The following is a 70906-nucleotide window of genomic DNA, read 5'->3' as shown; positions in this document are numbered from 1 at the left end:
AGAACATGTTCTCAGCAAACTGGAGAACTTCTTAATGTGTGGCCTAAAGCTGTGATTTTAAGAAAAAAATGCACAGTAAAGGTCTATGTAGCTGAAGGGCATGGTGTAAGTATACGGTCTGTTCCCTGGCCGTTGATGGTACCACTAAGTGCCTTACTAATGGTCACTGTCCACCTGAAGGCCTAATGTGTACAGCTCCCATCATTGTTATTAGTATTATTTTGAGATGGAGTCTTGCTCTGTCACTCAGGGTAGAGTGCAATGGTACAATCTCGGCTAACTGCAATCTCTGCCTCCCACGTTCAAGCAATTCTCCTGCCTCAGTCCCCCGAGTAGCTGGGATTACAAGCATTGCATCATATTTTGTTGGATATTATTGAGGTAGGGGCCTTATCGAGTCTTGTGTTTCCCTTCTAACAATGCTTCAGCATGTGTGATTTCATACAAGGGAGCTTGAATGAATAAATAAATAACATTTATTATTTTTTTTTTTAAAAAAGTCATGCTTTTGGATTAGGGCAAACTCTAGGATATTTGAGTGAATTCTCTGAGGAATGTGAACACTGTAAGCAGGTGGGTGCATTGCTCTCTGCTGCTGTCTCCCCACAGAGCCTTTGTTCAGCTTCCACCACCCTGCCCCCTGCACTGGGAGGCTGACCATGACAGATATAGCCTTTGCCCCTTCACCATCTGGCTTCTGCTTGGGTTTGGATGATAACAGGCATCTGCAGGAGATGGGAGTGTAGGGGCAGAAGTAACTCAGGGTTTCATTTCCCTCACTCCCTCTGGGCAGCTCTGTGGTTCTGTAATCACTTCAGGCCTCTACCTACAGCCACAGGCATGCGGGGCTGCCCCTACTGAAAGCAATAGATTTCCTTGAGTTCTGGAAACTGCTCCTTTCCTTGCTTTTTTATCATCCCAGGGAGCTTCAGTGCCAAGCTTCTTAGCCTTGCTGGCACCTGTGTAAAAGTACAATCTCAGGCCAGGAGCAGTGGCTCATGCCTGTAATCCCATCACTTTGGGAGGCTGAGGTGGGTGGATCACCTGAGGTCAGGAGTTCAAGACCAGCCTGACCAACATGGAGAAACCCCATCTCTACTAAATATACAAAATTAGCCAGGCATGGTGACACATGCGTGTAATTCCAGCTACTGAGGAGGCCGAGGCAGGAGAGTCACTTGAACCCAGGAGGCAGAGGTTGCGGTGAGCTGAGATTACACCATTGCACTCCAGCTTGGGCAGCAAGAATGGAACTCTGTCTCAAAAAAAAAAAGGAAGAAAAAGCTGTTATTTCTTTTCTGCCGGGTCCCTGACTGACCACACGGTGCTCCCACAAAAGGAGAAGTGACAAGAATGTATTTAAGACATTGCATTAACACATGTATTCATAATGTTAATTTAAAAAATTGACTTACTACAATAAAAAGGGAAAATAAGATGTTCTGGAAACAGAGCAGGAAGGAAGGCAAACATGGAAACAACCAATTTGGGGTGTCTGAGAAGCCCCAAGTGCAGAGGCTGCCCCGAGTCTTTAGAAGACAAGAAACAGAACTCACGACCCAAGAGTGAGAGATAGAGCCTGGCCAGAGCAGGATGATGACGGCTCTCCTAGAGAATACCATTCCTGTAAATCTCTGATGAGAGGGACGAGATCAACATGTGAAAATACAGACACGCACAAAGTGCAGCTGAGGGCAGGATGGAGAGCTGCCATTCCCAGCCCTTGACCTCCTTGAACTTGGAGAAAGTCTCAGCCTGCAGATGTGTGAGGCCTCCAACCTGAAGCAGCACCCGCCCCTAAAGACCAGGCACAAATCACAGCACAAGGAGGGACCCAGACAAATAGACAAGAAATGACCACAGCAGGAACTTTATTGAGCAGAGTGAGGCCGCACACCACTCAGCACCTGCCCCTCCACCCACCCTTTTCTCCCCACCTGCCCCTGCCTCAGCACAGAAAATCCTTAGAATCCAAAAAAGGGAACCTATCCTCCATTTTTTTGTTTGAGACAGAATTTTGCTCTCGTTACCCAGGCTGGAGTGCAATGGTGCAATCTCGGCTCACTGCAACCTCCGCCTCCTGGGTTCAAGTGATTCTCTCACCTCAGTCTCCTGAGTAGATGGGATCACAGGTGCCCATCACCACAACCAGCTAATTTTTGTATTTTTTAGGGGTAGGTTTTTGCCATGTTAGCCAGGTTGGACTCAAACTCCTGACCTCAGGTGATTCACTCACCTCAGTCTCCCAAACTGTTGGGATTACAGGCATGAGCCACCGCACCCGGCCTCCATGTTCTCTTAATAGTTTGTAACATCTTAGCACAGCTTCAAAGAAGGGATGTGAGAACAATAACTCAGAGCAAGACATCTATTTAGAGTGAGTGAGTCACAGGGGAGATCTGGGAGGGAAACACTGTAACCCTTTCATTTCAGAAAAGGAAGGTTGATCCAGGGAAGGGGACCCCAGGCCTGGATATTGGGACTATGTAGAAGGGGTTTTGGGGCATCAGGGGAATGGGTCCCTCTCCCTACATCCTCCCTGTGCTATGCTTGGGAGGAGGCACAGCTGGGGGAGGAGAAGTCAGGATCCAGAGACAAGGGAGCTGAGAAGAGAACAATCTGTGTCTTGTTGGTCTGCACAAGGCAGCTCTCAAAGTGTGGAGAATACGGTTGTAAGGTTTGTTCTCACTGAGCTTAAAATGGAAGAGACTGAGGCCAGCACAAGAAGATCCAATGCGAAGGAATTTATTCAGGCTCCCGGACGAGGTTCTGCAATCCGACAGGAAGGGCTGGAGAAGTTGTGCGGACTCCTCTTAGACGTGGGGTTTTATAAGGAGTGAAGGCGTTTGATTGGTTGTGCCCAAGGTGAGTGGGGCCCGGATGGGACAAAATGGTATCGGGTAGGCCCTGGCGTGGCTTTTTCGCGGGGAGGTGGTATGTGTGTCTGAGCTCCTGGCAAGGGAAGGGGGTGTGTCCGAGCTCCCGGTGAGGGAAGGGGGGTGTGTCCGAACTCCCAGCGAGGGAGTGGGGTGTGTGCGAGCTCCCAGCGAGGGGGGGGGGCTGTGTGCGTGAGCTCCCAGTGAGGGAGGGGTGTGTGTGCATCCATGCTCCCGGCGAGGCAACCGGCTTTACAATGGTAATGACCAGATTCAGCTCAGCCACTCTCAGCTTTGACACCCTGAGTATTATGGGCAGCCCATCGCCATCCCCTACCTTCAAATCCAGAGATTCCCCACAGCCCAAAGCTGCTCCCCAGCCTCAGCTCCTGTTAACATTGGGCCCCAAAGATCATATTTCAGGAAGCTGTGAGCACCACATCAGTGTCAGGGACCCTGTCACCACCTGGAGAATGATAATAAAGAGGACCCAGCAGAGCCTGCAGGAGGAGACTGTATTTGAGGCAGGACCATGGGATGGGTGAGGAACAGGACCATGGCTCCATCCTCTCTATTCCAGGGGTTCGAGATGAGCTTCTCCTGCCACCCCTTCCTTTTTGGTTTTTATAGAGTAGACCCTCCTGACGTTCTTATGAGGAGAGAAGACCCTGTTAGGTGCCATGGTAGACAGGAGCCCAAGGGTCATGAATACCTGGTCAATATTGCTACCAGCTGAGATTAGGAAATTAAAACATTAAATCCAGAACAGGAGGAAAAGAAAGTGGAGGACCCTGAAATCAGCATCCTGAATGTCTCTTTGCAGTGAAGGTCTTTCCTTCAGGATTAGGGGCACCCAGTATTGTGGTCCTGATGTTGCTATCCTGCTGTTCATATCTGTGAATGGGGCTGGACCCCTACCTTCCTCCAATATAAATAACTAGGAAGATCTGTCCACATACACCTGGTGCCTACATATTAGCTAATACTGTACAACAGTTTGGTAATATTTTATATCTTATAGGAAATAAACAAAATAGAAGAATATTTTTATTAAAGATAATTCAGGTTATACGAGAATCAGATTCCAGGGGCCCTGGGTACCTGATCTCAATGTTGAGAATCCTCATGGAGGATCAGGGCATACCGAGCCCTGAAATGGTCATGAGGCCTGAAGCTCCCCAGTGTAAAGGACCCTCCCCTGCACCCTCGGGCTCAGAGAGAACAGCACAGCTGACCCCAGGGTCTCCAGCCTCAGGCCTCTACTGTCAGCCTGAACTTTCTCAGCCTTCCTGGCTGCCAAGTTTATGGTTCCCAGTAACCTCCTCTCACCCTTCACCTCTTCTGATCGGGGCCATTGGCCACTTGACAGGCAGTGCCCTCCTTGTCAGTCTGCCTGGCTCCCTCTCAGGGCTTGTGACTTGACTGGCTTCACCATCCCCAGCTCTAGCAGGAACAGGGAGAAGTGACTTGGCAAGTCTCCCACTCACAGTGGGATCCCAACAGGTAAGATGGGGCAAAACCATCTCTCCAGACTCTTCCGTACCTGAGAACTTCTTGCACATCCCAGCTCCAAAGACAAGAGCAGGAAGCAGCAGTAAGCCAGCAGTTGTTCCCACGATGGTTAGGATGAGCTTGGAAGGTGTTTCTGAGAAGGAAATGAAAGGGGCCTGGACTTCCAGGTCAAAATCCTGACCCTGCCACAGGGCCCAGAGCAGCTTTCACTATGCCAGTTCTGTGAAAGTGTTTCCATCCCACCCTCTCTTTACCTACCTCAGTATAAGGGGCCTGAGCAGCCCCTCATGCTCCACCCAGCACGGGGATGCTGCTTCTCCCCAGAAAGCACCGTCATAGCCACCTGCTTCTAGAAGGTCCCACCCCCCAGGCCTGGGGCTCCCATGCTATGCATTTTGGGGTCTGGTCCTCCCCTTGCCACAGTCACATCAGCATAATCTCTGCTGGGTAGAAGCCCTAAGCCCAGCATCTCAAGGTGACTTTTCCATTAGGACCTGAGTGAGGAGTCACAAGTACTGATGGCTGCTCCGAGGAGAGTCAGAGGCTGAGCCATATTGAGCCATAGACAGCAGGATTTTCATGGATAGAGAAAGTATAATGGGAATCTCAGCTGTCAGCCTCCTTGTGAGACGTGCAGCAACAATTTTTTCTTTTTCTTTTCTTTTCTTTGTGTGTATGTGTGTGTGTGTGTGCGTGTGTGTGTATGTGTAAGTTGGAGTTGCACTCTTGTTGCCCAAGCCGGAGTGTAATGGCACAATGTCAGCTTGCTGCAACCTCCACCTTCCAGGTTCAATTGATCCTCCTGTGGGATTACAGGTGCACACCACCACACCCCACTAATTTTTTGTATTTGTAGTAGAAGCAGGGTTTCAGCATGTCAGCCAGGCTGGTCTCGAATTCCTGACCTCAGGTGATCTGGCCGCCATGGTCTCCCAAAGTGCCAGGATTACAGACATGAGCCACAGCGCCTGTCCAACAATTTTCAAAGGTAAAAATATGTTGAGGATAAGCAAGTTTCCTAATCTCTAGTGCTCTCTTTCTACAACTGTGTCTCATTGTCTGCAAAGCCACTCTTTTGCTTCTAATGGGGATATTGTTTTTTAGTTTTAAAATTTTTGTTTCTTTTCTAATTTGCACTCACATTTCACATTCTTCAGATACTATCTGTTACAGTCTGATATTAGAACCCAGAAGTTATTTGTTGGACTGCTTTCCTTCACTGTGTCTACTGCTTCCGTTTCCTGGTGTTTCATCTTCTGGTTGGGTTAAAGAGCCCTCGGTGAAGATGGACCCAAGTGCATCACTGTTGACAAGGGTAACTGCTGTTCTTTCCCATTTACCTCCCTGCCCTCCTTCTCTCTGTCCTCCCTCCCACCTGCCCTCAAGAGAGCCTCAGGAGCCTGGACAGAATCCTTAATCACAAGAAGAAAGAAGGTAGAAGAAAGAAAAGAAGAAAGGAAAGGAAGAAAGAAGAAGGAGGAGGAGGAGGATGGTGCTGGGTTTGGCCCTTCTTCCTTGGGACGCCTCCAGGGAACACAATTCCAGCTCCAGGAGGTCCTGAGGTGCTTGCGGCCTCGGGGACCCCAGTACCTGCCCGCGGCAGCGAAGCTCTAGGCTTCTGAGCAGTCACCTAGTGCAGTGACCCATTAGGGGTTCCCTAGTGGCCTCCACAATCCGGAACCTCTCCCAGGTGCAATTCATCCTCTGAGCTGCGGTTTGTGCCACTGTCCAGGTCTGCAGGTCCTGGTTCGGGACCTGAAATCTCCCCTGTGGTAGGCGGACTGAAAGTGTCCCCCGAGGAATCTCCATCCAGCGCCACTGCGCAGCTGCAGGTGCAGGCCCTGGACCTGTCCAGGTGTCAGCTCCAGGAAGGGCCCAGGATGGGAGGGAGGTCACCCCGCCCCTCCTGTCTCAGCCCGCCCACCCCAGCTCCTCCCTTCCTCTGTGATTGGTCCCAGCAGAAGTCAGTTATTATTTAGATTGAAGGAGAAACCTGGAGCAAAATGTTACTAGTGCTTCCCCCAACTCGTGAGGGGTCAGCTAAAGCCCCACCCCCCATCCCCCAAGCTAAGGAGACCTTGTCATGGCCGGTCAGTGTGTGGTGGGGGGTGCGCCTGTGCCTGAAGCCTGACGTCACTCACAGGCTGGCCCTGGTGGTCATGCCTGGAATGCAACACGGCAAGCTTTGGACAAAGGGCGCTGCAAGACCCAAGGCACACCCGCCCCCTGGCTGGCTCACAGTGCTTATGGTAGATGGGGCTGGCTAGTGGGGGAACATGTAGTACCCCTAGCCTGGGTGCTGTGCTGCATAGAACACATTAGGGTAACAGCACCGTGAGATAGGGACCCGCCACGACCTGTGCAAACAACACGCACCACCACGCCAAAGGTGCGTTGCAACAAGTGGCCTTGCCAAGGTCGGGCCCTGATGGAATTTGTACCCTCTGGGAGTTTTTGGGTCTGTGAGTACACAGGGAGGCCTTACCTGCCAGTGAACTGGACTGGACGTTGTTCCTGGGAGTGGCCTTATGGACCTGCCACTGTCCTCCCCACATTACCCAGACGCCTGCATAACTGAGAGGCACTACCGTCCCAGTTTTTGCAAATGCAGAGAGCCACCTGGAAGTTCTATCCCTTGGCATTAACCGTCCCTGGAGCAGGTGTTATGACTATAGAGGAAGAAGTGACGGCTCTTGCAGAGCATACCGCTCAGGTTCTGAATGACACCCAAGCAGCCCTCCTCCTGTTAACCGATGAGGTTAATCAGATTAGCAAAGCCGTGTTACAAGATTGGATGGCCTCAGACATACTACCTGCTCCCAAGGAGGCACCTGTGCTTTGTAGGAACACAGTGCTGTACATTTATCCCTGACAATTAGCAAAACATAACAGCAGCCCTGCAAGGGGTCGCATGGGGAATAAAGGTGGTCAAGAGCCTTACTGATGACCCCCTGCAGAGGTGGTGGGCATCCCTAGGTTCTGGCCTATGCTGGATCCTGATAGTCATAAGTGGCGTAGCTGGAATCTTAGTAGTGAGCTGTTGCTCTCTGTATTGTTGTTGTGGGTTATAGGTTCAGGACTCCACCCTACGGGCACGTGTCCCTACCCGGAAGACGCCCTTGGCCTAGGGAGTGGAGTGTAAGGAGGATGGCGGTGCTTCAGTCAGGAGTGGGCCCAGGCAGCCTTCCAGTGCAGCATGACACAGTGGGTTTGGAGATCAGGCGCATAAACCAATGCATTATGTAACCATGCCACATAAGGCGAGTAATGTACTACTCACGTAAGCTCTTGCTTGGCTTGGAAGCATTATTGTCTGTAAAAAGTATAACTGCCCTGCTAACGCTGTGCATAGTGCTTGCTCTCCCGCTCTCATGCTGAGAGAAATAAAGCTATGTCCCACCTGCCTACAATTCCATGAGTGTTCTTTCAGCTACCCGCCACCTGTCCACTGACTCCCCTAGCACTCCAGCTTGGGCTTGAATCTAACATATACGTACCACAACTAGCACTTAAACAAATCCAACAAAGAAAGAGATACTATCAACACTAGCAAAATACTTCAAGATCTTTGGAAAAAATTTACTAAAAAAATACACAAATGCAAACAGCAATGCTTTATTTAAGGATATTTAATTTAAAAAAATTCCATATTCATGAATTATAAGTCTCAATGTGACAAAATTTGTCAATGTTTTTCAAATCTGTTTACTGAACATAATTTTTATTAAAAATATATTTTTTTCCCCTGAGACAGAGTTTCGCTCTTGTCGCCCAGGCTAGGGTACAATGGCGCAATCTCAACTCACTGCAACCTCTGCCTCCCGGGTTTAAGTGATTGTCCTGACTCAGCCTCCTGAGTAGCTGGGATTACAGGCATGTGCCACCATGCTCGGCTAATTTTTTAGTATTTTTAGTAGAGATGGGGTTTCTCCTCTTGGTCAAGCTGGTCTCCAACTCCCGACCTTAGGTGATCCGCCCTCTTTAGCCTCCCAAAGTGCTGGGATTACAGGCGTGAGTCACTGCGCCCGACTTAAAAGTATAATTTTTAAAGGAACTTGGAAAGGTGCTTCTCAAACTTGAAAAGTTGCCAATGATAGAGAAAACACTCATGAAGTCAAAATGCAAAATTTATGGATTGACTTCATTTTATAGAGAGACATATTCTAAAGTCATGACCTTGGGATGATGAGAATGTTCTAAAATTAGATATGGTGATTTAAAAATCTGAATATGTGAAAAAAACATTGAATTGTGTATTTTAAATGGTGAATTTTATGTGATTTATATCTTACTAAAGTTTAATGAAAGAAACATAATGAGATGCCATGACAAATCCACTAGAATTTCTAAATTAAAATCACTGACTATTCCAAATATTGGTGAGAATATGGACCATCAAAAGTTGCCACACACTGCTTGCCATAGTGCAAATTGATGCAGTCACTTTGTCTAGGACATCATCTCTTTGGGTGGGATATTATACACATACACCAGTAATTCCGTTCCTAGGCATATAATTGTGAGAGATCTGTGCTCCAACATTGTGTGCCAGTGTACGTGTGCAACAACATACATGTGCAAGAAGGCTTATAACAGCATTGTTTGTACTTTTTAAAATCTGAAAACAAAATGACCACAAAGGGAAAAGGATTAATTTAATGTGTGGTTTATTTATTCAATGTAATTCTACAAATAATAAAGCAAGAACCCTTTAGAGACATCTATAACAACTTAGTAAACATATATTTGAGCTAAAATAAGGTCTCATAAGAATACACATAGCACAATTCCATTTGTATAAAAAATTCAAAATTTCTATGAAGTTAAGATAACCTATATTGGTTTAGAGATGTATGTATGGGGGTTAAGTTTTAAAGGTGTGAACAGGATTACTATGAAATCAGGATGAGGGGGAACTCTCAGGACGGCAAAGGGATTATTGCCATGGGAATTGGTATGTAAACTTCTGTTTTGTTTTCGTTTTCCTGACTTGTTCCTTTTTCAGATGGATTTCCCCTTTAAAACCCTTTGTTAAAATGAAAATATAATTCAGGCCCTTCACTTTGATTGTAACTTACAGTGTAAGAATGGCAAAAAGAAAAGTAATGTTAGCTACTTGTGTATAATTGGAAAAATTAACCTTTATTCACAAAAGAGATGGGCTCTGTGCTACACCACGAATCAGAGAAGAGACCGCGAATTGAAATGGGAACTTGGAATTGTGATTATTCTGTCATTATACTCAGGATCCTGTCCATGAAATATTGGAATACTGCTGTCCAATTCCCTTCTGCAGTGATGGAGGGTTTGTATCTGTGCTGTTCATTAGAGCACAGAAACAGACATTCATATTCTGTGAATTGTGAGTACTTGAAATGTGGCTAGTGCAAATAAGAAACTGGCTTTTAAAATCTATTTTATTTTAATTGATTGAAGTGTAAATAGTGCCCTATGGACAAGGCAGCATTACAGAAACAATATTCAGCACCTGCTGTCTCTGTCTTTTTGTTCAGCCATCCATCATGTGAATGACAGCTTCATTGTTACTAATTTTGGAAAGATCCCATTTCAAGGAAAAATTGAATTTCAACTTCTAAAGTGATGAGACTTTCTTACACTCAGCAGCTAATAAAATACCTGAACCCCCACCAAAAAAAAAAAAAAAAAAAAAAAGCATGTTAATCTCTGTTATCTCTGGGTATAGAAAATATGCTGAATTCTTATTTGTACATGAAATAAACATGTTTTCAATAAGAGATTTTGCTGTAAGTTGAGAAATTTATCCAAAATACAGCTCTATATTTTGTTTTTCTCTTTCTTTCTTTCTTCTTTTCCTCTTTCTTTCCTTCTTTCTTTCTTTCCTTCTTTTCTTCTTTCCTTCTTCGAGACAGGGTCTCTATTGCCTATGCTGGAGTGCAGTGGCGCAATCTTGGGTCACTGCAACATCTGCCTCCCAGGTTTAAGCAATTCTCCTGTCTCAGCCTCCTAAGTAGCTGGGATTACAGGTGCCCACCACCATGCCTTGCTAATGTTTGTATTTTTAGTAGAGATGGGTTTCACCATGTTGGTTGCTTATAATTATTGTTGTTTGGCTACTGTCACGTAAATATCTTTTAAATCATCTGAAATTTAAAAATATAGCAGTGTAATTCTATGCTGTATGAAAAAAAAATTTTAAATGCCCGGCTCAGTTGCTCACACATGTAATCCTAGTACTTTGAGATGCCAAGGTGGGCTGATCACTTGAGGTCAGGAAGACCAGCCTGGCCAACATGGCAAAACCCTGTCTGTATTAAAAATACAAAAATTAGCTGGGAATGGTGGCATACACCTGTAATCCCAGTTATTTGGGAGGCTGAGACAGGAGAATCTCTTGAACCAAGGATGTGGAGGTTGCAGTGAGCTGAGATAGCACCCCTGCACTCCAGCCTGGGCAACAGAGCAAGACTCCATCTCATGCCTGCAATCCCAGCACTTTGGGAGGCCAAGGCAGGCAGATCACAAGGTCAGGAGTTGGAGACTAGCCTGACCAACATGGAGAAGCCCTGTCTCTACTAAAAATACAAAAATTAGCTGGGTGTGGTGGCACAAGCCTGTAATCTCAGCTACTCAGGAGGCTGAGGCAGGAGAATCATTTGAACCCAGGAGGCAGAGGTTGCAGTGAGCCGAGATCGCCCACTGCACTCCAGCCTGGGCAACAGAGCGAGACTCTGTCTCAAAAAAATAAAGAAAGAAATAGAAAAATTAAAAACTAGTTAAGCCTGTGTTATCTTGGTAAATTATTTGTTACAATATAAGAGAAGAATGTTGTATAATGTACCAAGGTTAATGTTAAAGATGATAAACACCTCACACGTTTCATTCAATTCATCAGAAACATTTCACTGTGGATTGTAAGTGGAAGATGAACAGAATTTTTGCGCATGTGCAGAGGACTTTGAATTTAGCATCACTTTTAAATATATTTTATTTATTTACAGAGACTTGAGCACTTCCTATGTCTCAGGGACTCTTCTAGGTGCTTTTGATGCATTCAAACACATTTAATCCTTGTTTCAATTTTAAAAACTTTGATAAGTTTCTACAGCTCTTTTATAGTTTTCGTTCCTAGAGCATTTCTTCCGTTCATCTTTTCTCTTATTAATATTCAGATACACCTAGCAGCTGGTATGTTTTGTAGGATAATTTTTGGTCATTCATTCTACTGTGATTTAGCTTAGCATCAAAGGTTTATAGAATTTCCTTTTAGTTTGTAATTTAGAAACAAGCTTGGCATTTACTTCTTTGCTGATATTCTCTAAGTTTTATTGTATACAACAGCTTCTCTTGGATAAGATCTCAAGGCCAGGCACAGTGGCCTATAATCCCAGCACTTTGGGAGGCTGAGGTGGGCAGATCACCTGAGGTCAGGAGTTCAAGATCAGCCTGGCCAGCATGCTGAAACTCTGTCTCTACTAACAATACAAAAATTAGCTGGGCGTGGTGACAGTACCTGTCATTCCAGTTACACAGGAAGCTGAGGTAGGAGAATTGCTTGAACTTGGGAGGCAGAGGTTGCGGTGAGGCAAGATTGTGTCATTGCACTCCAGCCTGGGCAACAAGAGCAAAACATAGTCTCAAAAAAAAAAAAAAAAAACCTCAAATAATGAGTTCAAGATTGAACTGCTAACAGTAAGATTTGAAGTTAACATCATTTAATTAATTGATTGATTTTTAAGACATGGGGCCTCACTCTGTTGCCCAGGCTGGAGTGCAGTGGCACCATCATAGCTTGCTGCACCCTTGAACTCCAGGGCTTGAGGGATCCTCCCACTTAGCCTCCTGAGTAGAGGATCAGGACCTTGAATTTAGCATTGCTTTTATATATTTTTTATTTATTTACAGAGACTTTGGAACTTACTATGTCTCAGGTACTTTTCTAGGTGCTTTTGATGCATTAAAACACATTTAAGCCTTGTATCAACTTTACGAAGTAGCCACCATGCTAATCTCAATGTTGAGATGAGTAGCAACTTTGTGTAACTCCAGCCAAGGGCTTGAAAAGCTTTTACAGTTCTCTTATAGTTTTTATCTTCCTAGAACATGTCTTTCATTCATCTATATTTCTAATTAATATTGAGATACACCTAGCAGCTGGTTACATTTTGTACCATAAATTTTTTGTCATTCATTCTACAGTGATTTAGCTTAGCATTAAAGGGTTATGGAATTTCCTTTTAGTTTGTAAATTAGGAACAAGATTGTCATTTACTTCTTGTTGATATTCCCCAAATTTCATTATACACAACAGCTTCTCTCAAATAGGATCTCACATAATCAGTTCAAGGTTGAAGTGCTAACACTAAGATTTTACATTAACATTTTATTCTCACTCTGTTGCTCAGGCTGGAGTGCAGTGGCACCATCATAGCTTGCTGCAGCCTTGAACCCCTAGACTGAAGGAATCCTCCTGCCTCAGCCTCTTGAATACTTGGGACTACAAGGCATGCCTCACCATGCCTAGCCTGACATTTTATTTTATCAGATAGCAGAGAGAAGCACTTGCATTACAAAAATAAAATATGTAAAATTTACAATGACTTTGCCAGGCGTGGTGGCTCACACCTATAATCCCAGCACTCTGGGAGGCTGAGGCGGGTGGATCACCAGGTCAGGAGATTGAGACCATCCTGTCCAACATTGTGAAACTTTATCTCTACTCAAAATACAAAAATTAGCTGGGTGTGGTGTTGTGCGCCTGTAGTCCCAGCTATTCGGGAGGCTGAGACAGGAGAATCGCTTGAACATGGGAGGTGAAGATTGCAGTGAGCTGAGATTGCACCACTGCACTCCAGCTTGGCAACAAAGCAAGAGTCCATTTCCAAAAAAAAAAAAAAATTACAACGACTTAATGACTTTGCCAATCTAGCATATGACCTCAAATGGTAGTGGTTAAATTAGGAGCCAATCAGCCACTTTCAAAACACGTTTTTCAAAATGAAATTTTAAAGGCAGTGTCATTGTTTATTTCTACTACTGCTCATAGGTTTAGTTGTGGTCCTGCTGTAGAGTTTGTTAGAAAATTTCCTTGAGTCGTTTTAAATGGTCTTTTGAAAGCCAAATGCTGCAATCCTATAATCATTACAATTGGGAACAAGAGATACATTTCTAGGTTTTATTATAACTCAAAATCTTAGTGATGGTAGGATTATTTATTCCTATTTATTTATTTTTTCTAATGTATTTAAAGCATAGATAATTGTGTTTAATCAGTTGTCTTTTATGCTGAATCATTTGACCATGTGAGGAAAGCAAATATTTGAACTTTTACCTCATCTTGACCAGAGGGATCAGTAAAAACCTAGAATGAAGAATTTCTTCATGTGCACACCTTTTTTTTCTTGTGTGCAGTGCCCTTCATTCACACTTCTGTGCATTCACACGTTTGTGATTACACTTTTTTGTATTAATTTAGAATCATTTATTAATTCCACAGTCAAGATAATAAAATGCCATTGGGAATTTGTGGATCAAGATGGCCAGGGGCAGATCTGTATTATTTCTAGTTAAAGAATTACAAGCTTGCTTTGCTTATTGTACACTGAAGTTTATACTCCGAACCAAGCTATATCAAATATTGGTGCAGTAAAATAGAAATGAAGCGGTAACAGGAGGTCTAAGGTAAAGACCATCTGAGAGCACTGTGAAACCGTGGAACACTGCAGGGTGGTTGCAGAGCAGGAAATATTGCTTTGGTCCCACTTCTCAACATGGAGGTTGCATAAGGGTCTCATAAAGAGGACTTGTGTAAGATCTCTGAGAAGGGAGGCGACCTCTGCTCACAAGATGCAGGAGGGTCTTTGCAAATGGGAGCTTGCAAGAAGGAAAGGCCTTGCAGGGCAGAGATTACTGGAATGCCACAGGCTCTGCCTAGGTTCTCAGAATATGGAGTAATCTTGATTGCTCTGTGTCCAAAATGCTCAGGAAATAAAAGCCCCGTGATGCATTGGGTGTGGTCAGACCTGGTGGCACCTTATCCACTATGCTTCTGATGCATTAAAAGACATTTAATCCTTGTATAGATAAGTTTTACATGCATTTTCTCAAAATTCATTACTTGATCCATTTATTCATTCTAAACCCATGTCAAATGCCATTCTTTAAACCTCATCTTTTATTAAAGTTGATTTCATTTATTAATTCGATCAAATGCCATTGAAGTTTATAGCAAGAGGCATCAAAGAAGGCAGAATGTTTCTATCTGTTTTGGAATTAATGGGGTAGAGAGATGGGAAGGGCAGAGGGACAAGAGGCCTCACAAAGGTAGACCAGATATAATGACACCTGCCTCCCTGGTTAGAAACTAACTTCCAGAATTCAGGACTCAAGATTCAGGAGTAAAGTGTCACAATATTTACAAGATATCCCTGTCTCTCTTGAATTCAGTGCTCATTTGCCAGGGCTAAGACCTTCACACACTTTGCTTTAAGGATACAAGCTTAAAATGTGGCTGCCTCTGGAATACTTCATGCTAAAGAAAGCCCAACAGGGGTAGACAAAGAATCTAGACGGTGCCAGCCACCCTTCCATGGAACTCTGTTCAAGGCATCTCCCTGTGCTCTGTTACTTATGTTGGCCACATCCTCAGGAATTTAGAGAAATGGGCATGTTGTCTCTGAGTGGAAGTGAGTGGAGGCCACTGGGCAGTTACAGATTTTGAATCCCTGTGTCCTTTCCCTCCATCTCAACCAGAGACCACTTGTGGAAGCCCAAGAAAAGAAGACATGAATGTCGGAGGTGAATCCAGTCCCATGGATCATTGTGGTCAGGGGATGGAAGCCAACTGGCCCAACAGAAATAAAGTCTATGAGGCCTTGATCACCCCAAAGCTCTTCCCCATTAGAAGCTGCATCTCACTGCAATCAGGGACCCCAGGAGCTGGACATGGCATTCTTTGTCATGTCTGATGAGGAGCTGGAAAGCTACCAGAGCATATAGACCTTGATTGAATTGGAGACAGAGTGGAGTCAGGCAAAACTCTGCATTGGGCAGGGTGATATGTTTGTTTTAATTTTCTAGGGAGGCCATAACAAAGTACCACACACTGGGTGACTTAAACAACAGAAATTCATTGTCTCACAGTTCTGGAGGCTAAAAGTTTAAGATCATGGTGTTGGCAGTGCTGATTTCTTCTGAGGCTTCTTTCCTTGGCTTGTAGATGTGCTCTCTCTATGTCTTCACATGGTCCTTCCCCTGTATCTGTCTGTGTCCTAATCTTCTCTTTTTTTTTTTTCCTTGAGATGGAGTCTCGCTCTGTTGTCCAAGCTGGAATGCAGTGGTGTGATCTTGGCTCACTGCAATCTCTGCCGCCCAGGTTAAAGCCATTCTCCTGCCTCAGCCTCCCGAGTAGCTGAGATTACAGGTGCCTGCCACCTCGCCTGGCTGACTTTTGTAGTTTTAGTACAGATGGGGTTTCACCTCTTGGCCAGGCTGGTCTTGAACTCCTGACCTCATGATCCACCTGCCTCAGCCTCCCAAAGTACTGGGATTACAGGCATGAGCCACCGCACCTGGCCCAATCTTCTCTTTTTATAAGGACACTACTCACATTGAATTAGGGCACATTCATATGACCTCATTTTACCTTATTTACCTCCTTAAAGACTTCTCCAAATGCAGTCACTTTCTCGGTTACGAGGGCTTAGGACATCAACATGTCAATTTGGGGGATACAATTTGGCCCATAACAGTCTGGATTATCCTTGAGATTGCATTTTCTGAAGAATAAAATAAAGTAAATCTCTTTGGCTTGACTATGTCTCTTGATACTCTGAAATTTTTTTTTCTTGCAATGAGAACCAAAAAAAGGAGAGCCAAAAGGTTGGTGTCACCCAGCAGGTGAGCCATCTGTAACTCTGGCTGCCCCAAGGCCCAGTGCTGTGTCATTCCTGAAAGTCTGGCTCCATTCTAATGACCTGGTTCCAGCTTTTCAACTGGAAAGAGGATTCTCTGCTAGAGGAAAAACTTTTCCTGCTGTGCAGGCTTATTTTCTTTATATTTGCAGGTCAAAAAAGTTGATGTAATAAAAAGAACATATTTGTCAATTTTTTGTGGTAATTATTTTTATACTTATCAATACTCCATATTGTGATGAACATGTTGGCTTCATTTTGGTGGAAGGGAAGTTTTGGTGGAAGGGAGCTCAGCCTGAGAGCCTCTGATGACTATCCTGGGGATGTTCACAACAGTTTTAGCAGCTGATGGAGGCAGGTGGTGGTCCCAATCTACTATCAACCCCAAGTCTTCAAAGCCCATCCTATTGAAAAGTGACCTTGAGGGTTCCAGCAGCATGTTGGTTCAAGTCTCCTGCTCGCTGTCCAATGGCTCACACTCCTGTTTATTGAAATAGGATGCCATGGCTGCCCAGCCATCTGACACAGCTCTCAGATCCTGTGGTTTTTTCTAGTGATATGGTTTTAATTGCATTCTCATTTTCTTTTGTGTATATTTTATGCATATTTTGCTTGTGATTACTGTGGTATTACATGTAACAATATAGTTATAACAATCTCGAATTCAAACCAACTTCAATCACATATGAAAACTCTGCTTCTTTCATCAACATCCCACGAATCCAGCACTTGAAGTTTCCACTTCCTGGGGCAAACCTTCATGGCCTTCACAGCCAGCAGTGGATCAAGTCCCTTCTCAAAAAAGAAAAAAAAAAAAAAAGAAAACTCTGCTTCTTTACATCTGTTTCCACCCCTGATTTTATGTTATCAGTGTCACATATTACACCTCAGCAGCCTGGCAGGCTGGAAAGTCGCAATGTTGCAGTCATCAGTCTAAAATTTGTAGACCAGGCTGGCAGACTGGTAATCTAAACTGTAGTTGCTACTGTCATCTTGAGGCAGAATATTTTCTTGTCTTGGAAGCCTCACAGTTTGCCCAAAGGCCTTCAACTCATTCAAAAAGTCTCTTTCACATTTTTTAGGGTAATTTCATTTCATAAAATCAACTGAGGCTAAGTGCGGTGGCTCACACCTGTAAATCAGAACTTTGAGAGGCTAAGACAAGTGGATCACCTGAGGTCAGGAGTTTGAGACCAGTCTGACCAACATGCTGAAACCCCATCTCTACAAAAAATACAAAGTTAGCTGAGTATGTTGGTGGTGCATGCCTATAATCCTAGCTACTTGGGAGGTTGAAGCAGGAGAATCGGTTGAGCCCAGAAAGTGGAGGTTGCAGTGAACTGAGATCGTGTCATTGCACTCTAGCCTGGGTGACAGAGTGAGACTCCATCTCAGGAAAAAAAAAAATCAATTGATATCAGGTTTTAACCACAACTGCAAAACACCATCATAGCAACATATACATTTAGTGTTTGATTAAATAACTAGGTACTATGGTTTAGTCAAATTAACACGTAAGACCAACCATAGCAGCCCATGCTTCTGAACTTGGCACCCATAAATCTTTTCTTAAACCATACTTAGTCTCCAAATAAAAACAATTATAAAGTCATACTTTTGCCAATGATAATACAACTATGTTACATCCAACTAAAAACACACTAACACTTTCCCCAGAAAAAGATTCAAACTGAATGCATGATATGCACTCTTCTCTTTGATATACTGTAACCTAAATACCATGTTTAATAAAAGTTAAACCATCATTAATAAAAGGGAACTATTATTAACACATCTTATGTTTTATTGTAAGATGATAAGAAAACAATGAAAATAAAGGCATTTGCTTAATACATGTATGGATATATATACACAGACATAAATATCTTTATAAAAAATAAGGAAGTAATAGAACATTTACCGTCTCTATTTCTGTAACTGGTCACATGGTTACAGCTGGTTATTTTTTTATTTACCTATTTATTTGAAACAGGGTCTTGTTCTGTTGCCCAGGCTGGAGTGCAGTGGCATTACCTTGGCTCACTACAACCTCCACCTCCTGGGAACAAGTGATCCTCCTACCTCAATCTCCTAAGTAGCTGGGACTACAAGCACACCACCAAGCCTGACTAATTTTTTGTATTGATTTCAGTAGAGATGGAGTTTCAGCATGTTGCCCAGGTTGATCTCACATTCCTAGACTTAAGCAATCTACCCGCCTCAGCCTCCGAAGTGCTGGGATCACAGGCATGTGCCACCATGCTGGCCACAGCTAGTATTTATAAATAGCTTTTTTCACCAACCATACCATATTTCCATTACTTTCAGCAAGTCCCTCAGTTGATCAGGTTTCTTTTCCTGCTTGGGTGACTCAAACATTCATCCCTGAAGGGTACGGGTCATTAGTAGTCCTGCCTGACTAGGGCTGTTGTAGTTTTTGACTTTAATTATAGGACAGAGTATGACTAAGAGATGCTCTAACACCTCTCCTGTGTTCCAAACAGTCTTATTTGCTACCAGTGCATAGTAGCAGACCAATTTCCCCCTGATGACCAGGACCAATCACCCCAGACAGTGCAGTAACCCCTTCCTTTGTCTGTTGATTCAGAAGCATGAGGAGCTGAAGGGGCTGGGTGGCTGTCTTAGCTTTCAGCTCAGTGGAATCATTTCTGTGTTTCCTGAGGGGGCATTCCACCCTTTGGAAAACCTCTAGACCCTCAACACATAAAGTTGTGTGGATAGGAAGCAAAGATTTTGCAAGTGGAACTCTATAGGTAATAGTGAATCTTGTGACTCCCATTTCTATTTGGTTATTTCTGGACACAAAGATCTTGGCTATGGGATGAACAGCACCATATGATGGATGCTGATTCAGAGTGTATGCAACTTCTGGAGAAAGTTGTATAAACACCCACAAGTTATTATTAATAACTTTGCTGACACTGTAACTGCATGCTCAAAAGGCCATACTACCCTTCTGTAAAACCAGCTGCTTCAGGATGATGGAGAACACAGTAAGACCTGTGAATTTCATGGGCCCATTGTGGCACTTAATTTTCTGTGAAGTGAATTGCTTAATCCCAAGCAACACTGTGCAGGATACCATATAGTAGATATGGCATTCTAAAGTCCATGAATATTGCTTTGGCAGAAGCACAACTTGCAGGGAAAATAAATTTGTATCCAGAGGAAACATCTGTTTCAGGAAGAACAAACCCCTGCTCTTTCCTCGAAGGTAATTGTTCAATGTAATCAACCTGCTCCAGTGACTGGTTAATCACCTCCAGGAATGGTGTCATATTGGAGACTCAGTGTAGGTTCTGCTGATGGCAGATTTGGTACTTACCCAGCAGTGGTTGTAGCCAGGTGGACTTTGGTGAGTAGAAATCTATGTTACTGAGCCCACACATGATCTCCGCCTGAACCACTGTGGCCATTTTGTTCATGAGTCCACTTAAGCAAAGAGGATGACAGGTATACAAACAATGAGTCATCCTATCCACTTTATCAAAACCTCTCCTGCTGAGGTCACCTTTTGGAATTAGTCACATAAGAGATATCTGCACATTTTTTGCACATTTAGAAAGGTCTATCAATATACATTATCCCCAGAACCTCTTGCCAACAATTTTCCAATCGTGTTCTTTAAAATTTTCTGACCATCCATCAAGCCATTGGCTATAGCCTATGAACCCATATACAGTCACATCTGTGTTCATTTCTCTTTTCAAGCAAAATTAATAACCAGCTACACTACTCAAAGTCCTGTCTACTGGGAATATCTCCCTTCAACACAGTTCTTCTCCCTTCACACATCTCTCCCAGAAGAGATGCCTGCATACCATACAGAACTATTTATACACAGATCTTAGTTTTCCCTTCCTGAGTCAACTAATTTTAAGGAACTATCCTATGAGGCCTTAGGTACAGGCTCAGAGAGAAAGGTAATGTAGCAGAACTGGGAGCCATGAGCATGTGGGACATTTCCTGGTGTTATTTAATTGTGCCTTCAGGCTTCCTTCAACCTGAGCTCCTGTATACAAATTCCTTTAGTTGATGGAGTGCTGCTGTGCACACTCAACATTATGGCTTGTGGGTCAGACAACACCCTTTACTAAGGCCCAATTGCAAGCCAAAAGCTTTTCTCAAAAGGAGAGTTGTTATCTGCAGAGGGTGGCAGGGCTTTGCTCATGGCTTCCAGTCCTGCCACATTACCTTTTCTCTCCTAGCATGTATCTGAAATAATTCTCTGTGATTCACTTACAGGAGGCTGCCAAAGTCTCCAAGTAGGTCTCTGTCTGCCTCTGTCAATTTAATCTCTGTTGCATCCATTGGATCATTTTATTCAAGTGGCAGAGCAACTTGCACAGCAGCCTGGACCTGTTGCAGAGCCTTCTTATGTTCTGGGCTCCACTCAAAACTAGCAGCTTTTCAGGTCAGATCCTTTAGTAAACGGGCAGGAGTAGCACACCCAAATGAGGAACATGCTGCCTCCGAAATGACACTGCAGTGGGTGTTGTGCCTGCTTTTTGGTTGTTGGAGGAGCCAGATGCAACGCATTATCCATCACCTTAGAAGGACTGTCTTAATCTGCCCCAATCACTGGACCCCTAGAAATTTCTACTGGGGGGGTAAGGGGGATCCTGATTTTTATCAGATACATTTCCCATGCTCTGACATACAAACTTATTTTTATTTTTTTTAATTGCATTTTAGGTTTGGGGAATATGTGAAGAACATTCAAGATTATTGCATAGGCACACACATGGCAGTGTGATTTGCTCCCTTCCTCCCCATCACCTATATCTAACATTTCTCCCCATGCGATCTCTCCCCAACTGCCCACCCCTCACTGTCCCTCCCCTATTTCCCCCCGACAGACCCCAGTGTGTGATGCTCCCCTCCCTGTGACCATCTGTTCTCATTGTTCAACACCCACCTATGAGTGAGAACATGTAGTGTTTGATTTTCTGTTCTTGCATCAGTTTGCTGAGAATGATGGTTTCCAGGTTTATCCACGTCCCTACAAAGGACATGAACTCAACGTTTTTTATGCCTGCATAGTATTCCATGGTGTATATGTGCCACATTTTCCCTGTCCAGTCTATCATCGATAGGCATTTGGGTTGGTTCCAGGTCTTTGCTAATGTAAACAGTGCTGCAATGAACATTCGTGTGCATGTGTCCTTATAGTAGAATGATATATAATCCTTTGGATATATACCCAGTAATGGGATTGCTGGGTCAAATGGAATTTATATGTCTAGGTCCTTGAGGAATTACCACACTGTCTTCCACAATAGTTGAACTAGTTTACACTCCCACCAACAGTGTAAAAGTGTTCCTATTTCTCCACATCCTCTCCAGCATCTGTTGTCTCCAGATTTTTTAATGATCGCCATTCTAACTGGCATGAGATGGTATCTCAATGTAGTTTTGATTTGCATTTCTCTAATGACCAGTGATGATGAGCATTTTTTCATATGTTTGTTGACCTCATATATGTCTTCTTTTGTAAAGCATCTGTTCATATCCTTCACCCACTTTTGAATGGGCTTATTTGTTTTTTTCTTGTCAATCTGTTTTAGTTCTTTGTGGATTCTGGATATTAGCCCTTTGTCAGATGGGTACATTGCAAAAATTTTTTCCCATTCTGTTGGTTGTCGATTCACTCTAATGACTGTTTCTTTTGCTGTGCAGAAGCTGTGGAGTTTAATTAGGTCCCATTTGTTTATTTTGGCTTTTGTTGCCAATGCTTTTTGTGTTTTGGTCATGAAGTCCTTGCCCACACCTAGGTCCAGAATGTTTTTGCCTAGGTTTTCTTCTAGGGTTTTGATGGTGTTAGGTCTTATGTTTAAGTCTTTAATGCTGGAGTTAATTTTAGTGTAAGGTGTCGGGAAGGGGTCCAGTTTCTGCTTTCTGCACATGGCTGGCCAGTTTTCCCAACACCATTTATTAAACAGGGACTCCTTTCCCCATTGCTTGTTTTTGTCAGCTTTGTCAAAGATCAGATTGTTGTAGATGTGTGGTGTTGCTTCTGAGGCTTCTGTTCTGTTCCATTGGTCTATATATCTGTTTTGGTACCAGTACCATGCTGTTTTGATTACAGTAGCCTTGTAGTATAGTTTGAAGTCCGGTAGTGTGATGCCTCCCACTTTGTTCTTTTTGCTTAGAATTGACTTGGCAATGTGAGCTTTCTTTGGGTTCCATATGAAGTTTAAAGTGTTTTTTTTCCAGTTCTGTGAGGAAGGTCATTGGTAGCTTGATGGGGATAGCATTGAATCTGTAAATTACTTTGGGCAGTATGGCCATTTTCACAATATTGATTCTTCCTAACCATGAACATGGAATGTTTCTCCATCTGTTTGTGTCCTCTCTTATTTAGTTGAGCAGTGGTTTGTAGTTCTGCTTGAAGAGGTCCTTTACGTTCCTTGTTAGTTGTATTCCTAGGTATTTTATTCTCTTTGTAGCAGTTGTGAATGGCAGTTCGTTCTTGATTTGGCTCTCTTTAAGTCTGTTATTGGTATATAGGAATGCTTGTGATTTTTGCACATTGATTTTGTATGCTGAGACTTTGCTGAAGTTGCTTATCAGTTTCAGGAGATTTTGGGGTGAGACAATAGGGTCTTCTAAATATACAATCATCTCATTTGCAAATAGAGACAATTTGACTTCCTCCTTTCCTATTTGAATACCCTTTATTTCTTTTTCTTGCCTGATTGCTCTGGCTAGAACTTTCAATACTATATTGAATAGGAGTAGTGAGAGAGGGCATCCTTGTCTAGTGCCAGATTTCAAAGGGAATGCTTCCAGTTTTTGCCCATTCAGTATGAGATTGACTGTTGGTTTGTCGTAAGTAGCTTTTATTATTTTGAGATACTTTCCATCAATACCTAGTTTATTGAGGGTTTTTAGCATAAAGCACTTTTGAATTTTGTCAAAGGCCTTCTCTGCATCAATTGAGATAATCATGTGGTTTTTGTCTTTGGTTCTGTTTATGTGGTGAATTACATTTATAGACTTGTGTATGTTGAACCAGCCTTGCATCCCTGGGATGAAGTCTACTTGATCATGGTGGATAAGCTTTTTGATGTGCTGTTGCAATCAGTTTGCCAGTATTTTATTGAAGATTTTTGCATCTATGTTCATCATGGATATTGGCCTGAAGTGTTCTTTTCTTGCTGAGTCTCTGCCGGGTTTTAGTGTCAGGATGATGTTGGTCTCATAAAATGATTTGGGAAGGATTCCCTCTTTTTGTATTGTTTGGAATAGTTTCAGAAAGAATGGTACCAGCTCCTCTTTGTATGTCTGGTAGAATTCGGCTGTGAACCCATCTGGACCTGGGCTTTTTTTGGTGGTAGGCTCTTAATTGCTGCCTCGACTTCAGACCTTGTTATTGGTCTATTCAGGGTTTTGACTTATTCCTGGTTTAGGCTTGGGAGGATGCAAGTGTCCAGGAATTTATCCATTTCTTCCAGGTTGACTAGTTTATGTGAATAGAGTTGTTTGTAATAATCTCTGATGATGGTTTGTATTTCTGTGGAATCTGTGGTGATATCCCCTTTATCATTTTTTATTGCATCTATTTGATTATTCTCTCTTTTCTTTTTTATTAATTTGGCTAATGGTCTGTCTATTTTGTTGATCTTTTTGAAAAACTAGCTCCTGGATTTATTGATTTTTTGAAGGGTTTTTTGTGTCTCTATCTCCTTCAGTTCTGCTCTGATCTTAGTTATTTCTTGCCTTCTGCTAGGTTTTGAGTTTTTTTGCTCTTGCTCCTCTAGTTCTTTCAGTTTTTGAAGATAGGGTATCAATTTTAGATCTTTCCTTGCTTCTCATGTGGGCATTCATTGCTATATATTTTCCTCTAGACACCCCTTTAAATGTGTCCCAGAGATTCTGGTACATTGTGTCTTTGTTCTTGTTGGTTTTGAAGAACATCTTTATTTCTGTCTTCATTTCATTGTTTATCCAGTCAACATTCAAGAGCCAGTTGTTTAGTTTCCATGAGGATGTGCGGTTCTGAGTTAGTTTCTGAATTCTAACTTGATTGCACTGTGGTCTGAGAGACTGTTTGTTATGATTTCAGTTCTTTGTGTTTGCTGAGGAGTGATTTACTTCCAATTATGTGGTCAATTTTAGAGTAGGTGTGATGTGGTGCTGAGAAGAATGTATATTCTGTGGATTTTGGGTGTAGAGTTCTGTAAATGTCTGTTAGGTTTGCTTGATCCAGGTCTGAATTCAAGTCCTGGATATCCTTGTTAATTTTCTGTCTCATTGATCTGTCTAATATTGACAATGGAGTGTTAAAGTCTCCCACTATTATTGTGTGGGAGTCTAAGTCTGTTTGTAAGTCATTAAGAACTTGCTTTATGTATCTGGGTGCTCCTGTATTGGGTGCATATATATTTAGGATCGTTAGCTCTTCTTGTTGCATTGATCCTTTTACCATTATGTAACATCCTTCTTTGTCTCTTTTGATCTTTGTTGGTTTGAAGTCTATTTTATCAGAGATGAGAATTGCAACTCCTGCTTTTTTTCCACTTACATTGTTTTTAAAAGTCTTTATTTAGTTCTGCCCTGATATTTATTATTTCCTTTCTGCTAATTTTGGATGTGGTTTGTTGCTTTTCTAGTTTGTTCCTTAAGGTTCATTGTCATATTATTAATTTGTAATGTTCCTACTCCTTTTAGGTAGGCATTTACTGCTGTAAACCTCCCCTTTAGCCCTGTTTAACTGTATCCCACAGCTTTTGATATGTTGTGTTTCCATTTTCATTTGTTTCAACAAACTTTTTGATTTCCATCTGAATTTCCCTGTTTACTCAATGGTTAATCAGGAGCACGTTGTTTGGTTTCCATGTATATGTCTAGTTGCCGATGTTTTTCTTGGTGTACATTTCTAGTTTTATTCCACTGTGGCCAGAGAAGATATTTAATATGATTTCAATTTTTGAAAATTTGTTGAGACTTGTTTTGTGGCTTAACATAGGCTCTCTCCCGGAAAATGTTCCTTGTGTTCATGAAAATAATGTATATTCTGTAGTGTTAGATAGAATGCTCTGTAAACATCTGTAAGCTTTATTTGGTCCTAAGTTCAGTTTAAATACAATGTTTCTTTCTTAATTTTCTGTGTAGATGATCTGTCTAATGCTGAGGTTTAGATGTTGAAGTCCCCACTATTCTTGTATTGGAATCTCTCTCTCTTGTTAGATGTACTAATGTTACAGGCTGCTCTTTGTTATAAAAGAAAATGATGTGGGGGCTGCATTTCATTAAAAGAAAAATCTTACTGAGGGCTTCCATACCCTCACTATCTGCCTAAATAATTTCTTCTTAACTCCTGTATCATTGCCAGAATCTAAGCCAAAATGAGGTGACTCAGAGAGGCTGGGACTGTGCAGAATGCATTTTAGTAGAAACAGCTGAGTGGCAGTGGTGATATCCAGTTTCCAGGTGCAGCAGTGACATCTGTCCTAGCCTCAGGGTCCAGTGTCCAGCACTAGAATGTCAGAGGTGTGAGCAGTGGTGTCTGTGCTTAGCAGCAGGGGCAATTGTTCCTAGGAGGGACCTGATCCTGAGTGGGCTGTGGATTTTGTTCCTGGTTGTGTAATTTCCAGCCTTGTTCTGTGGCCTTCCCCACAATAAAATTAGCCCCCAATAGCAGATATACTGCTTTATGTGTAAATTACAGAAATCTTTTCCATCGTTTGCTCTAAGAAGTGAATGAGAAATCAGTCTGGGCCCAGTGTCAGAGAGCAGCATTCATAGGTGTTCTTTGTGTGAGAGCCACATCCTGAATTGTCTACCTGGCCTCTACCCCATGGTGGAGAGATCAGCAGGGAATATCACATCTTACAATTGATGATATACATCCTGCCTTTTATTTCTGAGAGAAAAATCTTCTTTTAAACAAGGTTTGAAAACCCACCCCATCCACCCACCCTGGGCACTCTGATCTCTGATCTCAGTGGTTCCCAATCTGGATTCCAACAGGTGGGGCAGGGGCTTAGAAAATACTCAGGCCACTTCCCAGAACACCTGTCTCAGAGTATTATGCACAAGACCAAGCCATCATTTATATAACAAGCACTACAGGTGAGGCTGATGCACAGACATGTGGGATCCTGGTGTTCTTGACCTGGAGACCAGAAACTTAGGCTCCAGTCTTGTCAAAAATCTAGAATCTCTTGCTCAACTCTGGACTTCTTGGATCCCAGCACCATGTCCAGGTGATTCCTGTGCACATGGGAGGTCCTCGTCTCAGTGTCCTCTAGGCGTGGGGTCAGAACTGTGCAGTCTGCTCTCAGTATGGTCTGATCAGATCCCTTAGAACTGAAGGTCCAGGGTTCAGTCCTTGCACTCATTCTCTTCTATAGCCAGTCACTTCCTTGGTGCCTTCATCCATGCTTGAGGTTATAAGTATTGTTTATATGGCATGACCTCCTAAATCTATTTCCCCAGCCCAGTCTATTTCTCGTTTTCCCTAACTCTGGAGTTGTCTGTCCAACTGCCACCTGCATTCCTAGTAGACATCTCCTTCACTGAGTGCCTGGGATGCCCCCTCCTCAGCATGCTTCTGCCAGAGTCTCCCCATTTCCACAGCAGCTCCACCCTTCTACTCACTCATTTTACAACCGTGGGTGTCCTTGATTCAACTTTCTCACACCACAGATACAATCCATTGGCAAATGCTGTGAGCCCATCTTAAAATGCATCCAGAATCCCCTCACGTCCCACTATTTCCCCTGCTCACACCCCAGTCAAGGTAACGACATCTCCAGCCTGGAATACTGCACTCGCTTCCCACTGTTTTCCCTTCTGCCTCCCTCGTCCCTGTCCTCTCAATTCTGTTCTCAGCACAGCAGTCAGAGCTCCTTTTAAAAGAGAAGTTGTACCACATCTCTCGTCTCCTCAAAACTGTCTGCTACCTCCCCATCTTACTCATAGCAAAGGTCAGGTGCTTCTCCACACCCTCCAGGCCCACCTGCCCTGGCTGTACCTTTGACTTCACCTCAGATTCTCTCTCTCCAGCCCTCCTGGCCTCCTTGCTCTCCTGGGAACACAGACACCTTCCTGTCCTAGTGCATTTGCACTGGAGGTTCCCCTGCCCGGAAAGAACTTCCCCAGACATCCTCGTGGACACTCCTCATGCCCCTCAACTCTTTCCTCAAAGGTCACCTTTGCAACGTAGTGCACACTGACCCCCACCAACACAACAGCCACCTTACCTGTCCCCAATGCCCACACCCTCGATTATCTGCCTCACAGCACTTCCCATCTTCTAGCACTTTCCTTCCTTGCTCTGGTTATAGTGTATCAACCGTCTGCCTCTTCCCACTGGAACACATGCTCCACAAGGTTAGAGATTTTTCTGATTTTACTTCGGTGATGTTCCCAATATGCAGAACCACTCTGTCCTATGTCTGGCCGACAACGAAGTTCACTGTAGAGCATCTCCTATTCTAAAGGCAGTTTCATTAACATAGACTCAGGCCAAGTGCTATTTCTTGGCAGCTATAGCACAAGGAACCCTCACACTGGCATCGAGGCTACCTGTGCTTTTCTCAGCAGGGCTGCTAGTGTGTCCTCCCTTCTCCATCCCTCCCCCCAAACCAACTCCCAACCCACACACACCCCTGCAAACTGCAGCACACAATAGCGCTTCTCTCTTCAGGAAGAATAGTCCTTGATGATGGGTCCAATTTCGCAAACAAATGTAAGTCTAAATCAGACTCTGCTTTATAGATTCATGAGCTGGGATTGGAGCCAGCACCAAGATCACTGGAACCAGGGCAGGAAGAGAGGGCGGGAGAGCAGAGCAGAAGAGGAGCCCTGGAAGGAGGGCAGGAGCTGATTGGGTCTGAAAATTTGTCTCAGAAACACAGAGACTCCTGTGTGCAGGGGCTACTCTGGGCAATGTGTGAGCCTCTGTGGTCACAGCTCCTGATGGACAAGTTTCCACTGAAGGGACAAGGACAATGGAGCAGTGAAGCTGACCCAGCTGAGGACTGACCACATAAAGCCCATGATGGACTCAACAGCAACTGGGCACAGGCCCCATCCACACTCAGCTCCTCACAGCCTTCTCCATCCCCACCTGCAACAGACTCAGCACAGCCAACATGTGGATTCTGGAAGGTTCTCAGGTCTTTATTTCCTCTCTCAAATTTTAGGAATTGACTTATTTATTAACCAATCAACTTCTCATGGAAAATATTTGAGAAAACACATTTATATTCAGATTCTTATTTTCCGTCGGGAAATAAGCAGTTACAGCTCAGTGCACCATGAAGTTGAAACAGAGATGAAGACCCTCAGCCCCACCTCTCTGGAACAGGAAAGATGACTGGGGAGGGAACACAGGTCAGCATGGGGACAGGGGTCACGGTGGACATGGGTGTGGGCTGTCTCTCCACCTCTTTATGTTATGCTAACAGGGACACAGGCACATTCAGATGCCTTTGCAGAAAGAGATGCCAGAGGCTGTTGAAGTCACAAAGGGGAGGTGTGGAGAAATCCTGCATCTCAGTCCTACACAAGGCAGCTGCCTCAGACTACAGAAAACAATACTCATGAACAAATTCAGGTCAGTCATGGTAAATGATGACACTCTGAACAGTCCACCACACACTCGAAACATCCCAATCAAAGAATCACCATTACCCAGTCCTGTCCAGTCTGCCCCTAACCTGGCCCACTTCAGACCCCCAGGGTCTCACCTTTACAAGCCATGAGAGACACATCAGATCCCTGGGCACTGTCACTGCCTGGGGTAGAACAAAACCAGGATCTGGTCAGAGCCCACAGGAGATGTGGGCCAGGAGGAATTATGGGGTGGGTGAGCTCCTCCACACTCCCACCCCCACCACTTACACACAGCCGGAGAATAGCTCCCTCCTTTTCCACCTGTGGGAAGAAAATGTCCTGTGAAAGGCAGGGAGGAGGCAGGGCCATGAGATTTTAGAGGAAACTCCTAGTCTTGGACCCAAGAGATATTTCTAGAATGATGACTACACACCCAGGGCAGGATCAGGAAACACCAAGAAAGCAGGTGTAGGTCCTGGACAAACTGCCCTCCTAAGGTCTGTCCTTAGCAGGGACCTTCCCTGACTTGTGAATGCTGGAATCAGGTCCCCATCACCACGATCATCAAGTTGATACACCTGTCCTTCATTGTCACATGTACTTCATAAAATAATAAGTGCTGGCACACGACCCCAGGCTGGGTCGGCCCATGTGTGGATGGTGCTTCCCAGTAATTAGGCAAGGAACACTTCCACCTGGGGCTTGAAATACCCAGTGTGACAAGAAAACCCAGACCCCACCCCTCACCCCTTCCCTACCTGAGCTCTTCCTCCTCAACGTCACAGCAGTGACCACAGCTCCAATGACCACAGCTCCTAGGACAGCCAGGCCAGCAATGATGCCCATGATGGGGATGGTGGGCTGGGAAGATGGCTCTGGGAAAGGAGGGGAAGGTGAGGGGCCCTGACCCCAGGCCTCAGCTCTGACCCTGCTGAAGGTTCCAGAAGGGCTCTTGCTTTCCCTGAGAAGAGATGTGAACCCCTAACCCCCTCCTTACCCCATCTCAGGGTGAGGGGCTCCAGCAGACCCTCATGCTGCACATGGCACGTGTATCTCTGCTCTTCTCCAGAAGGCACCACCACAGCCGCCCACTTCTGGAAGGTTCCATCCCCTGCTGGCCTGGTCTCCACAAGCTCGGTGTCCTGAGTTTGGTCCTCCTCATCCCGCTGCCAGGTCAGTGTGATCTCCGCAGGGTAGAAGCCCAGGGCCCAACACCTCAGGGTGGCCTCTTGGTTAGAGATGGGGTGGTGGGTCATGTGTGTCTTTGGGGGTACTGATGGGAAAAGTCAGAAAATTTAGGCAATTTGCATCTCTCATGGGACACCTCAGCATCATCCACGGGACCATCCTGAGAATGGAGAGGACACCTGGGGTGGGGAAGGGAGCACAAAACCCAGACACCAGCCTGGACACAGCACCTGCAATAATCTATTCTTTGAAAACTTCTAGTCTCTGAGGTAAGAACAGGACTTCTGGTCCTGACTTGGCTGGAGACTGAGGGAATGAGAAAAGCTGGAATAGGACCTTCAGACACATTGAGTGTGAGGCAGAGAACAAGGCCTGAGAGAAAAAGTCACGGTGCCGAAGGCGGCTGCAGGGGTCAAAGGGGACCCCTGATCAGTATTCCAGGAACCATCTTCCCCTCCATTTCCTCAGAGACATCATCCCTTAATTGTCCTAGAGAGCAGAGGGGGCCCTCAGAGGAAACTTAGGAAAACTCACGCCATTCTTCATTCAAGGGAGAGCGATATTCTAGCGTTGATCCCATTTCCCTCCCTTTCTCGTGGGAGGCTATCCAGAGAGATCTATAGGAGATGGGGAAGGCTCCCCACTGCCTCTGGTACCTGCGCGCTGCAGTGTCTCCTTCCCGTTCTCCAAGTATCTTTTGAGCATCTCCACGCACTCTCCCTCCAGCTGTGCCCTCAACTGCTCTGCATATTTCTCTGCCTCCAACTTGCGCTGGGTGACCTGAGCCGCCGTGTCCGCGGCTGTCCAGGAGTGCAGATCCTCGTTCAGGGCGACGTGATCCTTGCCGTCGTAGGCTATGCGGCAGTACCCGCGGAGGAGGCGCCCATTGGGCTCCAGGTCGCAGCCAAACAACACCTGGAGGGTGTGAGACCCTGGCCCCGCCCTTGCGGTCAGCCCCGCCCACCCAACTCCCCCACTACCAAACCGCAGGGATTTGGGGCTAAACTGAACATGAAACTGGGTAAAGGCGCCTTGGGGCTCTCTCGGGTCCAGGGTACGAGCGGGTTCTGCAGCCTCGGGGTGGATCTTGGGCCCAGAGACTCAGTGGGACCCGGGCCGTCCGTGGAGGATGGGGAGGGGTCGTGACCTGCGCCCCGGGCCGGGGTCACTCACCGGCCTCGCTCTGGTTGTAGGAGCCGCGTATGTCCCGCAGGCTCACTCGGCAAGCCTGTGCGCAGGCCTCTGCTCTCCGTGTCATCAGGTCCCAATACTCCGGCCCCTCCTGCTCCGCCCACGGCACCCGCGGCTCCGTCTTCGGAATCGCGGCGTCGCTGTCGAACCGCAGGAACTGAGTGTCGTCCACGTAGCTCACTGCGAAGTACCGAGGCTCCCCGTGGCCAGGCCGGGACACAGTGGTGCTGAAATACCTCAAGGAGTGGGAGCCTGGGGACGAGGAGGGGCTGAGACCGCCGAATCTCCTCTCGGGGCGGCTCCCTGGGTCCTGCGCCCCCACCGGGCGGGCCCCTCGCTCCTCCCAGCAGAGGCTGTTTCCCTCCCGACCCCGAACTCACTCGCCCCGGTCTCAGTCAGGGCAAGGGCCCCCGAAAGCAGCAGAAGGAGGATTCGGGGCTCCATGGCCCCAGCCTCGGTGTCTGGGGAGAATCTGAGTCCGGGTAGGTGACTGGGGGCCTCAGAACCGGGACCGCGGCGACGCTGATTGGCTTCTCTAGAAACCCGGCACCCAATGGTAGCGGGAACTGGGGATAAGCCTAGAGTATCCAGGAAGAAGGACCTGACAGGTTGGGAGAAGTGAAACTCGGGGGAGTGGGGAATCCCCAACGCGGCACTTCCCCAATGCAGACAGCCCCTCGGTGCCTGAGACCCTGAGACCCACGCCCGGAACCTAGGACTTTGTCCTGATCCCTTTTCTCCTGCACCAAGCCTCTTTGTTACACTGTCTGCCTGAGTCCTGGCCAAGGATCTGTTTGTGGAAACCAGAGAGAGACCCCCAGGCTGCGCCCAACCCCTTTCCCTTCACTTCTCGTCCTGGAATCCCCGTCCCTGAACTGGACTCCCTGCCTCCCACTCCTTACCTCTCCCCTTGGACCTTCGTGCTAGGAAGCTCACCACAGGGAACTTGATGCCAGAGAGTGAGCTCGCCCTGGGAATGGAGGTGTAGAGAGGGATTTTCTCTCTACACCTGGCGAAGTTTTGCCTGAAGGCACCTATAGAGATTCTCATAGAGACCAGTTTCCTTTTTATTAATACAGTAGGTAGCACAATATTAGTAATCCCTGAATGATTAGGATTCCAATCTGTAAAAGACCTGTGTCAAAACAGCATTACAGTTAAACTCTCAAAGCGCCTAAGTTTTACTTTCCCAGTCTACGAATCTGTGACTCCGGTTTGTTGCATTTAAAATTATCTTCATTCCCTAGCTGGAGCTTCCCTGTGTGAGTCCAGAACATCTCCTGAATACAAAGAAGCAGGTTTGTTACTGTATATTGAACCGGGAGCCTGTAGTCACCATCTCAAAGTTGCCAGTGCTCGGTGCAGTCCCAATGCTCTTCACCAGCGCTCAAGCACTGCCTGCTTTCGTGAACTATGCACATGTAAGCACTGTGCATATTTTATTCGGACACTTGGAATTTTTGTAACCCCCTTTTTTTTTTTACTTTTTAAATAAGAGTTTATTTCCTTGTTTTGCAAATAAAGCTGGCTAAGTTGGCTGCTTTCTGGTGATTAGTCAAAGAGACCAAATCCCATATCCTCATCCGACTCCTCCGACTTCCTTGCTTCAACCTTAGCTGGGGCTGCAGCAGCCATAGGGGCAGCCACCGCAAAGGCAGATGGATCAGCCAAGAAGGCCTTGACCTTTTCAGCAAGTGGGAAGGTGTAATCAGTCTCCACAGACAAGGCCAGGACTCGTTTGTACCCATTGATGATAGAATGGGGTACTGATGCAACAGTTGGGTAGCCAATCTGCAGACAGACACTGGCAACATTGCGGACGTCCTCCAGGAAGCGAGAGTGCAGAGTTTCCTCTGTGATGTCAAGCACTTCAGGGCTGTAGATGCTGCCATTGTCGAACATCTGCTGGATTACCAGCCCAAAGGAGAAGGGAGAGATGTTGAGCATGTTCAGCAGTGTGGCTTCACTGGCTCCCACTTTGTCTCCAGTCTTCATCAGCTGCACATCACTCAGGATTTCAGTGGTGCCCCTGGAGATTTTGGTGGTGATACCTAAAGCCTGGAAAAAGGAGGTCTTCTCGGGCCCCAGACCGGTGTTCTGGGCTGGCACAGTGACTTCACATGGGGCAATGACACCAGCACGGGCAGCAGCTGGGACCTTATTGGCCAGCAGCATGTCCTTGATCTCAGTGAGGTCCTCCTTGGTGAACACAAAGCCCACATTCACCCGGATATGAGGCAGCAGTTTCTCCAGAGCTGGTTTGTTTTCCAGGTGCCCTCGGATGGCCTTGAGCATCATGGTGTTCTTGCCCATCAGCACCATGGCCTTCCCACAGAGGAACATGCGGATCTCCTGCATCTGCTTGGAGCCCACATTGTCTGTTCCCACGATGAAGCATTTCGGATAATCATCCAATAGTTGGATGATCTTAAGGAAGTAGTTGGACTTCCAGGTTGCCCTGTCTTCTCTGAGCATCACGGCGGTGCATCAGGGATTGCTACGCAGGGTTTAAAGATGATGTCACTTCCACGAGGACACCTGACAAGAGAAGGAACCCTTTTTTAAAAAAAATCATAGGGAAGCCATTAGTTTTTAGGCAGTCCCACAAATTGTATTAAATACTGAAAGCAAAGAGCCCCCTCCCAGGCTCTTCCACTGCTTTAGAATTCTTTCCCCTGCTCCTTTTCCTCACCTCCTGCTTCTCCAGCCCTTCTCTCTGCCCCTCTCATCCCTCACACCTTCCTGTACCCTCAGTTCCCATTGCCCAGTCACTCTCAAATTGTGGCACTGTAGAGAACAGTTCCTTTTCCCTAAAAACTTTCTTTTTGTCCCTTTCTATTTAATCCTTGCCTCCCACCCTCACCCGTTCCCTTTACTCAACAACTACCCTGCTTTCTGTGACCGCAAGAGTGAAATTTCTAGAATTTCATGGACATGCAATTATATGTGATGTAGTCCTTTGTTTGGTCTGTCACTCAGCATAACAATGTTTGAGATGATGATGCCATTCATTCATTTTTGTTGCTGAGCAGCTGCCCAGTATTGCTGGAATCCCAGTTTACTCATTGGTTTCTCTATTCTCCAGTTGATAGACATGGGGATTACTCCTGTTAGGGTGTGTTATTAATGAAGCCACTATAAATAACTGCTCACAAGTGTGGCCTTAAATTTTTTACTTCTTTTGGATAAATACATATTTGTGGAATTGCTGGATCATGTGGTAATGGATGGGCAGCTGTATAAGAAATTGCCAAACAACTTTACAAATTGGCTGCAACATTTTTTGCATTTGCATCAGCAATATCAGACTTCCTATTTGTTCCATATTCTTGCCAGTATTTAGACTTATCATATGTCTTTTTAACTTTACCTATTCCAGGTGTTGTGGGGTGGTTACTCACTGTGGTTTTGACTTGACTAGTGTTGTTTACTATCTTTTCATGTTCATCTAAGACACTTATTACATATATTCTATGAACTATTTGGTGAATTCAGTGATTAATTTCAGAGATTTTTTCTGAATTCCCCAGTGTTTTTTACATATGCAATGAAGCTGGTGACAAAGAAAGACATTTATTTCTTCCTTTTCATCTATTTTCTTTTTTTCTTTTTTTTTTTTTTTTGAGACGGAGTTTCGCTCTTGTTACCCAGGCTGGAGTGCAATGGCGCGATCTCGGCTCACCGCAACCTCCACCTCCCGGGTTCAGGCAATTCTCCTGCCTCAGCCTCCTGAGTAGCTGGGATTACAGGCACACGCCACTATGCCCAGGTAATTTTTTTTTGTATTTTTAGTAGAGACGGGGTTTCACCATGTTGACCAGGATGGTCTCGATCTCTTGACCTCGTGATCCACCCGCCTCAGCCTCCCAATCATCTATTTTCTTTTAAAATTATTTGTTTGTAATAGAGATTAGGTCTCACTATCAGGCTGGTCTCAAACTCCTGAACTCAAGTGATCAGCCTCCCAAAATGCAGGGATTACAGGTGTGAACTGCCATGCCTGGTCCTTCTATTGGTCTTATATTTCATTGTCTTGCCATGTTGCACTGGTTAGGATTCCTGTTACATGTTTAAACAAGAATGATGAGAGCTGACATGTTTGTTTACAAGGAACTTAAACAAATTTACAGGGAAAAAACCCAGCCCCATAAAAGAGTGGGCAGAGGATATGAACAGACCCTTCTCAGAAGACATTTACGTGGCCAGGAAACATATGAAAAAAGTTCAATATCACTGATCATTAGAGAAATGCAAATCAAAACCACAATGACATATCATCTCTTGCCAGTCAGAGTGGAAATTATTAAAAAGTCAAGAAAAAATAGGTGCTGGCAAGGCTGTGGAGCAACAGGAACACCTTTACACTGTTGCTGGGAATGTAAACTAGTTCAACCATCGTGGAGGACAGTGTGGCCATTCCTCAAAGATCTAGAACCAGAAATACTATTTGCCTCAGCAATGCTGTTACTGGGCATATACCCAAAGGAATATAAATCATTTTACTATAAAGACACATGCACATGTATGTTTACTGCAGTACTATTTACAATAACAAAGACAGGAAACCAAACCAAATGCCCATCAGTGATAGACTGGATTAAGATAATGTGGTATGTATACACCATGGAATACTACACAGCCATGAAAAGAATGAGTTCATGTCCTTTTCAGGGACAGGATGAAGCTGGAAGCCATCATCCTCAGCAAACTAACAGAGGAACAGAAAATCAAACACCACATGTTCTCACTTCTAAGTGGGAGCTGAACAATGAGAACACGTGGACACGGGGGGGGGGACATCACACACCAGGGCCTGTTGGGGAGTAGGGATTGAGGGGAGGGACCTTAGAGGATGGGTCAATAGATTCAGCAAACCACCATGGTAGACTATGTAACAAACCTGCAGGTTCTACATGTGTCCTGGAACTTAAAGTAAATTAAAATAAATTAAATTTTTAAAAAGTGCATGTCTTACATGTACACATATGTTCATTGCAGCACTATTCACAATAGCAAAGACTTGGAATCAACCTAAATGTTCATCAATAGTAGACTAGATAAAGAAAATGTGACTGCCTGTAATCCCAGCACTTTAGGAGGCCAAAGGGGGCAGATCATGAAGTCAAGTGAGGGAGACAACCCTGGCCAACATAGTGAAACAACATCTCTACTAACAATACAAAACTTATCTGGGCGTGGCGGTGTGCACCTCTAGTCCCAGCTACTTGGGAGGCTGAGGCAGGACAATCGCTTGAACTCAGCAGGCGGAAGTTGCAGTGAGCTGAGATCATGCCACAGCACTCCAGCCTGGTGACAAAGTAAGACTTCATCTCAAAAAAAAAAAAAAAAAAAAAAAAAAAAAAAAAAAAGAAGTGGGAAATATATACCATAGAATACTATGCAACCATTAAAAAGAATGAGATCATGTCCTTTGCAGGATCATGGATGGAGTTGGAGGCCATTATCCTTAGCAAACTAACGCAGGAACAGTAAACCAAATACCACATATTCTCACTTATTAGTGGGAGCTACATGATGAGAAAACATGGACATGTAGAGGGGAACATCACACACTGGGGTCTACTTGAGGGCAGAGGGTGGGAGGAGGGAGAGGATCAGGAAAAAGAGCTAATGGGTACTAAGGCTTAATACTTGGGTGGGTACTAATGGGTACAGAAATAATCTGTACAACAAAACCCCATGACACGAGTTTACCCAAATAACAAACCTGCACATGTACCCCTTAACTAAAAATAAACGTTACAAAAAAAAAAGAAAAGAAAAGAAAAGAAAGTGCATATCTGGAAACTGCATACAGTCTGGTTCTGTGTTTTTCTTAAACCAAGTCACACAATTTCTACTCTTCATTGGAGTGTTGATTCATGCAGGTTTTTGTCATTATTGATGTGATAAGTTTTAGGTCTACCATGTTATTTTCTCTCAGTTTTGGTTTCTCTGTTTCTCCTGTCCTGACCAATGACTTCTTATTAGAAACCATACAAACAAAAGAAAGTAGAAAAACATTTTTAAAGTGCTGCAAGAATAAAAGGTCAACTAAGAATTCTATATCCAGCACAGATATCCTTTAAAGAAAGGCAAAATAAGGAGATATTTCAGGTAAAAGAAAATTGAGAGAATTTGTCACCAGCAGATCTGCACAATAACAATTGGTAAAGAAAATTCTTCAGGCTAGAGGCAAATGATACCAGGTGGAAAATGAGATTATCAGAAAAGATGAAGATGATAGAAAATGGTAAATATTGAGCTCAGTGCAAAAGGCTATCTTGCTCCCCTCATTTACTCTTACTTTATATACATCAAATTGTTTAAAGATAAGAAAAAGTAAAAAGTTCTTTTTTTGTGGGGCTTATAACCTATATAGATATATTACATATAATACCTATATCATAAAAGATGAACATTTTATAGAGGATAAATAGTTGCAAGATTTCTATATTTATGAGTACTAGTACATTATTAACTGAAAGTGAACTATGAAATGTTAAGAATGAGTTAAATTCTGAAGGAAATTGAGACACACAAAAAAATTCAAAAGATAAACAAATATCAGAGATGGTTTTTTTGAAAAAAAAAAAAAATCTTAGCCAGTTTTGAGTCTCATCATCCTATGATTTCAGAACTATTATGAATACAAAGGTAATCAAAGAACAGTCCTGCCCAGAAAGAGGAGTTATCCCTAAATATGGTGGCCCTGGGAGAGCTGGCCCTCCCTGCTGGACCTCCTCCACGTGGGCACTTTCTGCAGTGACTCCGTTGCCCTGTTATTCCACTCTACCCAGCAACCTGACCCAAGAGACAGCAGACCCAAAGGGTGTCTGCTGCTGCGTCCACACTTGGAGAAGGAAATCTTGATAGTGTCAGTACAGTACGAGCCAGGATGACAGCTCACGCCTGTAATCCCAGCAATTCAGGACACTAAGGCAAAAGGATAGCTTAAGGTCAGGAGTTGGAGACCAGCTTGACAACATATGAGAACTTCATCTCTAAAAAATAAAATAAAAATAAGTAACCTTAGCTGGGCGTGGTGGTGGGCACTTGTATTTCCAGGTATTGGGGAGGCTGAGGTGGGAAGATCCCTTGAGCTCATGAATTCAAGGCTGCAGTGAGGTATGATTGCACCACTGGACTCCAGCCCAGAACAGAGGGACATCTTGACTCTAAAAAATACATTGTAAATCTTTGCTCACTATGGGTTATTTTAGTTATTATTTATTCGATGTATATTTTGATTTTATTTTACTGGCAGCACAATAAACCAGGGCATGCTGAAACTAGAAATCACATCCACTTTCCAGTGTTAAAAAGCCTAGTCCAGGGAGGTGAGGAGATGATCCTCCTTGGCTTTGAGGATTCAAGGAGAACGAGATGGGCTGGTCAGGAAGCTTTTTACTTGGAACCTGGAGGATGAGCAATGACATCCCTCTCTGCACCTTAAAGCTCATCCTGGACATCCACCTCCTGGGAGCAGAAGCAGCGCAGCAGCGCCACCTGGTGGTTCATGCGCTTCTTTTTGCAGATCACGCACAACCCTGAGATCCACCTCTCCTTTGCACTTGGGATTTCTTCACTGGATACCAGGTTGAATCGACTTTCCTGTAAAGCAAAAGAAGCGTGAGGTTGCTGGGGGAGGAATGGTGTCATCTCCACCTTTGGCGAGATCCATGTCACGTGTTCAGAGGAAGGGCCAGGCCTTACTCCCCACGCAGAGAGGAGGCTCTGGCCATGAATGCGCCTGTGGAGAGGCGAGGACCAGCTCCCTCTACACTGATGGCCAAAAGCCTGCAGACGGTGGGGAAGGCTTCACCTCAGCTATGTCCTATCAGGTTCTTCCAAAAGTCAAGGAGTAAACCTGTATATTGCCTCTGGCGATGTGAGCTCCATGCACACTTAGAAGTGAGGTCACCCTGCTGGGGGTCCTAGGGTTGCTAGTTGTTCTGGGTGCTCGGTGTCCAGAGAGGAAAATGCAGAGGAGGCTTTGTGCAAAACAGGAACCATACTTTATAAATTACTTTTTCATTAGCCTTTGTGTCATACAATAAAATATAGGACTCCAAAAGGAAAAAAAACTCTCTAAAATTTGTATCCTTTAATAAAATGTAAACACCCATTAACCACCAGGGATAGACATTTGGGGGGCAAACCGGAAGGCTCATCATTTGCCCAAGCCCAGTAGTAAACTCTTTTCTCTTCTGACTTTTATGATAATCACTTCTTTGTTCTATTTTATAATTTTATCATCTAAAATTATAATTTAGTTTTCCCTTTAGAAATATGCTTTGCTCTCTTTTATTCTACAGATTCTCCTTGAAATGTATATTGTGTGGTAGAGCTTCTCATAGTGTGCATTTTGCTGATTGCTCCCTAAGGCATAGTTCAATATGTATTTCTATTACCTGTATTGCCTCTAAATTGGTAATTGGCTATGGATGTTAGCTTAGCTTCAGGCTTGATTTTTCACTTGGACTTGTTTGATGGTACTGGCTTCTGTTCTTCCATCAAGAGGAAGAACCAAACATTAGATTTTTCTTGTATTGTGTTAATTGTCATTGCTATTCAATGGCTAAATCTGTTAATTTATGATGGGTTGCAAAAGAGTTATTATAGTCTCAGTCTCTCATTACTTCCTCACTTATTATCTGATAATTTCTAAAGTAAGAGATTTACCCTCCTCTTCTTTTTATTTACTACTAGAAACTTGTTTTTTGAGAGTTTGTTTTTTGAGCCAAGCATCTACTCACCTATGACGTAGCAATTGCACTCTTAGTTATAAACCAATAAAAATGCATGTATGTGTGTGCCAAAATATATAAAAATATTATTCATAGCAGCACAATTTGTAAAATCTGGATACAAAACAATTGTCTACCAATAGTGAAGGGATGAGAAGTGTGAGCTATTATAAAGTAGAGCATTGGACAGCCATGGGACTGAATAGGCTACAACCACGCACGTCAAGATGATGAGACCCAGGGACAAGATGGTGACTACATAATGCCATTCAACTAGAACTGGCAGAACTAATCTGTATTAAGAATCAAGAGTGGACTTCTACCAAGATGGCCTAATAGGACCAGCTCTGGTTTGCAGTTCCCAGCAAGAGCAAGCCAGAAGTCAAGTGATCTCCACATTTCTAACTGAGGTCAGGTTCATCCCATTGGGGCTGGTTAGACAGTAGGTGCAGCCCAAGGAGGGCTACTGAGGCAGGGTGGGGTGTTGACTCACCTGGGAAGCCAAGGGGCTAGAGAACTCCCTCTCCTAGTCAAGGGAAGCCATTAGGGGCTTTTCTGGACACTCTAGCACTCTGGCTCATATACTGCACTTTTCCAACGGTCTTCACAACCCACAGACCAGGAGATTCCTTCTGGTTCCTACAACACCAGGGCCCCGATTTCCAGCACAAAACTGGGTGGCTGTTTTGGACACAGCAGTTTTCTATATTTTTTCTCATATCCCCCTGGCACCTGGAACTCCAGCGATACAGAACCGCTCATTCCCCTGAAGAAAAGGGAGCTGAAGCCAGGGAGCCAAGTGATCTGGCTCAGCGGGTCCGACCCCCAGGAAGACCAGCAAGCTAAGATCCACTGGCTTGAAATCCTCACAGCCAGCACAGTAGTCTGAGCTCAACCTGGGACATGAGCTCGGTGGGGGGAAGGGGAGTCCGCCATTGCTGAGGCTCAAGTAGGTGGTTTTAACCTTGCCTGTGTAAACAAAGCCCTTGGGAAGTTTATACAGCAACTGGCCAGAGCCCATGGCAGCTCAGCAGCACCTCTGCAGGCAGTGACTAGATTCCCTTCTTGCTGGGCAGGGCATCTCTGAAAAAAAAGCAGAAGCCCATCAGGGACTTATTAAAAAAAGCTCCTACCTTCCTGGGACAGAGCACCTGGAAAAAGGGGTGGTTGTGGGTTCTGCTTCAGCAGACTTAAATGTCCCTGTCCAGCAGCTCTGAAGGGAGCAACAGATCTCCCAGCACAGCACTTGAGCTCTGATAAGGGACAGACTGCCTCCTCATGTGGCTCCCTGACCCCCATTTATCCCAACCAGGAAACACATCATACAGGAGAGCTTGGCTGACATCTGGCAGGTACCCTTCTGAGACGAAGCTACCAGAAGAAGGAACAAGCAGCAATCTTTGCTGTTCTGCAGTCCCCACGGTTGATTCCCAGGCAAGCAGGGTCTGGAGTGGACCTCCAGGAAACTCCAGCAGACCTGAAGCAGAGGGGCCCGATTGTTAGAAGGAATACTAAAAAACAGAAAGAAATAGCTTCAAATCAACAGAAAGGACATCCACTCAGAGACCCCATCCAAAAGTCACCAACTTCAAAGACCAAAGGTAGATAAATCCATGAAGATGGGAAGAAACCATCACAAAAAGGCTGAAATTGCCAAAAATCACAACACCTCTTCTCCTCTAAGGGATCACAATTTCTCACCAGCAAGTGAACAAAACTGGATGGAGAGTGAGTTTCATGAATTGACAGAAGCAGGCTTCAGAAGGTGGGTAATAACAAACTTCTCCTAGCTAAAGGAGCATGTTCTAACCCAATGCAAGGAAACTAAGAACCTTGAGAAAAGGTTAGATGAAATGCTAACTAGAATAACCAGCATAAAGAACATAAACAACTTGATGGAGCTGAAAAATCCAGAGTGTCTACTCTAGGGTGGGGGAGGGTGGTTCATACAGAGTAGGTCCCAAAGGTGTTTCCAGGAGGCTGTGACTGCTGTACTTTGATGTGGGTGTTGTTTGCCTGAGTGTTCACTTTGTGAAAATCCACTGCCCGCTTGTGGATTGTCCCCTTTTCTCCATGCATGCTGTCCTTCACTCACATATACATTTCTGATATTTTCAAGCAATTCTATCTGCAGTAAGAAGAATCACTCCTACTGTACATCCTTGGAAATGCTGCATTGAAAAAATTACTGTTTTTTTTTTAATTCCAGGAAATAAATACATATAAAGAGGAGAATCTACAACAAGAGCAGTAGGCCCTGGAGCTGACACCAGAACAGCTTTTGTAATTGCTGCCGAGCCAGGAACTAGGAATCAAAACCAAAACAGGCCCATGGGAGGTGGAGGATGTGAAATGATGCCCCAGTAGTGCATGAATGAATGAGTCATGGGTGGTGGCTCATGGCTTGGCTGGCCAGTCACCAACTTGAAGAAAACAGAGTTGGAAAATTGGGAGGTAGAGGAGAGAGGTACACAAAGACCTCCTCCCATAGGCAGAGAGTGTGAAGATAGTGGTTGTATGTGGATGCCTACCAGAAGGTCTTTAGGGGATGGAGCTCCCTGTAATAAGGTGGGTAAGATGGCTTGATGGATGAGGCCACTCAGCCACAGAGGGTTTGCTCATGGAGTCCCTGCACAAAATGGCCATGATGGCTGGGATGGACACTGTGTGGGCACAGCAATTGAGTCAACACTCACCAAGGATGACCTGGCAGCTGCCACCGTTGAGGGCCCAGCATGCCAAAAGCAGCTGTTTCTTTGGATCAAAAAAATGAAACAGGCAATGGTAATTAAGAATAAAATAGCATTTTGACAGATAAATATGCCACTAAAGATACAGTAGAGGTTAAAATAATTGTGAAACTATGAACAAGATTATATCAATGGGAAGAACTTACTACAAGTAAAGAAGTTAAAATGGTTGCAGAATTTTATTTCCCTTCAGGCATATCCAGAATGTTTTACAGATAAGTTCTACCAAAACTTAGAAGAAGGTTACTGAACTTACACATAATATTCAAGAGAATGAAGAAACATGGAGAAAGCCAGTGAACTCATTATTGTTTATGCATAAATCACATAGATTCTAAAGCCAGCTAGGGAACACATAACAGAAGAACATGATAGGATAATCACTTCTAAGCAGTTAGACATAAAAATACTGAGAAAAATAGTAGTAGACTGTGTTCACTAATGAGCTATAAGCAAATTAAATATCCTGCCCAGGTTATGCATCCCAAGAATACAAGAATATTTAAACTTTAACTCTGTAACGCAACTTACCACTTAATTAAAGAATAAAAGACAGAGACAATTACATTTCACTAGATGCAGAAACTACTGCAGATGAAATCCAACACTCCCTCTCACCCACATTTCTTTAGTTATCTCCACTTTTAATAACTTGTGATCAGTGCTCACTTTGGCAGCACATAGATTAAAATTGGAACAATACAGAGAAGATCAGCATGTTCCCTGCACAAGGGTGACACACAAACTTTTGAAGCATTCCATATTTTTAAACTCTCAATAAATTAGGTATTGAAGAAACATACCTCAAAACAATAAAAGCCATCTATGGCAAGCCCACAACCAAATCATACTTAATGGGCAAAAGCTGGAAGCATTCCCCTTTGACACCAGCACAAGACAAAGGTGCCCTCTCTCATCACTCCTATTCAACATAGTATTAGAAATTCTGGCCAGTGCAATCAAGTAAGAGAAAGAAAGGATACTCAACTAGGAAGAGAAAAAGTCAAATTGTTTTTGTTTGCAAATGGCATGATCCTATATCTAGAAAACCCAATAGTCTCAGCAGAAAAGCTTCTTTAAGATGAGAAATAACTCCAGTAAAGTTTCAGGATACAAAATCAGTGTGCAAAAGTCATAAGCATTCCTATACACCAACAATAGACAAGCAGAGAGTCAAATCGTGAATAAATTTCTATTCAAGTTTGCCAAAAAAAAAAAAAAAAAACCAGAATAAGAAGCCTAGGAATACAGTTGACAAGGGAATTGAAGGACCTCTTCAAAGAGAACTATAAACCGCTACTCGAGGAAATCAGAGAGGACACAAACAAATGTAAAAACACCCCGTACTCATGGATAGGAAGAATCAACATTGTGAAAATGGCCATACTGCCCAAAGTGATGTATAGATTCAATGCTATTCTTATTAAACTACCATTGACATTTTTCACAGAATTAGAAGAAATGATTTTAAAATTCATATGGAACCAAAAAAAGCTTGTAAGTCAAGACAATCCTAAGCAAAAAGAACAAAATTGGAGACATCATACTACTCGACTTCAAACTATACTACAAGGCTACAGTAACCAAACAGCATGATACTGGTACAAAAACAGGCACATAGATCAATGGAACAGAATAGACAACTCAGAAATAAGACCACACATGTAGAGCTATGTGATCTTCAACAAACCTGACCAAAACAAGCAACCAGTAAAATATTTCTTATTTAATAAGTGGTGCTGGGAGAACTGGCTAGCCATATGCAGAAAATTGAAACTGGACCCCTTTCTTACATATTATACAAAAATTAACTAATATGGATTACACATAAATGTAAAACCCAAAACTATAAAAACCCCAGAAGAAAATCTAGGCAATACCATTCAGGACATAGGAACAGTCAAAGATTTCACGACAAAAACATGAAAAGCAATTGGAACAAAAGCCAAAATTGGCAAATGGGATCTAATTAAACTAAAGAGCTTCTGCACAGCAAAACAAATGATTACCAGAGTGAACAGACAAACTACAAAGTGGTGGGAAAAATTGCAATATATCCATCTGACAAAGATCTAATATCCAGAATCTCCAAGGAACTTAAACAAATTTACAAGAAAAAAACAAACAACCCCATTAAAAAGTGGGCAAAGGACATAATCAGACAGTTCTCAAAAGAAGACTTTCTAAAACAAGATGGCTAACACACCTATGAAAAAAAAGCTCATCACTGCCCATTAGAGAAATGCAAATCAAAACCACAGTTAGATATCATCTCACACCAGCCATAATGGAGATTATTAAAAAGTCAAGAAATAGCAGATGCTGGTGAATTTGCCAATAGGAATGCTTTTACACTGTTGGTGGGTATGTAGACTAGTTCAACCATTGTGGAGGATGGTGTGACCATTCCTCAGAAATTGAGAACCAGAAATGCTATTTGACCCAGCAATCCCATTACTGGGTATACACACAAAGGAATATAAATCATTATATTACAAAGATACATGCTCACATATGTTCATTGCAGCACTATTCACAATAACAATGACATGGAATCAACTCACATGCCCATCAATGATAGACTGGATAAAGAGAAATGTGGAACACATACACCATGGAATACTATGCAGCCGTAAAAAGGAATAACATCATATCCCTTGCAGGGACATGGATGGAGCTGGAAGCCATTATCCTCAGCAAACTAATTCAGATACAGAAAAACAAACAACTATAGCATGTTCTCACTTACAAGTGCGAGCTGAATAATGAGAACACATGAGCACAGGTAGGGGAGAAACACACAGTGGGGCCTGTCATGGAGTAGCTTGGGGGAGGGAGAGTATTAGGTAAAGGAGTTATGCATGCTGGGCTTAATACCTAGATGATGGGTTGACAAGTGCAGCAAACTACCATGGCACACATTTGTCTGTGTAACAAACCTGTACATCCTATACACTTACCCTGGAATTTATAATAAAAATTAAAAGAAGTTGTGATCAGACTGGGCCTGCCAAGATAATCCAAAATAATCTCCCCATCACAAAATCCAAACGCTTAATCATATCTGTAAGTCCCTTTTGTTCGGTAACATATTTAAAAGTGCTGGAGCTTAAGGTTTGGATATATTTGTAAGGTTATGATTCTGGGTTTCATAGTGAATATGATGGCTGAATAAGGTTTAACACTGGTTAAATTCCTAGAACATGGAAAGAGAGTAAATGGAAGGAGGCATTCCATAAAGAGATTATGTTTAAAGATTAAGCAAATGTATGCATAACCCTGTGAATGAAAGAGAACAACATCTGCTCATACTGCCCTGGAGTTTCACAGTGAATATGATGGCTGAAAAAGATATGGCCCTGGAGTGTCAGATGCTAAAGGCAAATGGTGAACTTAAAGGTAACCACAGCAGAAACACAGATCATGTGAACATCAACTGGGTTAGAATGTAGCTGATTTCTCCTAAATACCTACAGCAATCAGAAGAAAGAGCATCATAGATGAGCTCAGGGAAAAGCAATGTGAAAGAAGAAATTTGTGGCTGGCAAATCCATCTTTCAAGAATAAGAGTAAAATAAGGACATTTTAATATAATTGGAACCATTGGTTTATTGGCAAAATTCCTACTCTAAAAATATTTAGGTTATAAAATATGGATGGAAGGAAGGAAGGGAGGGAGGGAGGTAAAAAAGAAAGAAAGGTAATCATAGGTACATGTAAACCAATATTGTCATTATAAAATATTAATAATATAGAGTTCAAATGAAAAAATAATGTAAAGTACTTAATATGTTGGATTATTATCTCCTCATCCATCTTCCCATCCCTACCTAGGCTGTGCCATCCATGAGGTCTGATGAACTTTGATTTCTTTTTCTGATACTCAAGTCCATGGAGTACAGTAACCAGGATAAAGTAGGGGGTTGATGAATGTTTACCAAGTAAAAATGTTTCCTGGAGATAATTAACAGGCCAGGAATTGTGATGCATAAGCGCAACTCAAAACCAGCTGAGGGGAGTGACATCAGAGAACATGGTGGCATAGGAAACTCCAGGAGCCAAGCCCAACACAAGAGGGATGGCACAAGAGACAATGTGCTTGTGAAACAGCACACACACACTCACAGACACACACACACACACACACATGAAATCTTGAGGAGAGTTGTTAAACCACAGATTCCTGGACTGCATCAACAGATATTCTGATTGGGTTGACAATCAAGTATACTGAAACTCTGAAAAATCTTCAAAGAATTATAGCAACCAAGTGAATGCAGAAAATAAAAATAACTGGAATTCAGTAGCAGAGCTTAGGGGATCACAATGTACCCTTGGCCCATTTCTCCTTCTCCAGGTCATCAGTGGTCTTGATGACAGCAGCCTGGGTTCCCAATGTGGATTCCTGGTGCCAGATGGAGCTGAGCAGATCTTGCTCTCAAATAATTCTTTTTTTTTTTTCCTGTTGGGCAACTCCCTGAAGGATGAACAGAAATTTTGCATTTTCCCCCTACTTCGATCTGTCTCAGGTCAGAGAGTCAGCCAAGTTAGAGAGCATTTGATAAAAAATAAAATAAAAGGCTTTTAAAAGCCAATGCGTCAACAGCTACCTCTGGAGCAAAAAAAAAAAAAAAAATATCAATTGAGGAAAGTAATAAGATACGCAGAAAAGACTAGAAGGAAAAGATGGGAGTGAGATGCTCTGGGGAAGTGGGGTTTTGGAAAGCTACCATATTCCTGGGAAAGTAGATAGCCTTGTAAATGACTAGTGAGGGGCACATGCTCACAAGGCACCCAAGAAGGACCCTTGTTCACACCTCTGGCTGAATGCAAATAGCTGGATAAGCAAGAAGTAAAGGCAAAGGCAGAGTTGTAAACTGCCCAACTGACTGTTGAAGGCATGATCCCAACACACCCACAAAGCCTGGGTGAAAAGACTGGAAATTTTTCTTTTTGGCTCAAGACATTAAAGGAAATATCTGTCAGAACACTAGAATACCACTGAGCTAAAAGAACAGAGACTTCAGTGACCACACACAATAAAGAATACAGTCTGTACAAAAATAGTTTAGAATATATAATTTTCAGAGTTACCACATTATAATATTAAAATGTTTAGTTTTCAACTTCAAAAAATATGATTTATGCATATATGAAAGTATGACCCATTCACAGGAAAAGCAATGGACATAAACTGTTCCTGAAGAATGCCAAGCACTGGACTGACTTACTAGACAATGACTTTAAATCAACTGTCTTAAACATAGTCAAAGAGCTGACGAAAACCATGGACAAATAACTAAAGAAAATCAGGAGATCTACATTTCACTAAATGGTGAAAATCAATACATAGGTAAAAATTGTGAAAAGGAACCAAATGAAATTCTGGAGCTGAAATTATGAAAGATTTACTGGAGGGCTTTAAGAGCAGATTTCATTTTGCTGAATGAAGAATCAGTAAATGCAAACAAAAGTCAATTGAAATTGTCCCATTTGAAGAGCACAAGGGAAAAAGTATGAAGAAAAATCAACAGAAGAGATGTGAGAGGCAACATCAAGCATATGCATTTGGGAGTCCCCAGAAGGGAGAGGAAAGAAGCATGGAGGGAGAAAGAGTATTTGAAGAAATAAAGACTCTAAACTTCTGAAATTTTATTAAAAACAGGAATCTGGTTATCCAACATACTCAAACTTTTAGAGCAGCATAAATTAAAAGATGTCCACACTGAGAGACATTATAATCAAACTGTCAAAAGTCAAAGACAAACACAGCTTCTTGAAAACAAGAGAAGGGACTCATTGAGTACAAGGATCCTCCATGAGATTAACAGCCCAGTGTTCTTCAGAAACCATGGAGTTCAGAAGACATTGGCAGGACAAACTTAAAGTGCAGGGGGAAAAAAAAGAAAGAAAGAAAGAAAAAAACCCTGTCAACTGACATTGCTCCACCAGAATGCATGTTTTTCCTGTTTCCAGACAGGCTGGAAACTTTCAAGACAGTGTAAGGGCCTCGAGGTACCTCCTGGGTGCAAAAGGAGTAACCTGCCCCTATCTGCTTGGTGACAGGGATCATTTGGTCGGGACTCTCTGCAGAGCAGAGAAAATCTCGGGTCACTAGGGATGAGCTGCACAAGAGCCCTGGGCCCTCCCTGGCCTGGAGACTCCTTCCCTGGGTCTGGTTTATGGACACCTCTTTAGTAGAAGCAGCAAAAAGAACTAGTCATTTTCTTCCTACAATTCTCCCAAGACACTCTTACCCCCCAGGCTTCCCAGGGCTTGGAGATGACCTCCCTGGAACGTAGTCATCTGGGGAAACCAAAAAGTCTCTTAGGCGCTGTCCTCCCAGGAAGCTATCTGCATCTACCCCACAGAGGGATGCAGACACTTTGGAGCCCGATAATGGATAAAAAATGACTAATTTTACCCATAATCGGTAGAAATTTTATCACTTCTCTCTGCAATTGATAGAAGTAAAGAAAGTGTCAGGAGAGACAGAATGTCAACCTCCCTTATCTAATTTTCATGTATGCACCACTACTTCCAGGAATGGAAGAAGGAACTTTTTTCTTCCCCTGGTACATGACATAGATGCACCATGCAATTCCAGAGCAATGTGCAGAGCTGGAAGACAGAATTCAATTAACTTAACAGCATAAAAATCATCAGAGTGTATTCTCTGACTACAATAATATTACAGTAGATATCAATACAAAGAAGATATTTTGAAATCCAAATTATGTGGAATGAAACAACATGTTTTTATGTAAATTAAGGGCCAAAGACAAAATCACCAGGGAAATAAGAAAATATTTTGAATTGAATAATCACAAAACAAGATATCTAAATCTGTGAGATGCAGCTCAAGCAGTGCTCTGAGGGAAACATGAAGCCTAAGTGCTTAAATTAGAAAGGAGGAAAGACCTAAAATTAGTTCCACTCTAGAAAACTAGAAAAAGAGCAAAATAATGCAAAAGTAAATCAAAGAAGAAAATCCTAAAGAGAAGAAGTCAAATAAATAAAGTAAACATTAACAGAGAAAACAGAGGCAAATTTGAATCTTTGTTAAACTGGCAAACCTCTAGTTAGACTGATGAAGAAAAAGAGGACAAAAATCACCAGTATCTGGAATGTAAAAAGGGTTATTACCAAAGATACTACTTCCGTTAAAAGAATAATAAGAAAATATTTTACATATTTTTTGCCAACTTCTATGAAATAGAAAAATGTACTGGAAATTAAAATAACCAAATTGAGAAAAGAAAAGAAGCATGGAAAAAAGTTACAGGCTCTTTTTATTCAAGGCTAACAGTACAAAGATCTTTGATGAAAAATCACCAAAACAATCTTAGGTTGCAAGGATAATTGAAAATCAAAGCCAAAACCAAACAAAGAAGAAAAAAAAAATCTCACACCCCAAATAACATATATAAGCAATACACAAATGTAACAGGTAAATTTAAATTTTTCCCCAAGTACATTAGTATCAGAAACATAAATCTTAAAAATGTTTAAGATCTCTGAAATACAAGACACTGCAAACCAAGACAGACTGTGGAAAGAGTGTATAGAGGACCTACGTAAACATATCCCCTGTTCATGGAGAGCAAGACTGCACATAGTTAAAATGTGATACTCTCCAAATTAATCCAGAGATTCAAAAAACTACCAAACAGAATTCTAGGGGGCCTTTTGTCAGAAATTAATGAACTGATGTACTGCATATATGAAAACACAAAAAATATAGAATGACTCATGCAATTTATTTAAACACATTTTTTTTTAAGATAAGGGTTCTTGCTATATTGCCCCAGACTGGCTTCCAACTCTTCCTGCCTCAGCCTTTGAAGTAGCTGAGACTACCAGTGTGTTATAATATGCTGTATGATTTATGGAATGTATAAAAAGATGAACAAAGTTATAGGAATCATTTTCACTAAAAAAACTGAGATAATTTATTATGTAATAAATGCTCTTGAACAATTACACCTATTAATTACTTAAAAATTTTCTGCTTCCCATCCCTGCCACCTTGGGCTTAGTGGATTTCCCAAGAGAGGAATGCTTTCACCAAATAAGAACCTCGGCTGGCCATTTTATATTTCTATAAACATAGTGGGATGAAGCTTCTAATTTCTCCACATTCTTCCTAACATTTGCTATTGAAGAAAAAAAAGTTATTGCCATAGTCATATCATTGTTGTTTACTTTGCATTTCTGAAATGGCTAATGTTGCTGATCATCTTTTCCTGTGTTTCTTGGCTGTTTATGTCTCTTCTTTGAGGAAATGTCTGTACAAGTCCTTTGCCCATTTTGTGATTGGATTATTTGCCTTTTGTTATTGAAATGTGAAGATTTCCTTATGTATCTGAATATTAGCCCCTGATGTGTAATTGGCAAATATCTTCTGCCATTTTATGCATTGTCTTTTCACTGTATTGATTGATGTCTTTCAATGCACACAAGTTTTTAATGTGCTGAAGTTCCATTTTTTGTATTTGGATCTGTAATCAGACCCAGGGCATGATCAGGAAAACGAGGGCAGGAGATGTGCAGGGGCTGGACCACCTGCCCTCTCGGGTGGCTGGAGGTCTCTCCTCAGCAGAATCCTTCCCCTCTGACCTATGACTGCTGGAAATCAGCTCCCATCTCTAGAATCATCAAGGTGATGTGTCCTTTATCTTCACAAGTGCTTTACATTAAAGAAAGTTTAGCATACAGGAACCATGAGCATGAGTGTTTGTGCTCTGTGTGTGTGTGTGTGTGTGTGTGTGTGTGTGTGTGTGTGTGTGCTTTGTGCATGTGTGGTTTTTATTAAGGAGGCCCAAAGGAACAAGAAAATGCAGACCCCACCCCTTACATACCAGAGCTCTTCTTCCTCTACATCACAAGGGTAGCCACCACAGCTCCAGTGCCCACAACTCCAAAGAGAACCAGGCCAGTGATGCACAATGTGGAGGGTGGGCTGGAAGACTGCTCTGGGAAGGGAAGAGAAGGTGAGGGGCTCTAATCTCAGGGCCTCAGCCGTGACCCTCCTGAATGTCTCCAGAAGTGCTCCTGCTTTTCCTGAGAAGAGACTCCACCCCTCATCACTTGCTTACCCCATCTCAGGGTGAGGGGTCTGGCAGCCCCTTGTGCTGCACATGGCTTGTGAATCTCTGCTCCTGTCTCTGCAGCTAGTGTGACTGTGCAGTCAAATTTTAAATTTTCTTTAATTAATTTCAATAGCCACTTGTGACTAGTAGCTATCATATCTAACAGTGAATACTAGAGTGTTCTTTTTAATCTCCCCAAAGATACACTTTGTAACATAGATTGATATATATCAAAGTTACCTTCATAAGGGAGCCATGGATTTGTCTGTGGGTCTTAGATACAACATTAAAATACTGTATGCTCAAGAAAGTTTAATGAATGTGTTTTGTTTTATTTTGTTTTCCAGACAAAATCTCACTCTGTCACCTAGGCTAGAGTGCAGTGGTGTGATTAGAGCTCACTGCAGCCTTGACTTCCTGGGTGCAGGTGACCCTCCCATCTCTGCCTCTCGAGTAGCTGGGATTACAGGCATGAGCCACTGTGCCCAGCCTAATGTGTATTTTAACAACCATAGTGTACAGACATTAACCAGAACGTGACATCACTTCAAAGTCTCAAGTTTTCATAAATGTATATCCCTGTTGCCAACCCACATCTGTATTTCCTTGGAAATCTGGCATAATGTTTTCTTTAACTTAGTGAACACTAAGGAGGCAAATAACGCTTCACTCATCCCAAGAGAAAGTTATTTATTGAATGCCACATATATCAAGTGCTCTACAGACACCATAGACACATTTCCGAAATTATGAAACAAGGAATTTAAACCTTAGAATTCCATCACATTAGTATACTTTACCTCCCTGCAACTTGGAATAATTGTTTCCTTTCACCCTAAGATGACTCTTTCCTCATTGTCTCACCTAGAAAAATTCTAGGTGAAAATATGTGTGAGGTTTTTACAATTATGAAGGATTTCCTAAGCATAACCAAAGTGCAGAAAGCCATAAAGAATGATAATGATTGATTTGACTAATTATGAGTTTTAAAATCTGTCATTCACAAGCACATAAATATACAAACCCATTCCCTTAACCAGCCTCAAAGACATATAAGAAGTAAATAGACAAAGTAGTAATAATGTGTGAATACCCTTCAGCCAAAGACCGCTGGGAGCACACCTTAGGTGAAGAAGTTGAGTTTACTGCTCATTGCACTGAGGGAGAATGCACACCTTGGAGGACTCCCAGGTGTCTCAGTAAGAGCATGGTAGAAAGAACCTATTATAAGATTTGGCTTTGGTAAGTGTTTCAAATACCCAACGGATTTGGATGACTGAGGGATGAGAGAGACCGACGCCACTGAAGGAAGAGCTAATTACCCACAGATGCAGGAGCACAGCACAACAAGCAGGGCCACAGGGAGCAGCACTAGGGCCGATCAGGTGGAGCAGGAGGGGAAGGTATGGGTGAAAGCCTCTGTTGCGGTTTTGAAAGGAAGAAATGAGCAAGGTGGGGTAAGCAGTGTAGACGTTTTATTTGGTCCTAAAAAGGAATGAATCCTGATACATGTAACTACATGGATGAATCCTGCAAACAGTCTGCTATGTGAAAGAAGTCCATCACCAAACACCATCCATTATATTATCCTATTTATATGAAATGTCCATAAAAACTAAATCTCTAGAGACAGAAAGTAGATTTCTTGTTGCCTAGGACTGAGGAGGTGTTAGAGGGAAATGGAGACGACTGCTTGGGAATAAATGGGTGTGGGCTTATGAAAATGTTCTAAAATTGATTGTCATGATAATACTAAAAACCACTGAGTTCAAATGGTTGAATAATATAGGTGAATCTTATCTCAAGAAAACCATTCTAATAAAAGTGATGGCTCACACGAAATGAAGGAGAGATGCCAGAACTGTCATGGCAGATTGTGGAGACAGAGATTGAAAAGCTCAGAGCACTGAGCAGTGAGCTTGCTGAGATAGACAGATGTGCTTTGTAGAAGTGGACAGCCCACCAGGTGACTATTTCTATGGAAGAGCCAAAGGGCAGTCTACTAAGCAATAAGGAATGAGCAGGTGAACAGGGTATTAACCTCATTTTGTCTGTCCTTTGCAAGCTGGAACTGACTCTAGGAGATGATGTTATAGAACTCGTGTCCCTAGCAGCAAAGGGAAGAGTAGAATCCCAGGAAGCCAGAGTCCAGGCAGCAGCAAGGCAGAAGCAAAGTGGGTCAAACTTCCAAAATTTAAAAGATGCAAGAATTAGGTTCCATCATATAACAGTTTAATGCACTGATTCAGTTCTTGCAGTAATTGGACAGATAATTGCAGATGAAAATAGACTAATGCAGACTCACCCAATAATTAGTTGCAACTTCGGGCCAGGCATGGTGAATCATGTCTATAATTTCAGCACTTTGGGAGGCCGAGGTAGGCAGATCACCTGAAGTCTGGAGTTTGAGACCAGTCTGACCAACATGGAGAAACCCCATCTCTACTAAAACTACAAAATTAGACGGGCATGGTGGTGCACACCTGTAATTCTAGCTACTTGGGAGGCTGAAGCAGGAGAATCGCTTGTACTCAGGGGGCTAAGGTTGCAGTGAGCTGAGATCGTTCCATTAAACTTCAGTCTGGGCAACAAGAGTGAAACTCCATCTCAAAAAAAAAATAGTCACAACTTTATTAACTGGTCTCAATAAGTTTTGTTTTTGTTTTTGTTTTTGTTTTTTGTTTTGTTTTGTTTTGCTTTTTTGAGACACGATCTCATTCTGTCACCCAGGTTGGATTGCAGTGGTGAGATCTCGGCTCACTGCAGTGCCTCCTGGGGTCAGGTGATTCTCATGCCTTAGCCCCCTAAGCAGCTGGGACTACAGGTACAAGTAACCACACTCAGCTAATTTTTGTATTTTTTGTAGGGTGTTTCACATATTGCCTAGTCTGGTTTCAAACGCCTGAGGTCAAGTGATCGACTTGCCTTGACCTCCCAAAGTACTGAGATCAGAGGCACGAGCCACCTTGCCCAGCCAGAATGTTATATTTTTAGTAAATCAGGTTTACAGAGAGTCTTATTCATTGTGCAAGACTACTGATAGGTCTAAATGCATTATTTTCAATACATATGAAAAAGAAGGCCAGAGGCTATTTATATTCACCAAAACCAAATAACTCTACATTTTAAGTTTTATCCCTAGGATATATTACATACCCTGCTCACTAGCATCATATAAAGGAACTGGACCATCTGAATATTTCTCAGAACATCAAATTTGTTCACTATATTAATGATATGTATTAAAATTTGATGAGCAAGAACTGGAATATACTCTACAAGTTTTCGGAGCACAAATGCATTCCAAAGGGTGGTGAACTATACCAAGATTCAAGTGTCTGCTACATTGGTGAGGTTTTGAGGAATCCAGTGATCTGTGGCATGAGGGACCATCTCCTCAAAAGTATAAAAGGAGGGTCATGTGCGCTGGTTCACTCCTGCAATCCCAGCACTTTGAGAGGCCAAGGCAGTCAGATCACCTGAGGTCAGGAGTTCGAGACCAGACTGGCCAACATCGTGAAACCCCGTATCTGCTAAAAATACAAAAATTAGCCGGGGGTGGTGGCATCCACCTGTAATCCCAGCTACTCAGGAGGCTGACGTGAGAGAATTGCTTCAACACAAGAAGTGGAGGTTGCAGTGAGCTGAGATCATGCCACTGCACTCCCATGGCAAGAGTGAGACCAAGTCTCAAAAATAAATAAATAAGTAAATAAACAAACAAATAAATAAATAAGACAAATTACTGGGTTGCTGGTAAGATAGCCAAATAGGAGCAGCTTTAGTGTGAAGCTCCCAAAGAGATCGATGCAGAAGGCAGGTGATCTCTGCATTTCCAACTGAGGTATCTGGTTCATATCATTGGGACTAGTTGGACAGTGGATGCAGCCCAAGGAGCACAAGCCAAAGCAATGTGGGGCATCACCTCACCCGGGAAGTGCAAGGGGCTGGGGAACTCCCTCTCCTAGCCAAGGGCAGCCATTAGGGACTGTCCCCTGCACTCCAGCCCAGATACTGTGCTTTTCCCATGGTCTTCACAACCTGCAGACCAGGAGATTCCCTCCAGTGCCTACAACACCAGGGCCCTGGGTTTCCAGCACAAAACTGGGCGGCTGTTTAAGAAGACACTGAGCTAACCACAGCAGTTTTTTTTTTTTTCTCATACCCCAGTGGGGCCTGGAACACCAGCGAGAAAGAATCATTCACTATCCTGGAAAGGGGGCTGAAGCCAAGGAGCCAAGTGATCTGGCTCAGCGGCTCCCACCCCCACGAAGACCAGCAAGCTAAGATCCAGTAGCTTAAGTTCTTATAGCCAGCACAGCAGTCTGAACTCCACCTGAGACATTTGAGCTTGATGCGGGAGGGAGGAGGGCATCTGCCATTGCTGAGACTACATTAGGTGGTTTTAACATCAGTGTAAACAAAGTCACTGGGAAGTTCAAACTGGGTGGAGCCCACAGTAGCTTAGGAAGGCCTCTGTAGGCAGACTGTGTCACTAGACTCCCACCTCATGGGGCAGGGCATCTCTGAAAAAAGGCAGCAGCCCATCAGGGATTTATAAAGAAAGCCCCCACTTTCCTGGGACAGAGCACTTGGGTACAGGAGGCTGTTGTGGGTACAGCTTCAGCAGACTTAAATGTCCCTACCTGGCAGCTCTGAAAAGGACAGCAAATCTCCCAGCACAGTGTTCCAGCTTGAATAAGGGACAGACTGCCTCCTCAAGTGGCAGTTCTGACCCCTGTGAATCCTGACTATGAGATACCTCCCAGTAGGGACCAACAGACACCTCACACAAGAGAGCTCTGACTGGCATCTGGTGGGTGCCCCTCTGGGACAAAGCTATCAGAGGAAGAAACAGGCAGCAAACTATGCTGTTCTGCAGCTCCCACTGGTGATTTCCTGGCAAGCAGGTTCTGGAGTGGACCTCCAGTAAACTCCAGTAGACCTGCAGCAGAGGGGCCTGACTGTTAGAAGGCAAACTAACAAACAGAAAGAAATAGTCTCAACATCAACAGAAAGGACATCCACTCAGAGACCTGTTCCAAAGGTCACCAACTTCAAAGACCAAAGGTAGATAAATCCACAAAGATGGGAAGAAACCAGTGCAAAAAGATTGAAAATTCCAAAAAACAGAATGCCTTTTCTCTTCCAAGGGATCACAACTCCTCACCAGCAGGGGAATAAAACTAGACAGAGAATGAGTTTGACAAATTGACAGAAGTAGGCTTCAGAAGGTGAGTGATAACAAATTTCTCTGAGATAAAGGAGCATGTTCTGACCCAATGCAAGGAAGATAAGAACCTTGAAAAAAGGTTAAATGAAATGCTAACTAGAATAACAAGCTTAGAGAAGACTATAAACCACCTGATAGAGCTGAAAAAGACAACACAAGAACTTTGTGACACATACACAAGTTTCAGTAGCCAAATCAAGCAAGCAGAAGAAAGGATATCAGAGATTGAAGATCAACTCAATGAAATAAAGCAAGAAGATAAGATTTTTAAAAAAAGATTGAAAAGAAATGAACAAAGCCTCCAAGAAATGTGGGATTACATGAAAAGACCAAATCTATGTTTGATCAGAAATGAAACATAGATGGAGAGAATGAAACCAATGATGAAACATAGATGGAGAGAATGAAACCAAGTTGGAAAACTCTCTTTAGGATATTATCCAGGAGAACTTCAACCTAGCAGGGAAGGCCAACATTCAAATTCAGGAAATACAGAGAACACCACAAAGATACTCCTTGAGAAAAGCAACCCCAAGACACATAATTGTCAGATTCACCAGCATTGAAATGTAGGAAAAAATGCTAATGGCAGCCAGAGAGAAAGGTCAAGTTACTCACAAAGGGAAGCCCATTAGACTCACAGCAGATCTCTTGGGAGAAACCCTGTAAGCCAAAAGCGAATGGGGGTCAATATTCAACATTCTTGGAGAAAAGAATTTTCAAGCCAGAAATTCATGTCCAGCCAAACCAAGCTTTATAAGTGAAGGAGAAATAAAATCCTTCATGGACAAGCAAATGCTGAGAGATTTTGTCACCACTAGGCCTGCCTTACAAGAGCTCCTGAAGGAAGCAATAAACATGGAAAGAAACAACCAGTACCAGCCACTGCAAAAACATACCAAATTGGAAAGACCATAGACACAATGAATAAATTGTACCAACTAACGGGCAAAATAACCAGCTAGCATTATAATGGTATGATCAAACTCACACATAACCATATTAACTTTAAATGTAAATGGACTAAATGCCCCAATTAAAAGACACAGACTGGCAAATTGGATAAAGAGTCAACACCCATCAGTGTGCTGTATTCAGGAGACAATCTCAAGTGCAAACACACACATAGGCTCCAAAAAAAAAAAAAAAAAAAAAAAGCAGGGTTTGCAATCCTAGTCTGATAAAATAGACTTTAAACCAACAAAGATCAAAAGTGACAAAGAAAGGCATTACATAATGGTAAAGGGATCAATGCAACAAGAAGATCTAACCATCCTAAATATATGCACCCAATACAGGAGCACCCAGATTCATAAAGCAAGTTCTTAGAGACCTACAGAGAGATTTCGACTCCTACACACTAATAGAGGGATAGTTTAACACCACATTGCCAATATTAGACAGATCAACGAGACAGAAAATTAACAAGGATATCCTGGACTTGATCTCAGCTCTGGACCAAGCGGTCCTAATAGACATCTACAGAATTCTCCACCCCAAATCCACAAAATATACATTCATCTCAGAACCACATCACGCTTGTTCTAAAATAGACCACATAGTTGGAAATAAAACACTCCTCAGCAAATGCAAACTAATGGAAATCATAACAGTCTCTCAGACCACAGTGCAATCAAATTAGAACTCAGGATTAAGAAACCCACTCAAAATCACACAACTACATGGAAACTGAACAACCTGCTCCTGAATGACTACTGGACAACTAATGAAGTGAAGGCAGAAATAAAGATGTTCCTTGAAACCAATGAGAACAAAGACACAACCTACCAAAACCTCAGGACACATTTAAAGCAGTGTGTAGAGGGAAATTTATAGCACTAAATGTCCACAAGAGAAAGGAGGAAAGATCTAAAATTGACACCCTAATGTCACAATTAAAAGAACTAGAGGAGCAAGAACAAACAAATTCAAAAGATAGCAGAAGACAAGAAATAACTAAGATCAGAGCAGAAGTGAAGGAAATAGAGACAGGAAAAACTCTTCAAACAAGCAATGAATCCAGGAACTCGTTTTTTGAAAAGATCAACTAAATAGATAGACCACTAGCCAGACTAATAAAGAAGAAAAGAGATAAGAATCAAATAGTTGCCATAAAAAATGATAAAGGGGATATCACCACTGATTCCACAGAAATACAAACTACCATTAGAGAATACTACAAACACCTCTATGCAAATAAGCCGGAAAATTTAGAAGAAATGGATGAATTCCTGGACACTTACACCCTCCCAAGACTAAACCAGAAGAAGTTGAATCTCAGAATAGACCAATAAGAAGGTCTGAAATCAAGACAGCAATTCATAGCCTACCAACCAAAAAGAGTCCAGGACCAGATGAGTTTGAAGCCAAATTCAACCAGGAGTAAAAAGGGAGCTGGTACCATTCCTTCTGCAACTATGCCAAACAGTAGAAAAAGAGAGAATCCTCCCTAACTCATTTTGAGGCCAACATCACCCTGATATCAAAAACTAGCAGAGACACAACTAAAAAAAAACATTTCATGCCAATATCCCTCATGAACATCTATGCAAAAATCCTCCATAAAATACTGGCAAACTGAATCTAACAGCACATCCAAAAGCTTATCCATCAAGATCGTCAACTTTATACACGGGCTGCAAGGCTGGTTCAATACACACAAATCAATAAAAGTAATCCATCACATAGCCAGAACCAAAGACAAAAACCACGATTGATGCATAGAAGGCCTTCGACAAAATTCTACAACCCTTTATGCTAAAAACTATCAACAAACTATGTATTGATGGAACGTATATCAAAATAATTAGAGCTATTTCTGACAAACCCACAGTCAATATCATACTGAATGGGGAAAAACTGGAAGCATTCCCTTTGAAAACTGACACAAGACAAGGATGACCTCTCTCACCACTCCTATTCAACATAGTATTGGAAGTTCTGGCCAGGGCAGTTAGGCAAGAAAAAGAAATAAAGGATATTCAATAAGGAAAAGAGGAAGTCAAATTTTCTCTATTTGCAGACGACATGATTGTATATTTAGAAGACCCCATTGTCGGGATTCCTTCTCTGGGTCCCCTCCCATGACAGTGTGGGAGTTGTCTTTCTTTCTCTCTCTCTCTGTCTAATAAATCACTTTTCTGTGAAAAAAAAAAAAAAAAAAAGAAAGGAAAACCCCATCGTCTCAGCCCAAAATCTCCTTAAGCTGATAAGCAACTTCAGTAAAGTCTCAGGATACAAAATCTATGTAAAAAAATCACAAGCATTGCTATATGCCAATAACAGACAGAGAGCCAAATCATGAATGAACTCCCATTTACAATTGCTACAAAGAGAATAAACTACCTAGGAAAACCACTAAAAGGGGATGTGAAGGACATCTTCAAGGAGAACTACAAACCACTGTCAAGGAAATAAGAGAGGACATAAACAGATGGAAAAACACTCCATGATCATGGTTAGGAAGAATCAATATCATGAAAATGGCCATACTGCCCAAAGTAATTTGTACATTCAATGCTATCCCCATCAAGCTACCATTGACTTTTTTCACAGAATTGTGGGGGGAAAAAAACCTTAAATACCATATGGAACCAAAAAGGGCATGCACAGGCAAGACAATCCTAAGCAAAAAAAAAAAAAAAAAGCTGAAGGCATCACACTACCTGACTTCAAACTATGCTACAAGGCTACAGTAATCAAAACAGCATGGTACTGGTACCAAAACAGAGATACAGACTTGTGGAACAGAACAGAGGCCTCAGAAGTAACACCACACATCTGCAACCATCTGATCTTTGACAAACCTGACAAAAACAAGCAATGGCGAAAGGATTCCCTATTTAATAAATCGCATTAGGAAAACTGGTTAGCCATATGCAGAAAGATGAAACTGAATCCCTTCCTTATACCTTATACAAAAATTAACTCCAGATGGACTAAAGATTTAAACATAAGACCCACTACCATAAAAACACTAGAAGAAAACCTAGTGGACCTGTCCACACTCGCCTCACAGCCTTCTCCATCCCCACCGGCAACAAACTCAGCACAGCAAACACGTGGATTCTGGATGGTTCTCAAGTCTTTATTTTCTCTCTCAAATTTTAGGAATTGATTTATTTAATTAACCCATCAACCTCTCATGGCAAATATTTAAGAAAACAAATTTATATTCAGATTGTCATTTTCAGTAAGAAAGTAAGAGGTTGCAGCTCAGTGCACCATGAAGCTGAGACAGAGATGGAGATGCTCAGCCCCACCTCTCTGGAACAGGAAAGATGACTGGGGAGGGAACACAGGTCAGCATGGGGACAGGGGTCATGGTGGACACGGGGTGGGCTGTCTCTCCACTTCCTCACATTATGCAAATAGGGATACAGACACATTCAGATGCCTTTGCAGAAAGAGATGCCAGAGGCTCTTGAAGTCACAAAGGGGAGGCGTGAAGAAATCCTGCATCTCGGTCACACACAAGGCAGCTGTCTCAGGCTACAGAAAACAATAGGTGTGATCAAATTCAGGTCCGTCATGGTAAGTGATAAGACTCTGAACTGCCCACCACAAACTAGAAATGTCCCAATCAAAGAATCCTCACTACACAGTCCTTTCCCTGCTGTCCCACCCTATACTCACTTCAAACCCTCAAAATCTCATCTTTACAAGCCGTGAGAGACACATCAGATCCCTGGGCACTGTTGCTGCCTAGGGTAGAACAAAAAGAGGACCTGGTCAGAGCCCACAGAAGATGTGGGACAGGAGGAGTTATGGGGTGGGTGAGCTCCTCCACACACCTGCCCCCACCACTTACGCACAGCCTGAGAGTAGCTCCCTCTTTTTCCACCTGTGGGAAGAAAATGTCCTGTGAGGGGACAGGGAGGAGGCAGGGCCATGAGATCTTAGAGGAGCTTCCTAGACTTGGAGGCTCCAAGAAACTTTCCTCCAAAAAAAGTTTCTAGCCACAGTGACTATAGACCCAGGGCAGAATCAGGAAACACGAGGAAAGCAGGTGTGGGTCCTGGACCAACTGTCTTCCTAAGGTCTGTCCTTAGCAGGGACCTTCCCCTGACTCGTGAATGCTGGAATCAGGACCCCAAACCACAGTCATCAAGGTGATACATCTGTCCTTCATTGTCACATGTGCTTCACAAAATAGTAAGTACTGGCACACAGGGCCACAGGCTGGGTTGGTCCATGTGTGGATGGTGCTTTCCACTAATGAGGCAGGGAACACTTTTACCTGGGGCTTGAAACCTTGAGTGGGACAAGAAAACCCAGACCCCACCCCTCACCATTTCCCTACCTGAGCCCTTCCTCCTCCACATCACAGCAGTGACCACAGCTCCGATGACCACAGCTCCAAAGACAACCAGTTCAGCAATGATGCCCACGATGGAGATAGTGAGCTGGGAAGACAGCTCTGGGAAACGAGGGGAACGTGAAGGGCTCTGACCTCCAGGCCTCAGCCTTGACCCTGCCGAAGGGCTCCAGATGGGCTCCTGCTTTCCCTGATAAGAGACATGACACCCCATCCCCTCCTTATCCATACCCCTCCTTACCCCATCTCAGGGTGAGGGTTTCAGGCAGCCCCTTGTGCTGCACGTGGCACTTGTATCTCTGCTCTTCTCCAGAAGGCACCACCACAGCAGCCCACTTCTGGAAGGTTCCATCCCCTGCGGGCCTGGTCTCCACAAGCTCCATGTCCTGAGTTTGGTCCTCCCCATCCCGCTGCCAGGTCAGTGTGATCTCCGCAGGGTAGAAGCCCAGAGCCCAGCACCTCAGGGTGGCCTTACGGTCAGAGACGGGGTGGTGGGTCACGTGTGTCTTTGGGGGGTCTGACAGGAAGAGTCAGAAAATTCAGATACTTTGCATCTCTCCTGGGACACCCCAGCAGCACCCTTGTAACCATCCTGAGAATGGACAGGACACCTGGGGTGGGGAAGGGAGCACAGAACCGAGACACCGGCCTGGACACAGGCACCTGGAATAATCTTTTCCTTGGAAAGTTCTAGTCTCTGAGGGTGAAACAGCGACTTCTGGTCCTGACCTGAGTGGAGGCCGAGGGACTCAGAAAAGCTGGAATCAGACCTTCAAACACATTGAGTGTGAGGCAGAGAACAAGGCCTGAGTGAAGAATTCACGGTGCCCCAAGGGTGCTGCAGGGGTCAAAGTGACCCTTGATCATTATTCCAGGGACTGTCTTCCCCTCCATTTCCTCAAAGACGTCATCACTTAATTCTCGTAGAGAGCAGAGGGGCCCTCAGAGGAAGCTCAGGAAAACTCATGCCATTCTCCATTCAAGGGAGGGCAATATTCTAGCGCTAATCCCATTTTCCTCCCCTCCCCATGGGAGGCCATCCTGGGAGATCTACAGGAGATGGAGACGGCTCCCCACTGCCCCTGGTACCGGTATGCTGCAGTGTCTCCTTCCCCTTGGCCAGGTATCTGCGGAGCCACTTCAGGCATGTGCCCTCCAGGTAGGCCCTGAGCCCCTCTGTCTCATGGGCGGCCTCCAACTTGCGCTGGGTAATCTGAGCAGCCGTGTCAGCTGCTGTCCAAGAGCGCAGGTCCTCGTTCAGGGCGATGTAATCATTGCCGTCATAGGCATGTTGGTAATACCCGCGGAGGAGGCGCCCATCAGGCCCCAGGTCGCAGCCATAGGTCGTCTGGAGTGTGTGAGACCCTGGCCCCGCCCCCGCGGTCAGACCCATCCACCAAACCCCGCCCCCGCCTAGACCAAGCTGCGGGGATTTGGGCCTAAACTGAAAATGAAACCGGGTAAAGGCGTCTGGAGCTCTCTAGGGTCAAGGATCTGGGCGGGTCCCGCAGCCTCAGTGTGGATCTCGACCCGGAGACTTGGGGCGACGCGGACCGTCCGTGGCGGATGAGGAGGGCCCGTGATCTGCGCCCAGGGCCGGGGTCACTCACCGGCCTCGCTCTGGTTGTAGTAGCCGCGTAGGGTCCGCAGGTTTCCTCGGTGAGTCTGCGCGCTGGCCCTGAGGGTCAGTGTCTCCCGGCCCCAATACTCCTGCCCCTCGTGCTCCATCCACGGCGCCCGCGGCTCCCCTCTCCCACTCGCGGCGTCGGTGTCGAACCGCACGAACTGCGTGTCGTCTACGTAGCCCACGGCGATGAAGCGGGTCTCCCCGCGGCCGGGCCGGGATACGGCGGTGTAGAAATACCTCATGGAGTGGGAGTCTGGGGGCGAGGAGGGGCTGAGACCCGCCCGACCCTCCTCCCGGTGGCCCCAGGCCCTGCTCCCCCTCCCGGCGGGCCCCTTGCTCCTCCCTGCAGAGGCCATTTTCCTCCCGACCCCGCACTCATCCGCCCAAGTCTCAGTCAGGGCAAGGGCCCCCGAGAGCAGCAGGAGGAGGGTTTGGGGCGCCATGACCCCATCCTCGGAGTCTGGGGAGAATCTGAGTCCAGGTAGGTGACCCGGGGCTTCAAAACTGGGACCGCGGCGACACTGATTGGCTTATCTAGAAACCCGGCACCCAATGGGAGTGAGAACTGTAGAGGCGTCATGAGTATCCAGGAAGAAGGACCTGACAGGTTAGGAGAAGTGAAACTCAGGGGAGTGGGGAATCCCCAACACTGCACCTTCCCAATACAGACACGGCCCTCGGCGCCTGAGACACTGAGAGCCACGCCCGGGAACTAGAACTTTGTCCTCATCCCTTTTCTCCTACACCAAGCCTTTTGTCACACTGTCTGCCTGAGTCCTGGCCAAGGATCTGTCTGTGGAAACCAGAGAGAGAAACACAGGCTGTGCCCAGCCCCTTCCCCTTCATTTCTCCTCCTGGAAACTCCGTCCCTGAACTGGACTCCCTGCCTCCCACTCCTTACCTCTCCCCTTGGACTGTTGTACAAGGAAGCTCACCACGGGGAACTAGATGCCAGAGAGTGAGCTCGCCCTGGGAATGGAGGTGTAGAGACAGAGGTTTTCTCTTTAAACCTAGTGAAGTTTTTTTCTGAAGGCACCAGACAGAGATTCTCATAAAGACCAGTTTCCTTTGTGTTTATTAATACAGTAGGTAGCACAATACTGGTAATCCCTGAATGGTTAGAATACCAATCTGTAAAAGACCTGTGTCAAAACAGCATTACAATTAAACTCTCAAAGCTCCTAAGTTTTACTTTCCTAGACTACGGATCTGTGATTCTGGATTGTTGCATTTAAAATTATCTTCATTCCCTAGTCGGAGTTTCTCTGTGTGAGTCCAGAACGTCTAATACAAAGAAGCAAGCAGGTTTGTTACTGTATATTGCAACCGGGAGCCTGTAGTCATCACTCAAAGTTGCGAGTGCACCATCCAGTCCCAGTGCTCTTCACCAACGCTCAAGCACTGCCTGTTTTCCTGAACTATGCACATCTAAGCAATGAGTATATTTTATTTGGACGCTTGGTATTTTGTAACCCTTTTTTTAAAATCATAAAGAGGCCATTGGTTTTCAGGAAGTCCCACAAAATGCATTAAATACGAATGCAAAGAACTCCCTGCTAGGCTCTTCCACTGCTTTAGAATTCTTTCCCCTGCTCCTTTTCCTCACCTCCTGCTTCTCCAACCCTTCTCCTTCCCCCTCTCATCCCTCACACCCTCCCCTCCCCTTAGTCCCGGCCACCCTGTCACTCCTGAATTGCGGCACTGACACTGTCCCTCACTTCCTGCCCATGTCTGTTCTCCCCACAGTGCTCAGCAGTCCTGCTAATGTGACTCAGGTCGTGTCGTTTCTTCACTTACAATGGTTGGATTGTGGTCTACCATCTTGCTACATGTTTTCAATTTGTCTCTTATCTTTTTGTTTCTTTTCCTCCTTTGCACTTTCTTATGTATCAAGCAAACATTTTTCAGTTTATGGTTATAATTCTCCCAGTTGCTATTTTTTTTTTTTTTTTTTTTTTTTTAAGACAGAGTTTTGCTCTTGTTTGACAGGCTGGAGTGCAATGAATGGCTCCGTCTGGGCTCGCCACAACCTCCGCCTTCCTAGTTCAAGTGATTCTCCTGCCTCAGCCTTCCAGAGTAGCTGGGATTATAGGCACACGCCACCACACTTGGCTAATTTTGTATTTTTAGTAGAGACAGGGTTTCTCCATGTTAAAACATGCACTTTGAATAAAGAGACTCCCCAAACAGGCTTTGTGTGAGCAACATGGCTGTTTATTCACCTGGGTGCAGGTGGGCTAAGGCTGAAAAGGGTGTTAGTGAAGGGCAGTGGGATAGAAGTTGGTTTTACAGGTTAGGGAAAATCTTTTGGGCAGGGGGCAGGGGTGTTATGGGGTAAGATCAGTTACAGTGGTGGGGGTAGGGGCAAGGAGTATACATTACCAGAAGTTCAGTTACAATGGCAGGTGGCGTAAGGCATAAGAGTATTTAAGATGGCAGGGTGGGGTGAGGAGTGTTCACATTATTATAAGAACAGTTAAGATGGCAGGGTGGGGTGAGAAGGAAGCTACCAGGGAAGCTCTGCTGGGTGATGACGGGGGGCAGTGATCAGGACTTTAGATTTTCTGGGTCCAGGCTTGCATATGGAGACCTCCATGTTGGTCAGGCTGGTCTCGAACTCCTGACCTCCAGTGATCTGCCCACCTCAGCATCCCAAGTGCTGGGATTACAGTTGATATGTGTATGTGCATAATTTCTGTTGTTAGTTGTTCCTTTCTGTGTATCTGGGTCACCATCTAGTACCACTTACCTTCAGCATGAAGAACTTCCTTTAAAATTACATGAACTACGGATCCCCTAGGAAATAAATTTTATGGTTTTGATAATCTAAAAATGTCTTTATTTTTCCCTTTTCACCCCTTTTTTTGCTTATTAGGGTATTTACATGTAATAAAATTCACCAGATTTGGCTGTGCTTTTTGGTGAATATTGGTGATTATTTATAGTCATGTGATTATCACACTGCCCAGCAGAGAAACAGCAAATGCAAAGAACCCCCTGCTGACCTTCTCAACTGCTTTAGAATTCTTTCCTGCTCCCTGGCCCTTTTCTCTGCCCCTCATTCCTCACACCCTCCTCTCTTTTTACTTCCACTGCCCAGTCACTTCTGAATTGTTACTGTTATGAAAAGGGACTTGAGAATTCCCAGAGGAGTCTTTCAGCCTCTTTCCATGGCTCTTTCTGCCCTTTCAAAGCACATCCAGAGACACCAGAAGTGAAATTGTACACAAGTATTTGGTGTTTTCGACAATCACTGAAATTTCTGCAAGTACTGAAGTTACATTTTTGGCAACTCCATCAAAGCGGAGTGTGCCCAGGACAGTCAACTCAGGCCCTGGACTCTCATTCTGGTTGGAGTCTATGAGAACTGTATTCACCATAAGAATTCTAGAGCCAGATCCTGCTACTCCACAGTTGCCTCACGTTGCAAGACAAGCAAATCTAGACAACCAAATTGTTGCAAGACAATCCAAATCCTGTGGATTCTGGGGCTGCTCAGGAGGAACCTCCAACCCACGTGGATGACCTTAGGCTCAGCTCCCTCTGCCCACTCAGCCCACAGCCCCATCCCAAAAAGCACCCAGTCAGAATCCGAGAGCAGCACAGTAGCATCCCAGCGTTGCCACAGGACCCAGGACAGAGGACGACACTCCCCTCTCTCCCCAGCTAGTACCTCCCAGGCTCTCCCTCTGCTCCCAGCACATGGACAGGGCTGTGCACATGAGGGAGCCTCCGGGTCTCGAGTCAGGCTCTGAGTCCATCCAGCTTCTCAAAATCCAAGTTGATGTGACCATTTTGTCCTGCAACTGATTGCACTTTCATCTCAGGGCAGAGAGACACTTCCAGGGCAAAAAGCAGGATCAGGTTTGGGGTTGACCCACCCTCAAACCCTTGTTACCACAAGACCTAATCCCTCAACCTCCAGGATGAGACCTTGGTCTCCTGTCCTGTCCCTTGTTCCTGCCACTGTTCCTGCAAGTGGAGGCTGCTCATCCCAGGAATCAACCTGTGAGTGCCAACCCCGGGGTCCAGGGAGAGCAGCCTCGGTCCAGTAAGAAGGGAGCCTCCAGGGAGCAGAAGGGAGAAGAAATGGATCATAAGAGAAGAAGGAATCATACCCAACACTGGAACTGTGAGTCAATTAAACATTTTTCTTTGTAAAAAGAAAAAGGAAAAAGGAGAAGGAGGAGGAGGAGGAGGAAGAAGAAGAGGGGAGAAGAAGAAGAAAAAAATAAGATGAAGAAGAGGAAGAGGAGAGGAGGAGGAAGAAGAGGAAGAGGAAGAAGGAGGAGGAGGAGTGAGGGGGGATGGGAGGAGAAAAGAAGAAGAAAAAGAAAAGAAGGAAGAAGAGTGAGTCAGGAAGAGAAAAATGGGAAGCATTCCTTTAGAAGGGTGTGTGTGTGTGTGTGTGTGTGTGTGTGTGTGTGTGTGTGTGTGTGTATAGAGCAGGAGGAAGTCCCTAGGGTCCAGAAGAAAAGATAGCTAAGGCCAGGCACTAAGAGGCCCAGGGTAATAGTTCCAGGGCCGTACTTTCTGAGCTAGGACTTTATCATTATATCAGAGTCCAGCCCCACAAGGCCTGGGGTCACGGCACTCAGCTTGCTGAATGGCTGCCTCTCATTGCCTTTGACAGCAGAAGTCACCATGCCAGGCCCAGGGGCCACAGGGTCACAGGCAGAGAGCAGGCCCCTCTGCTAGAGCAAAAGAGATGTTGTTCTGGGACGATGTGTGCATGTCTTAGGTTGGAGTCTAAAGATGGTGATAGGTTACAAAGAGCTCAACCACAAGCCTGGCCCAAGCTTCTGACCCCTTGCCCTGGATCCTGAGGGCTTGAATCCTCCATATTCCCAAGAGGTCTCAAGAATTCTTCTGTTAATCTCCTGCCCTCTGGGGGCAGCCAGTCACCTCCCTCACTTCCATACTCTAGGACTCAGGTGTCTGCCTCTTTCATTCTCCTGTGGCTACCCAAGTGCCCCTAGGCCCTGCTCTCTGCCAGCCCTGACCCTTGAACTCCAGGGTTTTGCCACCCCACCCACAGATTGCTGGATAATGTAGTGGTTCTGTTTTTATATTTTTTAAAACTCTCCTTGCTATTTTCTATAGTGGCCATACTAATTTAAACTCCTATCAACAGTGTGTAAGAGTTCCCTTTTCTCCACATCACCAGCATCTGTTTTTTGTTGTTGTTGTTGCTGTTGTTTGTTTTTTGGGTATTTTTGTGGTTGTTGTTTGTTTTATTTTTGTCATTTTAGTTGTGTCTATTCTATCTGGGGTAAGAATACATCTCAGTGGTTTTGATTTGCATTTCCCTAATGGTTCGTGATATTGAGCTTTTTTTGTTTTTTTAAACGTACCTGTTGGCCATTTGTATGTCTTCTTTTGAGAAATGTCTATTCATATCCTTTGCTCACTTTTTAATTAGATTATTTTGTTTTTTAATTCTTGAGTTGTTTGAGTTTCTTATATATTTTACTTATTAGTCCCTTGTCAGATAAATTGTTATCTCTTCACTCTGTTGATTGTTTTCCTTGCTGTGCAGAAGCTTTTTAATTTATTATAGTCCTATTTCTCTATTTTTGTTGGTGTTTTCTGTATTTTTGAAGTCTTAACCATAAATCCTTTGCCCAGACCAACATCCTAGAATGTTTTCCCTAGGTGTTCTTCCAGTTGTTTTATAGTTTCAGGTCTTATTTTTTTATTTTTATTTTTTTTTGAGATGGAGTTTCGCTCGTTACCCAGGCTGGAGTGCAATGTCGTGATCTCGGCTCACCGCAACCTCTGCCTCCTGGGTTCAGGCAATTCTCCTGCCTCAGCCTCCTGAGTAGCTGGGATTACAGGCACGTGCCACCGTGCCCAGCTAATTTTTTGTTTTAGTAGAGATGGGGTTTCACCATGTTGACTGGGATGGTCTCTATCTCTTGACCTCGTGATCCACCTGCCTCGTCCTCCCAAAGTGCTGGGATTACAAGCTTGAGCCACCGCGCCCGGCCTCCAGGTCTTACATTTAAGTATATAAATCAACTTGAGTAGGTTTTTACATAGAGTTAGTGATAAGGATCTAACTTCATTCTTCTGCATACGGCTATCCATTTTCAGTGTGTTCTTGGCACCTTTGTTAAAAATCAGTTGGCTATAAACATATGGATTTATTTCTGGATTCTCTATTATGTTCCATTGATTGACATGTCTGTTTTTATACCAATAACATTCTGTTTTGGTTACTATAGCTTTGTAATATATTTTTCATCTAGCTTTGTTCTTTTTGTTCAGGACTGTTTTGGTTATTTCAGTTTTTTGTTTTATTTTTGGTTCCATAGGAATATTAGAATTATTTTTTCTAATTCTATGAAAAGTAACATTGGCATTTTTATTGGGATTCCCTTGGATCTCTAGATTGCTCTGGGAAGTGTGGTCATTTTACTAATATTCTTCTAATTCATGAGCATGGAATAGCTTTCTGTTTGTTTGCATCCTCTTCTTTCTTTCATCAGTGTTGTATAGATTTCTTTTTAAGAGATCTTTGACTTCTTTGCTTAAACTTATTCCTAGGCATTTTTTTCTAGCTATTTTAAATAGAACTGCTTTTTTTATTTCTTTATCAGCTACCTCATTACTAATGTATAGACATTATACTAATTTTTGTATGTTGATTTTGCATTCTACAGCTTTACTGAATTTATTTATCAGATCTAATAGTTCCTTGGTGGAGTCTTTAGGTTTTTCTAGATAAGGATCATATCATTGGGAGGGAGGGGAGAGAGGCTGAAGGTTAAGATGATGGACAATTATTTAATGAATCCTGCATACAAAATATGGCTTCCATCAAAACCCAAAAGGGCAGAGTTTGGGGAGCTTCTGGATATTGAACACAGGGAGGCTTAGAGGAAGGTA

The 70906-nt window shown here is 43.8% G+C and overlaps 3 protein-coding genes and 1 non-coding gene across 10 annotated transcripts; 1 reads left to right on the top strand and 3 right to left on the bottom strand.

Annotated features, from left to right (window-relative positions):
• Window positions 1-28774: 28774 nt before the first annotated feature.
• LOC135268107 (HLA class I histocompatibility antigen, C alpha chain-like) lies at window positions 28775-32206 on the bottom strand. Of its 2 annotated transcripts, none has more exons than XM_064380593.1 (7): window positions 31627-32206; window positions 31229-31498; window positions 30712-30987; window positions 29865-30140; window positions 29626-29742; window positions 29156-29206; window positions 28775-29049 (listed from the first exon to the last, which is right to left on the bottom strand). In XM_064380593.1, exons 1-7 carry the CDS (start codon window positions 31688-31690, stop codon window positions 28982-28984), a joined length of 1122 nt encoding a protein of 373 aa, XP_064236663.1. In that variant the 5' UTR covers window positions 31691-32206; the 3' UTR covers window positions 28775-28981. The 2 variants fall into 2 exon arrangements, with proteins under 2 accessions (XP_064236663.1, XP_064236664.1); XM_064380594.1 differs by having other exon boundaries at window positions 29156-29188.
• Window positions 32207-32295: 89 nt separating this feature from the next.
• LOC105728057 (large ribosomal subunit protein uL10-like) lies at window positions 32296-38788 on the bottom strand. Its single transcript, XM_064380595.1, has 2 exons — window positions 38698-38788; window positions 32296-33784 (listed from the first exon to the last, which is right to left on the bottom strand). Exon 2 carries the CDS (start codon window positions 33719-33721, stop codon window positions 32798-32800), a length of 924 nt encoding a protein of 307 aa, XP_064236665.1. The 5' UTR covers window positions 33722-33784; window positions 38698-38788; the 3' UTR covers window positions 32296-32797.
• LOC105728061 (HLA class I histocompatibility antigen, A alpha chain-like) lies at window positions 38781-64979 on the bottom strand. 6 transcript variants are annotated; one of them, XM_064380589.1, is made up of 7 exons: window positions 63999-64915; window positions 63478-63753; window positions 62630-62905; window positions 62374-62544; window positions 61886-61914; window positions 61707-61775; window positions 61138-61562 (listed from the first exon to the last, which is right to left on the bottom strand). In XM_064380589.1, exons 1-6 carry the CDS (start codon window positions 64456-64458, stop codon window positions 61716-61718), a joined length of 1272 nt encoding a protein of 423 aa, XP_064236659.1. In that variant the 5' UTR covers window positions 64459-64915; the 3' UTR covers window positions 61138-61562; window positions 61707-61715. The 6 variants fall into 6 exon arrangements, with proteins under 6 accessions (XP_064236662.1, XP_021521943.2, XP_064236659.1 ...); XM_064380588.1 differs by having other exon boundaries at window positions 61882-61914; window positions 63999-64902; XM_064380590.1 differs by having other exon boundaries at window positions 61882-61914; window positions 62374-62490; window positions 63999-64895.
• On the top strand, window positions 43408-43514 carry LOC135276629 (U6 spliceosomal RNA). Its single transcript, XR_010344167.1, has one exon. It is a non-coding gene; the product is annotated as a U6 spliceosomal RNA (small nuclear RNA).
• Window positions 64980-70906: the final 5927 nt, after the last annotated feature.

The sequence above is a fragment of the Aotus nancymaae genome, unplaced genomic scaffold, assembly GCF_030222135.1.
Source record: "Aotus nancymaae isolate 86718 unplaced genomic scaffold, 86718_ANA_hifiasm-v0.15.2.pri h1tg000027l, whole genome shotgun sequence".
NCBI classification, from domain to species: Eukaryota; Metazoa; Chordata; class Mammalia; order Primates; family Aotidae; genus Aotus; species Aotus nancymaae.
This window is presented reverse-complemented; position numbering and strand designations above follow the sequence as displayed.

Coding starts and splice junctions, on each gene's coding strand:
- LOC105728061 (XM_064380587.1), bottom strand. CDS start 64,458: ATGGCGCCCCAAACCCTCCTCCTGCTGCTCTCGGGGGCCCTTGCCCTG. Junction 62,906..63,477: donor GGAGACACTGCAGCATACCG/GTACCAGGGGCA, acceptor TCTTCCTGTCAG/ACCCCCCAAAGACACACGTG. Junction 62,491..62,629: donor AACCCTCACCCTGAGATGGG/GTAAGGAGGGGT, acceptor CTCGTTTCCCAG/AGCTGTCTTCCCAGCTCACT.
- LOC105728057 (XM_064380595.1), bottom strand. CDS start 33,721: ATGCTCAGAGAAGACAGGGCAACCTGGAAGTCCAACTACTTCCTTAAG.
- LOC135268107 (XM_064380593.1), bottom strand. CDS start 31,690: ATGGAGCCCCGAATCCTCCTTCTGCTGCTTTCGGGGGCCCTTGCCCTG. Junction 29,207..29,625: donor GTTGAGGAGGAAGAGCTCAG/GTAGGGAAGGGG, acceptor TGCCTTTCACAG/GACATTTTCTTCCCACAGGT. Junction 29,050..29,155: donor GAGCTATTCTCCGGCTGTGT/GTAAGTGGTGGG, acceptor GTTCTACCCCAG/GCAGTGACAGTGCCCAGGGA.